We start from the raw sequence: 72089 nt of genomic DNA, 5'->3' as shown, positions 1-72089 counted from the left end.
AGAAGCTAGATAATTTCATGGAGGTTAGGTCCATAAAAGGCTATTAGCCAGGGGATAAAATGGTATCCTTGGCCTCTGTTTTTCAGAGGCTGGAGAGAGATGGCAGGAGACAAATCGCTTGATCATTGTCTTCGGTCCACCCTCTCTGGGGCATCTGGTGCTGGCCACTGTCGGTAGACAGGATACTGGGCTAAAAGGACCTTTGGTCTGACCCAGTATGGCCATTCTTATGTTCTTATGTTGGTCAGCGTGAGAGGTCACCATCTCTACAGATACTCTAGTCTATAACCCTGCTGAGTGCCACATCAATTGTTTTTCCCAAAAAATATGCAGTGGCATCATAATAAAAAATTGTCAAGGGAAAAGGCTATTTAAATTACATATTTTTGATTTTTCAATGGGAAAATTCAAAATGTAATATTTCAATGTGAACTCACATCTAAAAGTGAAGTATGTTTCAACTGCATTTTTTTCATTTGGACATTCTCAAACAAAACATTTTTGGAAGGTCTCATTTCAAAATATTTTTGGTATTTTATCCCATTGCAAGGTGACAGCATGTGTCATGATATTGGAATTTCCTGCATCATGAAAATTCCATCTTCTGAACAGCTCTAGTAAAATGTAGTAAAATGTTTGGAAACCAGCTGTCTTTAATCATCAGAATTATGGCTGGGATTTTCAAAGGGAATTTCAGAATGGCTTGGGCACCTGACCCAGAGTATCAAAATTCCAGCCAAAATCTATAAGACCAAATCCTTTCTCCTGCTTCAAACTTTAATACAAGTAAATAGACATGGTATAGGTGTTGCATCCTATCTGGATCTGGCAGCAACATTTCCTATGCTGTATCAGATGACAGCCTTCAGAGCAAAGGGTGTAAACACTCTAGGGAAGGTTTTTCCTGTCCTCCCGTATGCTAACACACATCTGAACCTGCTTGGTTCCACTGCCTATTAGACCTTATGCACTTGCAAGTAGGAGGGAGCAAAATATGGCCCTGGGACAGGTTTAATTAAACTATAGTAATAAATCTGTGTTTTCAAGTGATTTGTGAGACTGCTGGGCAGACACTTATAACTCAGGCAGGCTAAAGCCACAGTTCTCCAGTTCTTGGGATTACAAAGATTTCTTAGGTAGTAAAAGTAATAACTGATTCCTGTTAGCTCAGGGGCAGTTAATTTCCTGAAAACACTCTAATATTAAAAAAGCTCACTTTCTATATTCTGAAGTATGTTTTGAAAACTTGGTTTGTTATTTATTAAACCTAGGGGCTTTATTGTGGCATTCCAAACAGAAACAGGAAGTTCATGTTTGGAAGGACAGGGGAGAAGAGAATCTAATTTGTTCCCAGTCCCCAACAATAACTGAGCAGATCCTCTATTGCCATCACCCCTCACAGTTATCAAAGAAAGAACACTCAGCTTCCCAACTTTGTTCAAAGTATAAAATCTATTTAAGACATAGCAATAAATTTACTGCTATTTGACCGTTGAAGTTATGGGGTTTTTGTGTTGTTTTATTATTGGTTTGAGGCAAAAAAGAAACTTGTCAATTCACTGAGATAAACCAAGCAGAAATAAAAGATGTATTTCTCTTTCAGAAAGATCCCTTCACATTTTTTCCTGCTTCTTTGCAGACTGATGATCTAAAATCAGTCTATTAAGTCATTCTGATGGGATGAAATTTTCTGTTCTATGGGAAACAATGTTGCTTATATATAGCAAGTTAAAAAAAAGACATTCCCCTATTCTGCTACTCAATATACATTTTGTTTTTCAGATCGGCTACCGTTGCAAAATCCTCCAGCCGATGGTAAACTAACAATCTACTCTTAGGTCCATGCAAATATCATTTGTGTGGCTGGGTGTAAACTCTCCTCAAATTGCAGGACAATCATCCATTGTGTGTGTCCCATTCCAGGGTTTTTGCTGGATGGAGACATAAGACTGATCTATGAGTTGAAGAGCTTTGGTAGGAAGCAAGGCTAAGCACAGAGGCAAGGGTCTTTTGTGTAGTTCTCCCTGACCTTCTTCAGTTCCTTTTGGTCCACAGGTTCTGGGGGCAGAATTACTACTCATTCATCATTCTTTTTAATGATCCCAACAAAACTCTTCAAGAAAATCCATAGAGACACTTCCTCCTCCTCAAATCCCTTGTCATGAGTATTTCCATGCAATTACATTTGGACATCTGTGGCCCAGTCTGATCTATCGTCACGGCACAATGCTGTTCCTAAAACACAATCTCAATTTTTTTTCTGCTTTACTACACCTAATATGATCCAACTGATCCTGAGTCACTGCTATATCTGCCTACAGACTTTTGCCTTACGCTTGAACCTAGGTCTTCCAGGCTACGTCTACACTGCAAAGCTATTTAGGGATACCAGAGTATCCTGAAATAGCTATCCTTTATCTTTACAGCAAGCCAGTTATTTTAGGCTTGCTATTCTGACTTCCCTGTAAACCTCATTCCATGTGTAGATAGTGTCAAATTACTTATTTTGAAATAAGATCGAAATTAAATTGTGTATCTTATTTCAAACTTAGGTGCAGTATAGACATAGCCTCAGTGAACACAATCTTATGAGATGTATCTTACAACAGGGAATTGCTCAAAGAAATAGGAATCTACCAATGCATCTAAAGGCAAAAGGCAAGCACTGGATCCCAGTCTTTTTCTTTTATTCTCTTTTTTTAAGTTAGTATGTGGTGTAATTAAATGTTGTTGTTTAGTTGCTAAATTTCACTATGCTGTGAAAAGTTCCAGACAAGGTGCGGGTCCTCATAAACAAGACAGACATAGCTATAATTCAAGCTGTGCTGAAGCTTGTGTGTCTGTAATTTATGATAATTATTATTTATTATTTGCAGTACCATAGCAGCTAGGAGCTCTAATGTTTTATTTTTAAAATGCCTACTGTTTAAGGCAGCTTGTGATTCCATCAGAACACCAGGGATACAGAATAGATATTGTAGGGGGGTCTGGATTACTGTCTCCATTGAAATACCTCTGGTAACAGGTTAAAAGTATATGGAATCCTATCTGAGCCTTGTGTGCTAACATATTAAGATTTTATTTTCCTAATATTATACAGTACTCCAGTTTAGTCACTGTTTTTTTTATTTGAATCAAACTTTTGTCATCTCTTGCATTCTGTTTAGTCAGATGATTAAAAAAAACTTTCTAAGTATCAACTACATTAAAGGTCATGATAGGTATACCGCCTATTTGCCATTGTGCGCTTACTGGGGGAATGGCTGAGCTTCAACACTTGTGGTATTCTCATTTGCTAGAGTTAAGATCTCTGACCAACTTCTTGATTCTGTCAGTATTAAAAGCCTTAGCAAGCTGTTGTTTGGGCTCGTGGGTGTCAAGACTCCGATTCAACAGGTTAGTTTTAATTAGTTAAGTTGTCATTTTTTTTAAATTTCAAGGGCAATTTTGTATAGCAGGGATTTGGACAAAACAGACAGTATCTCTGTCAAGTTTTAATGAGTTCTTTACACCTGAGTGACAGCCCAGCAATTCTTTCAAAGGGAGGTCAAGTTTAGTTTGGCACATACTGGCCAGCAGAATTGAACAGCAATCTGAAACATAAATGTCAGGATGAAATCTGAGTAATTGAAAAAGTGTGCAGTGCTAAGAGAGGCTTTATTCCCTTCTCCAGCACCATCCACATTTGAAACTTATCATAATGAGGAACGCATCGTTAATATTCATGGACATTCACTCTGCTTTAAATTTGGATAAAGAGGTAATAGCTAATACCATCTTCAACTTAAATATACCACTGCAGCTTGATTTATTTTTGATGTGTTATTGTATAAAATAACATGCCCACACATAAAATAGAATAAGTGAAAGATTAGAGAAAATGTTTGTCTCTGGCTTTTTTTGTTCATGTTGAGTTATTTTATGCCTTCTACAGCACTTGGGTGGGATTTTCAAATGTCATCAAAATGGCATTTATCATTGTTTTCAATAGAAGTAGATTTAGGCAAGCAGGAGGAGGGGGCTTTTGGAAATCCTACATTTTTGTGTACAATCTTAGTCTCCTCTGATAGTCACATAAGCCCTGAGATGACAATGAGCTTAACAAACAGACTTGTATTTATTTCAAAACCAGACTGATTTATTTACATTGTCAGAATCTTAGCCAGTTTCCTCTGGTAGTATGGGTCTTTCACACAACAAAAAGAGAGTGAAAAACGTTTGAAAATAAGAAAATATGACTGTGAAACTTTGGCAGGAAATTTTATAGCTACTGCCTGCAACTACTTCTGTTTTTTTTTTCGGGGGGGGGGGGGGAGGGAGAAGGGAGATTGAGTTTAAATTATTTTAAATTGATGGTATCTCCTTAAACTGCAGAATAATTCAGAACATATCAGCATTGAAAAACTTCATGTCAAATAACCTTTTTGATGAGCAAATAAGATATTGTTAGTTATTTCCTCATCATCATTCTCACAATATAAGGTGGGTACATAGATTTTGCACTTGAGTTCACAAACTGAAAACTTGCAGTGCTTTGTGTGACTCCCAGCTCATTTTACAAAACCAAATATAGATAATTAATAGCATAGAAATTCCTTGGAGGTCTCCCTACTAAATGTTCCTCTTAAACCAGATGTTAGGGAGGAGACAGAAACATGTTTCTATGACCCTGATTAAAGCAGTTATCTAGAGCCTGCTTTTAAACAACATGTAAAAATATCCTGATGAAACAATATTAAGCAGTCAAATGACTGCCTCTCTTAACAAATTTGTGATCTGTTCAATTTTTGACTATAGTGGCTGCTGTTCTTATATTCCAGGAGTACTGCACATTAGTACTATGCAGATGTGTGGAATTAGCTCCAAGAAATTCAATGGTAAAGGTGAAATGCATCAATGAAAGTCTTGACCTTGAATTCTTTACAAATAACTAACCTCAGTAGGAGTTTGGATACACACAAAATGCAAGATCAGACCCTCATTTACTAAAGCTCATGTGGAATCCCATTAAAGAGTTTAATATAAGTGGATGGGGCTCCATTTAGACACAGGCATTGGCCCAGCAACAGGATCAGACTTGTGGATCAGGGCTGGCCTTATCATGAGGTGAACTGAGGAGGCTGCCTCAAGTGCCAGACTGGGGCGGGGCACCACTAGGACCCAGAATGTAGAAAATTGTGTCTGCTGCCGGTACATATGTATTCTCTCTGCTCTAGATGCAGAGAGATGGTGGAGTTCTATGCTGGAGGAAGGAATGAACAAGAGGCATAACAGGCAGGCAGGAGAAAAGGTGAGAGGGAATAACAGAAAGCTGCAGGGAGAGAGAGAAGGAGGAGCCTCTTATGTACCTCTCTAGCACCCCCAGGAGCCTGGACTGATTAACACCAGCTTCTCAGGTAGCTATCTGCTGCTTCCCTGAACCCATTTGAGGAGAACAGGCAGTCAACTGAAGTAGTAGGAGCCAGTTAGGCCCTTAAGACGCTGATATCTTCCCTCACTCAGGCCCTGCTACCAGCCTGCTTATTTATCCCCTTCAAGGCTGTCTCTACACTGGCATGAATTTCCGGAAATGCTTAAAACGGAATACTATTCCGTTTTCAGTTTTTCCGGAAAAGGAACGTCTACATTGGCAGGCTGCTTTTCCGGAAAAGCCCTTTTCCGGGAAAAGCGTCCGTGGCCAATGTAGACGCGCTTTTCTGGAAAAGAGCCCCGAGCGATCGGGGCTTTTTTCCGGAAAAGACTACTGTGCTGTCTACACTTGCCCTTTTCCGGAACAGTGTTCCAGAATAAGGACTTATGCCCGAGCAGGAGCAGAATAGTTTTTCCAGAATAGCGGCTGATTTTGTACAGTAGAGCATCGTTGCTTTTCCGGAAATTCAAGGGCCAATGTAGACAGCTCGCAGCTTATTCCGGAAAAGCGGCTGATTTTCCGGAATAAGTGGCCCAGTGTAGACACAGCCCAACTGAGTGTTGAGAGCCACTATAGTTGTCACAGAACAGCTGTCATGAGTGAAAGAAGAAATTGCCCCTCTGGGGCAGCATTCAGAAAAAGAAAGAAAGCAAAGGAAGCTTTTCTATATAAGCAGGAAGGAGCTCTCTTGAGATATATAGACACACATGTTCATGGTGATCCTTCCAGCCCCAGTGAGGATGTGACTGGTGAGGAGATGCCTGATCTTCCAGTTAGTCAGAGTGCAGGTGACCTGGCAGCTACTGCAGCATCCATATCTCCATCTCAAATGAATGTAACCATGCACATTCCTGAAGAAAAGAGTAGATCAGAGAAGAATGTGGTGGAGGTGCAAGAAACAGCTGCTGCTGAGTGTAGTTCCTTAAGTCTAGATGATCCAGGACTGTGAACCCACTTGAGCAGTAGCCTGAAGTACTTCCTTGTACTGCCTGGACCACAGCAAGTGAAAAACTTCATGTTCCCCAAAGACAATGAAAATAGAAGTTTCCATCCAACACATTATTGGCATGAAATTCCCAATAGTGACAAAGTGCTTATATACTCAAAAACCCAGAATGCTCATACTGTTTTTGTGCAAACTTTTCCAGTCTAATGTTCCAGCTACATTGGGTTCTACAGGAGCAAAGGACTGGAAAAATCTGGCTAGAAATCTGGCATGCCATGAGAAGTCAGAAAATCACCAGATAGCATTCCATTGGTGGAAAGAGCTTGAGAAGAGACTAAGGTTAAAGGCCGCCATAGATGATCAGCATCAAGAGAAGATTGCATCAGAGTCTCTTTACTGGCAAAAGCGATGAGGAGTCCTGTGGCACCTTATAGACTAACTGAAGTGTAGGAGCATAAGCTTTCGTGGGCAAAGACCCACTTCGTCAGATGCATGTAGTGGAAATTTCCAGAGGCAGGTATAAATATGCAGGTCAGGATCAGGCTGGAGATGACGAGGTGGATCCAATCAAGGAGGATGAGGCCCACTTCTAGCAGCTGATCTGGAGGTCCAGATCAGCTGCTAGAAGTGGGCCTCATCCTCCTTGATTGGATCCACCTCGTCATCTCCAGCCTGATCCTGGCCTGCATATTTATACCTGCCTCTGGAAATTTCCACTACATGCATCTGACGAAGTGGGTCTTTGCCCACGAAAGCTTATGCTCCTACACTTCAGTTAGTCTATAAGGTGCCACAGGACTCCTCATCGCTTTTGCAGAGTCAGACTAACACGGCTACCCCTCTGATACTTTACTGGCAAAATGTTCTGAAAAGGCTCACTGCCATTGTGAGAGTGCTTGCTGACCAAAACCTAGGACTGCATGGCACTTCAGATCAGCTGTATGTGCCAAACAATGGAAACTTCCTTAAAATTGTGGAGCTGATGGCTGAGTTTGACACCGTACTTCAAAAGCATCTAAGAGGAGTCACCACCCAAGATATGTACACACACCACTACCTTGGAAAAACAATTCAAAATGAGATTATACGGTTACTGGCAACAAAAGTCAAAGATAAGATTGTGGCAGATCTGAAGTCAGCAAGATATTACTCTGTTATTCTGGACTGCACACCTGACATCATCCATATGGAACAAATGACTTTAATGGTATGTTTTGTAACAACAGAACCTAGTGAAAATGTCCCTGCAATGGTGACGCTCAGAGAGCATTTTCTAGAATTTATTGACATTGATGATACTACAGGAGTTAGTATGACAACTGTGCTTCTTAAAAAGCTGGAAGACACGGGAATTGTGATAGCTGACATGAGAGGTCAGGGCTACGATAATGGTGCCAACATGAGGGGAAAGAACAGAGCAGTGCAGACACAGATCCGAGATTTAAACCCTCAAGCTTTTTTCGTCCCATGCAGTTCTCATTCATTGAACTTGGTGGTCAGTGATGCAACATCAACTTCTAGTTAGGCTGCTGAATTTTTTAATGTAATTGAAAGCATCTATGTATTTTTCTCTGCATCAGCTCATCGATGGCAAATTTTGAAGCAACATCTGGGAACATCCTCTCTGATACTGAAACCACTGAGTGCCACATGATGGGAAAGTCAAGTGGAGGCGATAAAGCCTATCAAACACCAAATTGGGAAGATAGGTGGTGCCATAGTTGCCATTATGGAGGATAATGCTATGACAGGAACTGTTTGTGGGAGAACAGTGTCAGAGGGAAATGGAATCACCAGAAACATACATAACTTCAAATTTCTGTGTGGCTTAGTGTTGTGGAATGACATACTGTTTGAAATAAATGTTGCAAGCAAGCAACTCCAGCGTGTTGACCTTGATATATCTGGAGCAATGGAACAATTGGACAAAGCAAAGTCATACCTATAGTCTTACTGGTCAGATGAGGGATTTCAAAACATTCTGAAGCGTGCACAGAAGTTGGCAGAGGAACTTCACACTGAAGCTATTTTCCCACCCATTCAGGAATACAAGAGTCACTGAAGAAGAAGACATTTTGATTACGAAGCATGGGATAATTCCATAAGAGACCCCAAACAACAATTCAAAGTTGAATTCTTTAACCAGGTGCTAGATTGTGCAATACAGTCAGTTGAAGAACGTTTCTTGTAGCTCAAGGAACACAGCAGTATATTTGGGATGCTGTGATATTCCAGAACTCCTCACTATACCTGAAGAAGACCAATACCAGCAATTTAGGGCACTACAGACAGTGTTGACACATGATGACATGTGCGATATTGATGTAAGTGATTTAGCCCTTTCAAGATATGTTTCATCAGGATCAACTCCAAAGGCTGTTCTGGAATATTTGTGCACAAATAAGATGACCACTCTCTTTCCAAATGCTTTTGTTGCCTGTGCATACTTCTAACACTTCCTGTAACCGTTGCCAGTGGAGAATGCAGCTTCTCCAAGCTGAAGTTAATAAAAACACATCTACGCTCCACAAGGACACAGGAGAGGCTGGTCGGCCTTTTAACCATCTCAATAGAGCATGAGCTGGCCCAGACTGCGAAGCTTCAGGTTCAAATCTTTGCAACCAAGAAGGCACGGAAAGCACCACATTGATTATTCAAACAAATAAAAATGCCAGGCATTTGAAAGTTAAGTGTTACTTAAAATTTTTGAACAAGGCATTTTAAGGTGTTAGTTCTCCTTTATTGGGGTAAGCAGCAGAGCAATACCATGAGAGGAGTAGAACAGGAAGAAGGCATATTTGAGACCTTTCAAAGTTTTGGCCCAAGTGAGAGAGCATTTGAGCTCCCTGCCTCAGGTGCCAAAATTTTCTGGGTCGGCCCTGTTGTGTGGATGGTTTAAATAATAATCACATTTATGTCTATAATATAAAACAAGCTTTAATAATCTATTACAAATAGATATTGATTAGCTTCTTAATTGCTTAGTCTATCAGTAGAACGTGTCCCTGAAATAATGTTTCTCAGACATGCTAGAATTTTGGTGCAATGATCATTTTTATTTTTTACATATATGCTGTATACCTTGCAATGCAATAAAATATAACTTGCAAATATCTGTCTCATATTCCAATAGGGGTACATTCTCTTGGTTCTACGCTATATCCTCAGACTGTCATGGTGGAAATTTTCTGCCTGGTTGTTAACATCTATAAAGGATTACATATAGAAATGTTGAGAAAATTCTTCTTTGTAGTCTGATGTAATTATTGAGATACAACCTCATACTTGGCAGCTTTCTTCAAAGGGGGACTGCCTAAAACTGAAAGACAGGAGATTTCCCTAAAATTGGATGGCAGGAATGTCTCTTCATGGTTAACCAGCTCACGATTCCCTAATTATCTAAATGATTCTGGTCACAATTATCTGGCTGCATATCAGTTGTACTCCTTTCTGAGGCTATGTCTAGACTGCAGATTTTTTCCGGGAGATGAGATGTATCCTGGAAAAACTCTGCCGTGTCCAGGGAATGCGTCCGCTTTTTCGGAACAGTTTCTGAAAAAGCGGGTGTGTTCTTTCAGCATCCCTGTATTCCTCACTTTATGAGGAATAAGGGATGTTCCAAAAGAGGAGGTTTTTCCCACATTTGGCCCCATGTAGATGGGCCAAATGTTGGAAAAGCCTCTTCCAAAAAACAAGTGGAAAAAGGTACACAAATTGTGGTTCGCAATTTGCGTATCTCCCCCCCCCCCCAACAAACAAACAAACAAACAAAAACACAGCGTAGACATAGCCTGAGTTTGATTCGGCTCCCATTGAAGTAAAGACAAAGTTTCTACTGTGTTCAGAAAAGTATGGTGGAATCCACTTTTTGTCCTTTCTGAGACCTCCCCCCACACATACTTTCTCATACAAATGAGGTTGATCAGCCCTAGGCTTTCCCTCTAACAAATCTAAGCTGATTGACATTATGCTTTAGTGGGATGACAGAAAGAAACTGACTACTGGGTTTGCTATTTTGAAAGCAGAATACACACAAGGTATCTGATGACCAGAAATAAATTGCCATCACAACCCACTGTGTTAAACTTAATAAGGCAGCATGTACATTAGCAGCCTGGTCATGTTTACCTTTCCTGCTTATCAAAGGTGGATTTGATTAAAATGTCCCTTTAACATAGAGCAGCTGTTGTAATTCACTTTAAAATGTCAGGGCTGATGAGAATGTTGTGATATTTAGATACTTCATAGTGTTATTGCATTGGTATGAAGTGTAGACTGTATATAAAGATTGCTTTGAAATTTTAGCAAAAGGAAATTAAATCGTAGCAGATAAAGGCTGTTTTTATAGGCTACCAAAATTCATAGTTAGTAGTCCAATAATGTGATTAATCTAGAAAGTTCATAACAAATCGAAAAGTGTGACTTTGAAACTTGACTAACCGATTAGGAGCTGTGTAAAACACATCTGTGGATGCTTTAGTCCCAATGGTTCATTGAGTTCACATTATGTCAAGAACTGATCAAAACCTAGTGATAGAAATGTAGCCGTGTTAGTCTGGGGTAGTTGAAGCAAAATGCAGGACAATGTAGCACTTTAAAGACTAACAAGATGGTTTATTAGATGATGAGCTTTCGTGGGCCAGACCCACTTCCTCAGATCAAATAGTGGAAGAAAGTAGTCACAACCATATATACCAAAGGATACAATTAAAAAAAATGAACAAATATGAAAAGGACAAATCACATTGCAGAACAGAAGGGAGATGCAGGGGAGTGGGAAGGGGGAGGAAGGAAGGTAAGTGTCTGTGAATTGCTGATATTAAAGGTAGGGAGAGTGGGATGTTTGTGAGTTAATGGTATTACAGGTGATAATTGGGGAAACTGTCTTGGTAATGGGTGAGAAAGTTCAAAGTCTTGTTAAGTCCTTGTTGGCAAGTGTCGAATTTTAACATGAATGACAGTTCAGAGGATTCCCTTTCAAGTGCAGATGTAAAAGGTCTTTGTAGCAGAATGCAGGTGGCTAAGTCATTTAGAGAGTGTCCTTTCTGGTTAAAGTGGCAAGAAACTGTTTTCTCTTTGTGATCTTGTCTGATATCTGTTTTGTGGGCATTAATCCTTTGGCGAAGTGTCTGAGATGTTTGTCCAATGTACATAGCAGACGGACACTTTCGGCACATGATAGCATAGATTATATTTCTGGATGCGCAGGAATATGTGTTCTTGATCTTATAACTCACTTTGATTCTTAGTATCTGATTAAATCCTTGACACCGAGGTACTTAGTTACAAATTTGCTATTTTACTTGTTTTGTGTATGAAGAAATATGCTTCCCAATAAATCCTGTTTGCTTCTGCTCGTTCGTCACTTCAAATCAAAGCACCAGTTTAGTTCTGGCCTGGGTAGGTGCTACTTACCTGAACAGAAAGATAATTGCACTTTTCTATATCGAGGCCGAATTTGGCCTATCCATTTTCTACTTTGAAGTCAGCCAGGTAGTTTAGTTGGAAAAGTGAGAATGTGACAAACAATGTGTATGCATGGACTGAAGAGTAAAGAGTTGGGCACTGAATCCAACAACAGAAAGTGTCCTGTATGTATGCAAATATTTGTAATGATATGACTCAAAGGTGGAAAAATACATACATGATATACTATGTAGAATTGGTTCCAGCATGGGTTGCTTTCTCCATTTTCCATGAGACATGACTTCCTTTTTCAAACTGTAAGCACTGTATACACTGATGGCCATATTCTCCATTTGTTCTGGGCTTTTCTGCCCCTCCACTAGTATAAAGGGGATATAAAATGAGTATATTCAGCCACTAGGGAATACTGATGGAGAAGCAGAATCCCTGGGGTTCTTCGCCATCTTCCAGGAGTCCTTAGTGTGCAGTGTGTGCTGGGGCTTGCACTGGGGGAGAAACTAAGGTAGCCAGAGCTCTGCTACTCTCCAGCTATTTTTGACTGACTTCAAGTCATTGGTAGGAATCAGGACAAAGTAAATTAGAATTGGTCCTTGTCCTCCAAAGTGACTTCCATTTACAAATGACAGAATACATTTCCTGCTTTCTTGTTAAATACCATTTAAATGCATTAGCATTATTTGAAAATAAACAAAGTAATATGAAAGTAAATGTAGATGTAATAATATTTTACTGTTAATCTTTTAACTGTTACAACTGGATTTACTGCATACTGCATGGGGTATGCTACCTGTGACTGTGATCTTGTGACATTTCATAAGCTTCTTATGGTTATGTCTTGTTTGCACAAGGAAACTAGAACAATAAAGAAAACAATGTCATTGCTTCTGTAGGTTTAGTGACAGTATTTCATATATAGAATGAGCCATATGGTTCTTTACAGAAGTAAAATAATATGTGCCCTTGGACTTTAAAAGTCTAATACACAATTCAAGAGCACTGTTAAAACGTTCTTTGATGCCATCTCTAGAAGACTAGACATTGTTGAAGGAATACTGTATTGTAGTCAGGGTGCTCAATGCTACAAAAATAACCTAAAACTCAGAAAAGAATTGTTTGCAATAAGGTTACTAATACCTTTCTGGTTTTCAAATGTGCTGGAAGCAAAATGCAGTCCATTACTGAGAATCATATAAACTTTTTTCATTATCACTCAATCCAGGTGTGCTGTCAGTTTTTATAACAAGATAACTTGTTTTCCCCATCCCCCAGATTGAAATGTAATATGAAATGCTTGATGCACCTGTAGCAAACAACTTAACATTCACACCTTTTTAAATTCAAACTTCAATAAAATTTTCATGGGAGGAATTAAAAAAATCTTACATAGTGCTGTCGAATTTTTATTTTTAGCATGCATTCACAATGATTACTGTTTTTCATCCATAAAGATATTGGACTAGTTTATTTTACTCATTGTTCTCCTACAAATACAATTAGCATTCTTTCCATTATCTGATATGAGTTGTGTGTGTTCTGGCATACATATAGAACATATGAATGACCTTCTTGGGTCAGACCAGTGGTCCATCTAGACCAATATCTTCTCTTCTCAGCGTAATTGATGCCAAATGCTTCAGAGAGAATGAACAAAACGGGGCAATTTATTCAGTGATCTATCCCCCTGCCATCCAGTCCCAGCTTCCAATAAGAAATTAAGGAACACCCAAAGCATAGGGTGGCGATCATTTTGGCTAAAACCCTTTTGTGGACCTACCATCCATGAATTATCAAGGGTTTTTTTTTTTTTTTTTAAGCCAGTTACACTTTTGGCTTCCGCAACATTCTCTGGCAGTAACTCTCACTGGTGGACTTTGTGTTGTGGGCTTCTTTTTGTTTGTTTTAAACCTGCAGCCTATTAATTTAATTGGGTGACCCTCTGGTTCTTGGGTTATGTGACGCAGTAAATAAAACTTTGATACTCACTTTCTTCTCACCATTCATGATTTTATAGACCTCTATTTTGTCCCCCTTATTAGGTCTCACTTTTCTAAGATGAAACAGCCCATCTTTTAAATCTCCAAAAATACTCCTGATTTCTATTGCCCTTCTCTGTACTTTTTCCAGTTCCATCCTGTGCAGATGAAATAAGCAGTAGATTATGACTAAACAAATACTTGGCTTGCAAATGTTATAAGTGTATAACATAGGTCAGTAACAAAACACTAATAACTTCAATGGGGCTAGAATTTCACCTGGAAAGACATCCCTCTTCTATATTAACATAATAGATCTCTTATTTAATTTAGTAAATGGGCAAATATTAATACCTATGTTATTAAGATTGACAAATATTAACCAGATGTTTAAACATTACCTTCTTGTAGCTCTGTAATCTTTGTGAAAGAAAAACAGAAATTCTATGTATCATTGCTTTTAAAGTTGCATCTTCTTAGTTTCATGACTCCAAGGACAATCTTCAAACAGCTTTTCACATGCAGTACCCACTGTGCTTAAGAAAAAATAGGAAAAGGCAGTCACTTGAACAGATCGTTCAATATGGTCATTTGTTCAAAGGATCCAGAGCCCATTGCTTCAGCTATATTAAAGTGTGCAGTATGTGTTAAATTGCAGCGCGCAGTGATGGTCACAGTAGGAATTAAAGTTAACAAAAATAAATGAATTAAATTCTAAATTTTATGGGTCACCAAAAATTGCCGTCATGTCAGCCATGGGTTACCTTGCAGTCATAAATTTTAAATATATTAAAAGGAGCTCTGAATAAACATATGGCAGAAATATTGTTGCCTTTATCTTGCACCAGCAAAAAAAGAAAACGTGCAAAAGGGCAAGGTTTAAGCTTTGCCCAGAAGAATAAAATATTATAAATACCTATAGAATGATTCTGGGGGCAGACCTGCCACCAATGGCTGGGGCAAATGGGGGAACTATGCAACTGCCCCAGAGCCTGCTGATTCTGAAGGGCCTGGTATTCCTGGCTGCTGCTTCTGTTACTGCAGTAGTGGTGGCATTCAGAGCCCCAGGTGGGTGTTGCAGTGCATTCTGAGTGGCACTGACAGCTGGCTGGGATGGCCCTGCGCCCTCTGCATGAGGCCCTACTCGTCCTGGGAGTGTGGAGCCAGCCATCCCCACTTTGCCCAGGAATATGGTTTCGAGGACACTGTTCCTTTAGATAGGATCAGTCTGTGCTGTGACAGACTTGATAAAAGCCTGGCTAGAAATCCTTATCAGAAGCCAAACTGGGGGGCCGTGACCACTGGAAAACAAGACTTCTACGACCGCAACAGAGATACCTTTGAATGACTTGGCAAATAGACTGTCTTAGCTGGTTTATACACTGTTTTTGAGGGTTTACAAGAACAAGAGCCAGCTGAATGCTACTCAACAAAGGATGACCTGTCCACCAAAACAAGCATTTTCTTTTCATTCCTTTGATTTCACCATAAATGCTTCAGACCAGAAAACAATCCCCAATTTTGTGTTCCTTTCAATATGTTAATGGAAATGGAATTGTGTTTTTTTTCAACCAAGCTTAACAGGAACTAAGAGATGTCGTGGCTTTTGAGAAGGAGCTTCTTTTCAATGTAATATTCACTGTAAAACTAGACCAAAGGGAGTTGAGAGAAGCACTGAATAAACAGATATTGGCTCACAATTGGCCTCCCTGTCATGTTTATGAAATGGCCTTAAATACATGTTGGGAGGTAGGCATATAATATATCTCAGGAGACCCCATCTACTCAGGGGGACTTGACAGCATCTGCGGGCCCCTGCCAAGGTGTGTGGGGGCTGGCTCCATGCTCCTGAGGGTTAGGGAGCAGGATCTTCAGTGGAAGGGACGGGTCTAGGGGCAGCTAGCCCTCCACACCACCCAGACTGCAGCACCACCCTCCCTACCAGACCTCAGCAACACCCCCCAGCCCTCAGAGAGACTTGGGATGCATGGTGTGGTACTCAGTGGTGACTTAAAGTGGCTCTGGCCACTGTCGCTGCTCCAGTAGCAGTGGCAGCAGTCAGGAGACCTTGGCCCCTTTGAATTGTTGGGCCCCAGACAATTGTCCCCTTCCCCCACTACATCAGTGGGTTTATATTTACTACAAATAGGAAAAAAACCAGACAGTGTCCTTGTGACCCAGACATGAATTGTTTCCTCTGCCTGCCTGCCATGAATAATTCCATGGTGCCTCTGTGCCTACCACAGAGACCTCATAGTGTTCCCAGAATCTGGAGCTGGCATAAGTGAGTAGATTGACTAGGGAAGGAGTGAGCAGGCTACACAGAGATCCCTATGCCCACTGAAAAATGTATTGGTTAATATCCTATTTTACATTATGCTTTCACTGTCTCTCCATGGCTCCCTGTCATTTTTTCAGAGGCAGTCCAGGGGTGGCCATGTTACCAGGGAGCAAGTCTAAAACTGCAGAGCTATTCCAGCTTATCCAAGTCAGTTTTGCCAGGACAATTTATTATCCCACATAACGTGCACATATTGCACATCCCTTCTGAGACACATGTTCATTCTCCATTTCCACTGTCAATGCCTGTCGCTAGTTCTCCCACCTGCAGTGAGGCAGAATTGAACTCTCTCCACCTGGGCTGCTATGATGCTAGGTTGTCATTAGCATTACGTTCTTTTTAAGCAATCTGCCAATACGATGATCACAAACCACTCAAATGTAACTTGACTAGCCCTCTGTGCTGTCTGACTGTCATGATGTGGCTTTTTACTATTCTGGGCAGAAGTAAAAGCAAGCCTAGAGAGAGAACCAGAGCCTTATTTGATGAACCAATGTTTTCAGTAAATGCTAAAAAGGATAATAAAATAACAATTTATTATTTGTTTTAGGAAGACACCATTGAAAAACAAATGAACTAACACTTTCCAATTAAATCTTTGCATTTTTTGTTTATAGGCCATAGGGAAATAACTCAGAATTTCACAGATAATTAGTGAGTTTGTTAAAACAAGAATGGTATTTCTTTAAATATCCTGGCAAGATGGTCTTCCCCTAAGGAAATAAGATTTTATTGCACCACAAGAGACAGCTTAACTGCATATACTCCAATCTTCTATTTAGGCAGTTGTATGTTGCATCACAAATTGCATAGAGCGGTGGTTCCCCAATTTTTTTATGTCATGACCTCCCCCGTTACTTGTAATATTATCTGTCTATATCCCCACACACCCTGAATTCATGGTTGGGCATAGTGGCCAGAGTTAAGCTTCCCCTTCCTGTTCCCTTCTGGTTTTAGCATATGTTGGGGACAGGTTGCAAGCTTCACTGAGTTGTTGTTAATTGCCTGCATTCTGACAACGACTTACATTAAAAATACCCATGACAAAATCTTAACCTTTCCCAACCCACCTTTGGCTGGTATGTTTTCCTCCTGTGAGAGCATTTTTCTTCTCTTACACTTATAAAACAATTATCTGATTTTTTTCATTAAGGAAAGTAATTACAGGCCACTGATTATTGTCAAGTGTTCCATAATATGATTTTTAGTTGCTTTTTTTCCCCCGGTGATGGTAATTGCAACCTCTTACACTGATCTGAGTCTTGTAATGATTTTACTCATTCTGATAATCCAGTTGATGAGGCAAATGTTGAAAAATCCCACTAATGTAGGCTGGAACATGTCTCAGTGTATCATGTTCGTGTAAGTGAGAAAATCCCACAGCATTTAGTAATCCTTCAGTAGTCTTGAGAAAATATGTAACAATATTATGTTTGCTCAGAAAGATTTTAGTTAATCAGTTGAGAATGCTGAATTAGATCTAGAACTGTATTTACTCTTGGGTGTTCCTAGATAGCAAAGGATACAGTTAGGGAAAGGATTGTGGGTTAAATTGACCACTAATAGGAAATAGTCTCATTAAAACTCTTCTATGAGGGTGAGTCTGATAAATATCCTTCCCACAAAGGCCTTCAAGTGACTAAATTCTTAATTAAGGTACAAATGGAGATCTGCTGTCTTCACACCTTCACTAGGACATCAGCCTTCCTTCTCTCTCTCTGTATGGGCATTTATCTACTTCTACAGGTTTCTAAAAAAGAAGCATCACTTCTTGGTACAGTATTTGTGCGCTGATTAACTGCTTTTCAAATATAAAGTGGAACTCATCCAGACCTTTTAAGTATAATTAATAGCTATAGTAGGTAGTTATCAGTGGTAGGCGAATGGTAAAAAATTCAGAGGTTCTGATGGTTCGGATACATGACCACATGGTAGCTCTGAAAAATTGGGTGATGGTAGGAATATTCCACAAGAACCAACTCTTACAAAATTCCCTAATAGTGAAATCCTGTTGAAGTTAATATGAGGGAGTACAATTTTAGAGCAATTCTATACACTCCAGTGTTTTTTTAGCTATGAAATTCACCATGACTTTTAATAAGGCATTCATGGAATTCCTTTTTCTTGTGTTCTAATTTCTTTTCTGAGGAATTTGACTTCTGGTATGAACCAGAAAGTGCAAGATAAAATAAAAATTGGCTTCCTGCTTGTTTTTTCTTTAAAGCATATAAAATAGCCTTTCCAAGAGACAGTGGCAATTTAATTATCACCTACTGTCTAAAATGATTTCCCATCTCTAGCAGAAATATTGGAGATAAATACTTCATTGCTCTTTTGGTTCAGGAAATAGCTTTGAACTTGGAGGGTTCAGATCTGAACCACCCTTTCTTTTTGGGTTTGCAAGTCAAGGGCCCACTAATGAGCGATTGAAAAATCAAAACTGACCCTCTAACACATTTCCCTAAAACACTCATTTTCACTCTAGGACAGTGAAAATTAATGTTCATAGTGACCTTTGTCAAGTCAAAAAAGAGAGTGTTGGGTTTGTTTGTTTGTTTGTTTGTTTGTTTGTTTGTTTGTTTGTTCATTTTGGTTTCATCCTAGTATCTGAGTTGAAAGGTCTGGCAGAGAGTTGACTTAGGCAATATGTTACATGTGCAAAAAGGTGTCTCATTTATTCTTTGGTCTTTATTTACATGGATCATGTTGGCCATGGAGTTTGGTGCTGAAACTCATGTGATCAGTAGTAAATGTTGAGGTCCTTTTCTCTTTTCTATAACAGGCAGAATGTATTTGAATTCTGGGGTTATTGCTCCTTTGTGACCCAGTGTGAATAACAGAATGAATAGCTACTAGACAGAAATTCTCTGGGATAGAACCAAGATCAGTAAAAATCTGATCTTCATAGTTTGGCACTTGATCATCGGAGCCTGGAACCATGTTACCATCTACGAAGAAATAACAGAGGACTTCTGTTCTTATCTTGTTACAGTGAAGTCCTGATTTACTAGCAAGAACAATTCGATTGTAGGAGAAAATGGAACAAAGAAGGAAAAAATCAGTGTGAGGGGTCATTTCTGCTGGTTGATCCATATTATACATTGGGCTCCATTGCAGTGCCCGTTCTGAAAGAACACAATTCATTTCCCATTAAAGTCAATGGCAGGAGATATTTCCATCTTCTGTCTGAAGGAAAGGAGGAATGGAAAGATACAAAAGCAGGAAAAACACACAGGTGACCAAAGCAAATCGTTATAAAATGACTCCCAGGGGAAGACTGTTAGGGTATGTCTTTACTTGCTAGTAGATCAGCAGGGCTACAGTGGCTGAAGCGAGTGTCGATCTAATGCGTCTGATGAAGTTCAGTTATGGTAAAAATTTGATCAAAATGTCTGACCAAATGGGTTTCTATATATTTGTTACCTGAGTAGACTGTGAATCTCATGTTGACTTATTTTATATGGTATGACAACAACAAGAAGAAACAAAAACTCCCAGCCTTCCTCCCTTATTGACTTATGATGCTCAGCAAATGGTGATGTGATTAATGGGGAGAAAGTGGGGGTTGATGAAAATAGGCAAATTTTGTTACATGACAGGATTACAGTATGTGAAAACAGGCAGAGAGTATGTCTTAATCCAGGTAAAAGAATATGCTATCTGCCTTGTTTTAGACTTGCTGATGCCTTGGGAATAGCTGTCTTGACAAAAGCTACTGTAGGCAATAGAGGAGCAGTTTGAAAACTCCTGATAAGAGTCAACTTTTTTCTGCTGTATGGACAGCTGCTGCACGCTCACTGTGAAAGGTTCCTATGCCAGGCTGATGCTGTGGTTTGAGATGGGAGTTTATTTGAGAGAGCTCTGTCTGTATTTCACAACTCTGCAGCATGTAAAGCATATTGGCAGGGCTGCTGTTAAGACTGAATTGACTTTCAGTTTTGAATTTCAACAGACTAGAGCAACCATGTTATGTCTTCCTGGCCTCACCCTCTGTTAATACAGGGTCCAAATAGCAGCTATAGACAGAATAAATCCTTTGGGGTGAAGCTCTAATGGCTATGAGCAGCCAAAGACCTTTGGCAGAGCTGTTGCCAAGACACAGTGCCTTTACTACAGTGCCACTGTGCCCCCCTCTCCGGTATGCTGGGCTTTGCTGTGATTCACCCATATGCTTGATATAAGAAATCAAAAGAGAATCAGTGAGGTTCCTTTCCCTACTCCCTCAAAAGTACAGGAAGGAAATCTGACCAACAGTTAATATTGCATAGCTACAGCTCAATCCCCTGGCTCATCTTCATCTGGTGGCAGATCTCTTTGGCATGGCCCAACTGACCCTTCCTGCTTAGATTTTAGGGAATGACTGGATGGTTGATATCTGAGACTAGCATCCATTAGGGTCACTGGTTAGGCTAACTTGCCCTAAATCCTACATTGAGCCACCAAACAAATCTTATCCTTCATTACTAGTGGACCCAAAAAATTCCTCTGTAGGTACTGCTCTGCTCTGATATTATCATCTCAAATAGGGTTTGTCTACACTACCCTATTTGATAGGGTATTGGAATTTCTCTGGAATTCCTGAATCTGTAAGCAGGGAGTTGCTTTCCTGTAAACTTTGTAAGATATTTAGAAAAACTCCTTCTCAATACATCATCTTAAGGTTTTTATGAGACGATACTTTCCTGGCCTTTTCACACGTCAAGTGATTATCTCTCTTCTGTTTCATTTTATGAGAAGCAGTCACATTCCAATTTCCTGACAAGGCCAATCCCTTACATTGCTTTAAGTTATGAATAGAGGACATTGTATGTCGAATTTGTTGGTCCTAGCAATTCCCGTTTAGGAGGACAAGCTAAAAAACAGACAGAAAAACTCTCTAAAATATATAGTAGATATGTCCAATGTGGAAAACATTATCCATTGTTGTGAGACCCAATGAAAGCAAAATGTGTTCCTGGTTTGAATCAGACCTGAAGTATAGACTGTAATGCACAATATCATTGTCATATGGCATTTCTTAAGGAAAATATAATTAAAAGAAAATTTTGTTTGTATAATTTCCCTTGTGTTAATGATTAATTCACATTCACAATACAGTATTTCTTCCTCAATTTGCATTGCCATTTTGATTCATTTCACTTTGACATCATAATAGTTTCCCAATAGACTTCCCAAATGAAGCCTTATGAACTTCTAATACAGAACTATCACCAAAAATAATATTCAGAACATGAAAAAATAATTACTAATATTTTTTGTTAATTATCACATTCAGAGGTCTTTGTTCATTCATGTTTCACTTCTGATACATATCATCAGCTCTACAAAATAAAATCTTAGTTAGCACAAGAGTTTTTATTTCCTGCAAGAAAAGGCAGGTATCTTCTGTAATCCCACCTAGTTTTCCTTGTCCTTCCAATGTCTAGTACTAGTTTTCTTCTTGAAAACAATGTGTGCTTAAGTGTTCTAATTCTAAATATGCAAAATGATGAATTGGAAGTTTTCTAGTGAATTCAACCAGCTTAGGATAAAACACAATGTGCATATATGTCAGAATTCATGTGCTTATAATTTAAAAATAGAAAAGTAGGATATTGAAGAGGGGAAAATGTGGGTGTGGAACAATAATGTGAGAAGGACAAGTGTCAGGGAAGTACCTGTTAATGGACAGAAAAAAGGGCTGGCTGGGGGCACCCCTTCCCCTTGTCCAGGACTGCCCGAGGAGGAAAGGGGTGCCCCAGCCAGCCTTTTAGGCAGGGTGATGTGTACAGGGGCATTGCTGGCTATACCCCTTCATCAGGAAGTGAGGAGAAAGTGTACAGTTTGCTGCATTCCTTCCTCTGCCTGCGGAGTTCAGAAGGCCAATGAACCTGGACCTACCTCAGTGGGGGGTCGTGCACTTATCCCCTGGCCATGCCCTCTGGAGCTGCCGTGGCCATGGGGAGGCGCTTCTCACCTGGCCCCACGTTTCAGTGGTGACTACAAGGAAGATTTTAGTGTCCCAAGCTTCCTAACATTTTAAGGAATAGTAAAACAATTGCTTTTTAAATGAAACTGAAGGATTTTGCAGCACCTCCAAGTTTTGAAGCATCTTTAGATTTATCAAAAAAATGAAAAGAGCAAAGACAACTGTGCAGTCTTGTCCATACTACTGCAAACCTTAGCCTGAGCAAAGAAATGCAGTAGAAAATCTGTACTTTTAACCTGAAAACTTTGAAACAATTTCTCAGATCTCCATGAACTGCAAAGCATGCCACATCAGAATAAAATCATTCAGCCATTGCTGAGTTGTAAATGCACAGCGTTTCTGACTGAAACAAATGGAACAACTGTACATTTTATTTTATACATAAAGAATTCAAACACATCTGAATGGAGTTTGATGAAATGTTAAAAAAAATTGAGCAGAGACCAAGAACAGGTCTAACTGGCAAGCTCTTGCAAAGAGGAGTTCATCTCAGTGTAGATTCCCTCTCCAGCTCCCTCCACTCCTGATTCCTCTCTTGGAAAAGGTGATCTGCTCTCTCTGCCACACCCTCCGCCCCCAATATCCGAATCCAAACACTGCCCCACTCACAATGGGAAGGAAAGCAGGCTAAGAATCCAGGTAGGAGAAATGAAGATACCAAGACAGATAGACATTGCACATCTTCCAGTCCCCTGATTTCAGGAACCAGGGAAGCAGCCAGGGGCCCAAGCAGGTGCAGAGTCGTGAAGTCTCCACGCATGAAGTATGAACTTCCAAAGCAACCCTGGAAAATCCACCAGGTTTAGGGTGAGAGCTGCACTAGGGAAAATCCTGCCTCTGTTTCCCATGAAGAAACAATAGGAGGGAATCTCTGAAATGTCCTCCCCCAGGCTACTTTCCTATAGATTTTATCAGGGAGGAGATAATTTGGGACATTCAGCCTAAAAATGTAACCTGGAGACAGATATGGGCCACTTAAAAAAGAGGGATGTTATAAAGGTGATGTTTTGCCTTTTAAGTTTTACTAAAGCAGTTTCTATCACAGCTTTTGTAAGATATCCCCACAAGTCTCGGTTTACTTCTCTAGATCCTTCGCTAATGTATCCCTACCCCTGCAGTCATTTCCTCATCTGAAATATCATAGGCTTTTTCATGTGCATGTGTTTACAGTGGTTTCAGCAGAAGGCTGGAAAGAGTTATTTGTGTGCATAAATCTGAATGAAGCATTTCTCTACTGCTCGCGTAACCTTCTCTAGATCTTTGAAGACAAATATAGCAGGGGAATGGAGACTTTGATAGGAACTGTGTGATGATGAAGTCTCAGTTTTGATTCACTGTGACCTTGATGCCAGTCTGTCATTCGATCCTGCTGTGTTAATGGAGCAGAAGACTCTGCCTTGCAAGAGGGAGCAGAAAGAAATTGATGATTCCTTATCACCCTACAGAAACACCCTGCTACTACCTGCTGGGAATGAAAAGGAGACCCTTTTAAGATGGGCTATAGTCAGATTGTAGGACATCAAACGAGAAGGCAGATTCCATGAGGACTGGGACTCCTTTTAAATGAATTGGATCCTAGGGGGGTGAGCACATCACAGCTGGAGGGAAGGTGGCACTAATGGACAGATGTAAGCTTCCCTGATTTAAAAGTTCTCTACTATTCCCTGATGAGTGCTCTGTTACGGAGTCAAAAGAGCAGCTGAGTTGGCTCAACAGATTTATATATAGCAACACTTCTAATTCCTTAGCGAAACAGATGCTATCTTCTCAAGTCAGAGATAGGGAACATATTACCGAGGGAAAAATAAGCATAAGAGAACAGCTAACTGTTCAGTGAGCAGCAGTTTCTGTGTAGGGGAATTACAAAACTCTATTAATGTTTTGCCAGGTCTGGATGACATACAGGGCTAGAGTTAGCAGCCGATGTGTGTACCCTCTTCTCACCTTGCACACATTTTGAGTGAAATTTCCTGCCCTTACTACATCGTGTTGGGCTGTGTAATGTGTTTTACTCAAAATGCTTATTTTCCTGCAAGCGCTTTTGTGGCTCCTGTGGCTTCAACATTCCATCCTGCTTTTTTCCCTCACGCTCTGTCAATGTGCTGCTAATCATAGTCGAGGCGGTAACAACAGAGACCTCATGATTAATGTATATAATCACTAGGTAATTTAAAAATAATAATCGTTGTGTTCTTTGTATACATTATTTAAAAAATAATAACCAATGCAGGGAAAGAGAAAAGCATTTCCTGGCAGTTAATGACTGGCTGGAGCACATAAGGGCTCAAGGCTCTTATCCTAGCTGCTCATTAACTGGCAGTGAAATGCCTAATGTGGTACTTAGTCACTATGCACCTAAAAGAAATTTTGTTTTTCCTTTCCCCTTTGTATTTCTCTGTGTAATTGACAGTTCCTTATGCTAGGCTCTCCCCTCAGTGCCAAAGAGATCAGTTATCCACAAGGAGAGCAGAAGGTATGCTGCTACACTCAGCCCCTCTTGAGGATTTCGGCTGGGAGGGTGGAGGAGGGAAAGTAAATTTAGGTTAGAGTCTGAGCTGCAGAGGATTCCAAACACAAATGATTCCTGCAGAGATGTACTGATCCAATTGATTTCTGGCTGTCATTGTCTCATCCCCTTCCTATTGAGAGCTGCTATTTTGGGGGCAACATTAGTTCCCCTCAATGTCCCTAGCAAAAGAGATGACACCGAGAGCATGTAATTGTGGTTTTTTTTTCACCATGGAGCATGGCGGTGGAAGCCATGTAATCCCAAGGTAAATTATGGGGCCAAAATATGTAATACTTTGTCTACTGCTCTGAGCCCTTTTGCTCTCTTCGGTTTGTAATTCTAATGGAAACCCTACTTCATTTCTGTGTACCAGATTCCATAAACCTCATTCAAATGAAACTCCTCCTGAAATCAATGAGGAAAGATAAACTAAAGACAGGATGGTTTGGCCCTAAGTGATTTGGAAAGTGCTCTCTCTCTCTCTTTGGAAACAAATGTAATGGACTCCTTTGTTAAAAAGGGTACAAGCACACTTATCAGTGATAAGCACAAGTTTAACATACATTACTATTTTTATTGGGCATGTGGCTAGCATGACAGCAACAAGTAGCAAACTTCAAGAGGTGCGGAAGTTTAGGGCACCAGTCCTGAAAGACTCTTGGCAAAGGGAGGCCCCCTGGTGCTGACAAAAAGCCTCGCTGAAATCAACATGTGGGACCAAAAGTGTTCCTGCATGATCCAAGCCAGATGCTGGATCAAGAGAGTAGATTTTTTCCTCTAATCTCATTTATATGCACAATTGCATTGGAAAAAAATAACTGAAACAAACTCTCTTCTGAGATTTTCAGAACTTCAGAACTGCAGGGAGGACAAAGCATCTATTAAGCAAACATGATAGAAATATCATCCCTAAATATGGCCGAAGATTCATGCTTTTTTCCCATCACTAGTAATTGGTATTCAGTAGTAAAATACCAGTTACCAGAAATCAGTGTAAAGTTTGCAGGTTTGGTGGGGTTTTTTTTATAGACAGGAATGTTATGGTCTAAATTCTTCAAATGCTGGCAATTTTAAAATACATGTTCTGAATGTATTTTGAATGTACCATTTCCATGGAAATCTTCCATGTGCTCTACATGGTGTACAGGTGACATTTCTAGTTGCAGAATCTGTTCAGGCGATTCACTCATTTATCCCATAACTACTTCATAACAGTTAGACACACTCTGGAATTCACAAAGCTTACTTATTGTAATCCCCTCTTAGTAGGACTTCCAGCAGGGCTGTTCCATTGGTTATGGTATGTTCAAGAACACAGCCCAAATTGGTCTCTGGTTTGGACAATGGTAAACATGTGCACTCCTGGCATTTGTGTAATCAGGTGCCTTCTGGTTTTAAAGCTTGTAGTGTGTCATGCCAATATTCCTTGTATTTCTGGGTATCTGTGTTTGCACATCTCGGATCTTCATGTCTCAAAATCAGCAGGAGATCTCAGGTGAAATGCTGGCCTTTTGAAGCCAATGGAAATTTTGCCCCTGACTTTGCAGTGATGGGCAATATGTATGAGAGTTTGTTTGGCTGTCTGTTCAAGAACTCCTCCAGAATGGTAAGAGATTGGACTAGCAAATTCAGTATACAGTTTCCTGTGATCATACCTTAAAGAAAGTTAAGGATTTGGTGTGGGGGGAAAATGAGATGTGCCTGGAATGGGATTGCTTTTCATAAAACCATACAAAAAAGAGACAGAATTACCAGGTAGGTGAAAGGGACTGGCTAGGGGCATCCCTTACCCATCTGGGACTGTCCCAAACCCAAGCATCCCACCTCCAAGTGCCCTTTAAAGAGGGTGAAACTCCCTCCCCCTGATTCATATGGGGACATTGCTGGAAATTCACCTGCACACGATAGGAACGTGCACAGTTTGCTGCATTCCTCACTCTTGCTGGGAGCGCAGGGGGCAGAAGAACCTGGAACTGCCCCAGTTGTGCCCTCTGGAGCTGCAAGCTGCTGCGGTGAGACAGGCCTGAAGTAGTCCTCTCTCTCTGGTGCAGCTTGCATACAGAACCCTTCCTTCCCAGCCCAGCCCAGCACAATGATTTCAATGTACATTTTCATTTTATTTTCAAAACAAAAAAATTAATTGTTAAGGACCCAAGCAATACTGGGTAAATCTTCTATTGATTATCTTTCTCTTCCATCCCTGTTCTTCACCACTTTTATTTATAAGATAAACTTCTACACTTTCTTTTCTATAGTAAAAGGGAGCTGTCATACTACGTTCACATTGTTTAGTCTTTTGTTTTATGTTACACAGTATCTTCAAATGCCTTGGCAAGTGTTCACTTTCTAAACACAGTGATTTATTTCTATTTTACTATCTATTAACTTACACAGAAGTCTTACAGACAGATTGTGATCACCTTTCATTGACTAATACCTTAGTCCACACCCAATCCCATTGGCTTTAATACAATCTGCTTGTGGAGAAATAGGCAACATGTGAGAGAGCTGGTCAGAGTCTGGTTCTTAATGATACAGGGTCAAATTTCCCTACTCTGACTTGTGGTAATTCCTAGTTTGTTGACAAATAACCCCTCTGAAGTTGACAGGACAATTTGCAGTATAAAGAGTTCCTCAACAAGAGCAAGGGTGGTGGAATATGTCCACCAGAATGTTTACTCTTTCTCTAAAATCAGACTATAGGGCTTTTTGCCTCTCCCCTCTCCCCTGCTCCACATACACACATACATCATAGTCATGTGCCTGGGCTATCTATAGTTGTCACCTCCACAGTGTGGTCATGAGGGCCATATAAACATATACATATATTTTAAAATATCTGCCTGGCTGGTTGTGAGGAAAGACTACACCACAATCCTTCAAAAAGATATGTTAATTTCTGCCTGTACAACTATGTCTGCACTGTAAGTTGGAGTGTTATTCTGTTACTCATGTACATACACTCAAGCTAGCTCCCACTGAGTATAAATAGCAGTGTGACTGCAGTAGCACAGATAATGGCAAGCTAGTCCAAGTACACAGCAACCAGGTTCAGGCAGGTTTGTACTCTGCATGGCTCAGCCATGCCTCTGCTTTTGCTACCAGTATTACTTCTGGCTGCATTGTTAATTATCTACTGTATATTTTTGAGAATTTGTGCATCTGTCTGTCTGTCCGTCAGTCCATTTGTTCAAGAACTCCTCCTAAATGGTAAGAGCTTGAACCACAAAATTTGGAATTCGGCTTCCTCTTCTCCTAACTTATGGCAAGGTCAGGGTTTGGTTGTGCCAGGAGAATGGGATGTGCCTGGAATGGGATTGTTTCACATCAGATGGAAAGAGAGGAGTGTGAGAGCAGGGACAGTTGTAGTCACGAGTGACCACGGGGGCCAACAAGCACCCCAGCCATGTGGAGAACTGCTTGCCAGCAGCATGGCCCCTGCCACACCAGATGGTTCTGGGGAACAGTTGCTGGCTTCCATGCAGGCCCCACCACCTCAGGCTGTTCCCTGGGAGCAGTTGTTGATCAGAGTGCCCAGCTCCTGATGTCCTAGGGAGAGTCTAGAGGGTGGCCTGCACAGCCTGAGCCGGCCCTGAGCCGGCCCTGGGGAGAAGCCTGGGCAATGCCGGGTACGTCTTCTAATACTCAACAAAAACAAGTAGGAGTCTTTGTTTATAAGGTGGGGAATCCTACCTCTAGCTTTAAGATGGGCAAAGCCTTAGTTTAGCACTGGACAAACCAAAATATGATAGATCATGTTCTTGAAAATAAAATGTTGACTATCTTGACTAATCCATTTTTTGGTACTTTGAAATTTAGCATTGGAGTGCCATCACCCTCAGTAATTGCTATCCATTGAAGACCAAATATGGTATTTCCAATTATGGTTTGTTCCTACATATTAATCAATAAAACAGTACTCATATTGGATGGGCAGGGAGTTTTTATAAGCAATAAATGCAAACTGCAATATGTATTTCTATATTTTACCAAAGTAAGCACTGCTTTGGCCTCATTAACAAGCATTACTAGGCTGTTATTAAAAAGAGAGGCATTGATTACAGGTGTTTTAGCACCTGCTTTGAGATGAATTTGGGAATCACTGGTCTCCTATGACTTGAGAAAAACAGCTTTACTCTTGATATTGTTCTAATAATGATGCTTGGCAGCCAAGTTGAATTATAATACCACAGCCGTGACTGCTGATGGGTTCATTGAGCACAGTCAGCGTACAGAGCAGTCTATCTGTCAGACCATCTCCAGTGGGATATCCAGGCAGCCCTACACCCAGGAGCTGGGAAGTCTCAGGGCTGTAAATTATTAGTTCATGCCACATGCTATGAAAAGAAGCACTCAGGGGGTTAGAACAGCTCTGAATTTAATGCTAATTCATGGGTTGCATTCAGTATTGTGGAAGCCTGACAGGAAGGATATGAAAATCAAATAAAACAGTGGTACTGAAATTTCCCAAGATCACGATGCCATGCCTTACGGGGGACCAATAGATATTGTTGCTTAATATTATTACAGAGATTTAGCAAAACAGCTGGAAGGCAGAATACAAAGTAAATTTTTCGTTGTGACTTATCGATAAAACATTCCTGCAAATGTTTAGGCTATGGACTAGAAAACACATATACTGTGGAATTTTCAAAAGGGTGAGGATAGCACATGGTATGAAAAGTGAGCACCTGTTGCTGACCATGCTTAATCTCTACGGGTATGTCTACACTACAGAGGAAGATTGAAGCTACTGCTATCGATCTTCCAGGGTTTGAATTAACAGGTCTAGTGAAGACACGCTAATTCGAACTGAGAGGGGGACTCCAGTTGATACTGGTAGTCCTGCTTCCACAAGGAGTAAGGGAAGTCAAAAGGAGAGTGTTCTCCCTTCAACTTCTTGAGGACCATGCCAAAAAGCAAGTTAAGGTACTTTGACTTCAGCTACACAATTAATGGGCTTAAACTGCAGCAAGGGAGATTTCGGTTGGACATTAGTAAAAACTTCCTAACTGCTAGGGTGGTTAAACACTGGAATAAGTTGCCTAAGAAGGCTGTGGATTCTCCATCTCTGGAGATATTTAAGAGCAGCTTAGATAGACATCTATCAGGGATGGTCTAACAGTACTGGATCATCCTGCTATGAGGGCAGGGGACTGGAATTGATGACATCTCGAGGTCCCTTCCAGTTCTAATGTTCTATGATTCTGTGATTAATGTAGCTGAAGTTGCGTATCCTAATTCAACCTTATCCCACAGTGTAGACATACCCTATGAAATTTTTCAAAGCAAAGGAAGGGTGCAGTTAGAACTCAAAAAAAGAAATCTGTCTGTTCACCCAGAGAGAAAGCTGCTGCCATTTAAGGATATGGTACTCTGGCACCATGCAGTGGGGTAGGAATGCAATACATGAAATAGGCAGGCACTGTGGATCCAGCATCTGGGAGGGAAAATCTGTCATCAAAGACTCCTTTGAGCTAATTTCCTTATAATTCAGACTTGGAGGACTGCAGGGAAGAGCACTATCATTCGGGTTTTGACTTGTAGGGCCACAATCCACAGTTCAGTAGTCCCCCTCACCAAACCACACCAAGGTACAAGATGCACATCGTAGCCCCTGCTGTCTTTATGTAGTTTGGTACGATGGAAACCCAGCCAGAAATGTCATGTCATGATGTTCCCTAAAGGCTTGGTGCTGGTGGTTTGGGATTGTGTTTAAATCTATATTGATTAGACACTGCCATTTGCTCAGTGGCAGTAATTTAAATATTTCCTCCTGCCTCCCTTTGTACCAGGAGATTAAAAGACATTTGCAGGCCTGTAATGAAAAGCAGGCTTACCAAATGTGTGGCACAAAGTGCATGAGCTTGGTGGGTGCATTCAACCCAAACAGCCAAATGCAGCTACTGTGATACTGAGCAGTGCTGCAGAAAGACAATGGATGTAATCATGTGCTGGCTATGCAAGTGTGTGTGTGTGTATGGATTTCTTCCTCTCAGTTGCCAACGCTTAAGATAAAAAGCAACATCGAAAAGAGGCTTTGTAGGATGTATAAATGAAGTTACATGAAACATACAATAGGCAAATTCTAGAGCTGCCTAAAAACACTTTCTCGTCTACTGTCAGGTTTAGCCTTTCCTAAAGCCAAATCAATTTTTCTCCATTTCTCTACATTTAGAAAACTAAGCGAGAAAAGAAATTACACTGATTTGTTTTTGGGCTATCACTGTGGTTTGTCATTCTGGATGATGGTTAACAGATGGCGCTGATGTATGTGGCTAAGGTACCTCTACCCAAGTAACAAGGCAGTGGCCTGTTATGTGCCAGATAGCAGCATGGACTAGGATAATTCTCAGGATAAAAAAAGCATAGCACGCTAAGGTCTTGCTAATGTTGCCTCCTATTCATCTGGCCTTTTTAGTGAACTGAGCTCAAGAATTCCCTTCAATCTCTGAGTACAACCAAAAAACCCTGGCCTTCAATACACCACAGTTCACTGCTTCATTCCTGCCATCAATTAGAACCGTGATTGGATGTGAAATAGCAGCAAAGGCTATTCAAAATAATAGTGTGGTTTATCTTCCTCACAGCGATCAGTGAGTAACAAAGCTGGCAGCCACCCAAGCTGCATTTTCCCTTTCAGCTCTCCAGATTCCTTCTCCCAGTCCACATTTGCCAGAGCCGAGTCTAAAACTTTGCAAGGAGCTAATACAGCTGGTGCACCCAGGCTTGGGGTATCTTATGGTGACTTGTCTAGGACGATCTTTATGGAAGCTGTAATAAAGATAGAACCAATAGGAACACTTAGAAGATATTCTAACCATCTGTTATAGTATTCTAACCATATATGTCACAGCAGGTCTGCCCTGTAACCCCTTCTCCATTCCTCTGCTGATCTAGTGTGCTGCTGCTTGCACTCCTGCCTCAGTACACCTTCTCTCAGACCCCCTTATGGTGGGGGTCTCAGGGAGCTCCTCTGTCTTAGAAGAGTGTCTTTATCTAAAAGTACCTCTGTACAATGGGCTTAAATGGCCTTTCATCACTCCCAGGTGCTTCTTATTCAACTACCGACATGTCATGATCACAGGTAGCCTGGATTTAGATTCCCCTTAAAAGGGCCAGCAGCCCTGTGATGATACAGAATTTTAAGATCAGCTCGTATCTTTGCTGAACATTCAGTCTGCTGGTTTAAAAACCCTTTAGAAAGGTCACCATCCCCTCTTAAATTTCACAGAACTTTTCCATAAGGAAGCCTTCACCTCAAATTAGATATGGCTTTCAAGGAAATCTGCCTATCTCAGTATTTTTGCAGCCAACTTTCTATAAACATGTAAATTCAGTATGTTGTATGGCCCTTTCTTGAGCATAAACTTCTAATCTGATCTGCAGTTACAAATCCTGGGTGCATTAACTGAGCAGAGCTAATAGAAGAACTAAGCACATTAGTGAGCCAATTAGTCATTTCTTTTATGATTTGGTAGTGTTTACAAGGCAGCGGAGATCGAAGGCCAGGTTCCCTCTTTAGCATTTTGGATCAAAAGTGGATACATTTGAGATGACTAACTCATTTTAAATAGGTCACAATGGATCAGTCAGGTAATAGCTGGAGCAGTGCAACGCTTGTCAGATTCAGTTACCAAAATAAATGATTTAGCATGCATTCACATCTTCTGTGGCTTGGAAAGCAAAACTCTAGGACAGCTACTGTTTTAGAAACCAAAAATACGAATACATGGGAAGAATAGGAGTTCACTGTGCACTAGCCTCGTGTTTACAAACCTAACTTTGTCTTGGGATGATTATCAAGTCTATAATTAAATATAAAGAACCTCCATATGCATCTCCAAAATGCTGTATTACTTGTAAGGCAAAATAAGTCCACATGAATCATGGAATGTTTGCAACATGATACAACATAACACTCCTGTATTACCAATACATTTTTGTCAAAACATTCTCATGACAGGGTCCACTAATCTCGAATGAATGCTTCATATTGGGTGTGTCCGCATAGCACTATCTATTTTTCAGTACTATCTGCTGGCAATTTCTCTCTTTCATGTTGGTTTCAGTGACTGCTCTCTGGCAGTTATATACAGTCCATGTGTGAAACACAAATAACTGAGATCAATGCTCCAACAAGACCTATCCCAATACCCTGTTGGTCTTGCCTTTACCTTCACCTCTCCTTGAGCTCAGTCCTTAATGATATAGATTCTATTGCAGTAATCTGGTTGGTCTTCTGTAGCGCTCAGTGGGCTAATTCTCAAATAGTTCCTGCTCCGTAATGGAGCAGTGCCACCAAGGCGTCCTTCTTGGAGACTCTTCAGTCTATAGTGAGCCTCAACTGATCCCAGCTCTCCAGCTGAGTCTCTGTTTCTGTTCAGTTCATTCCCTCTCCCGGGCATTAAAATTCAGTACAGGCAGTCACCGGGTTACATCAATCCGACTTAAGTCGGACCCCTAGTTACAAACGGGGGGGGGGACCCCGCTAGTGCGGGGTGCCTCCCCCACTGTCGCCGCCTCTGGTGGCGTGGGGGGCGCTTCCCCCTAGCAGACCAGGGAGATGCGGAACTAGCGCGCCCCCCCCCAGCAGACCAGGGAGACGTGGAGCGGCTTTTCTCACCGCGGAGGACGTGGGTGGCGGGACCAGGAAGATGCACCGCGGTCCCGCCGCCCGCGTCCTCTACGGCGAGAAAAGCTGCTCTGTGTCTCCCTGGTCTGCTGGGGAGGGGGGCGCAGCTAGTGCACCCCCCCCCCAGCAGACCAGGCTTTTCTCGCCGACGCCTGGGGTAGAGCAGCTGGGGGGCTGCCGGGTTGGTCCCCGCAGCGCCGAGGTGTGGCGCTACTGGACTAACCCAGCAGCACCCCAGCTGCTCTGCCCCAGGCATCCCCAAGTCAGCCGCTGCTGAAACTGATCAGCGTCTGACTATAGGAAGCCCGAGGCAGAGTGGCTCCGCCCCGGGCTTCCTGGAATCAGCCGATGATCAGTTTCAGCAGCGGCTGACTTGGGGACACATAGAGTAGAGCAGCTGGAGTGCTGCCCGGTTGGTACCCGCAGCGCCGAGGTGCGGCGCTGCAGGGACCTACCCGGCAGCGCCCCAGCTGCTCTGTCCCAGGCGTCCAGATTCAGCCGCTGTTGAAACTGACCAGCAGCGGCTGAATTGGACATGCCTGGGGCAGAGCACCTGGGGTGCTGTTGGGTTGGTCCCGCAGCACCGCTCCTCGGTGCTCCTGGACCAACCCAGCAGCACCCCAGCTGCTCTGTCCCAGGCGTCCAGATTCAGCCGCTCTTGAAACTGATCAGCGGCTGATTCCAGGAAGCCCGGGGCGGAGCCACTCTGCCTCAGGCTTCCTATAGTCAGCCGCTGATCAGTTTCAGCAGCAGCTGACTTGGGAACGCCTGGGGCAGAGCAGCTGGGGTGCTGCTGGGTTGGTCCAGGAGCGCCGAGGAGCAGTGCTGCGGGACCAACCCAACAGCACCCCAGGTGCTCTGCCCCAGGCGTGTTCGATTCAGCCGCTGCTGGTCAGTTTCAACAGTGGCTGAATCTGGATGCCAGTTCCGACTTACATACAAATTCAACTTAAGAACAAACCTACAGTCCCTATCTTGTACGTAACCTGGGGACTGCCTATATATACTGACCTTTTTCAGGTCCTTCAGCCCCTTCCCTGGGTCTATGTAAACTCTTTGATGGACACTCAACCCTCCTCACCTGTAATTTAAGGAGAGACATGGGCTTTACTACTCCGGGTCCCAACCTAGCAATCCTATAAACAGCCACCATAAACTATAATCTTTTAACTATTTGCAGTAATTACTGTTCCCTGGCTCACTTCCTGTGTAGCCCCTTCAGCTTCAACTTTGCCCTTCTTGTGGTTTGAGCCCTGGTCCCAGTTAGTATCATCTATTGGTCCCAGTTAGTATCTGCTCCATCCCTGGCACTGCAGATCCTTCAGCTGACCAGGAGCACTATCTCTGCTCCTCTAGCTCCAGGCAGCAACTGACTTGTTCCATCCCTGAATCTCCTTTTAGCTGAACCTGCAGAGTTCTGATTGGCTGCTCCTTGTAGCTTCTCTATGATAGACTTTTTTCCCCTCAGCCATGCAAAGTATCCTGAAGGATTCAACTCTACAGCTCTTTCTGAGGTGGAACGTGGTAAGACCAGGAGGCTTCCGAAAGGGGGCTTCATGGCCTCTTTGCTATCAAAGTGCTTCATGATCATATTTTCCTCACCTCAAATATCAGCCCTGATCGACATCTGCTATACATAACTAATTATGTAAATATTAAGGTTGGCAGACCAAGCATAGGGAAGATTCTTCTTTTAAAATGCAGTTTACAATTTCTTTACATTTCTGGAGGCTTTTTTTAAAAAATAAGACCTTATAATGGGATTTCCAGTCCTAACTGAATACTCATGAAAGAGAAACTAAAATTAGGGTGACCAGTTGTCCTGTTTTCAAAGGAACAGTCCTGTATTTAAGCCCTGCTGCGGGTGTCCTGACTTTAGCTTAAAAACAAGCAAATTGTCACATATTTTCTGTCTCCAGCCTCCCCCCCCATCAATATTGGCAGGTTCCTTTGCAGGCCAGGCCTCTGTTTGCTAGCCACCCACCCACTAGCAGAGAGTGGGAGGTCAGTGGCCAACTGTTGAGGTAGTGGGGCAAAGCTACAGTGCACGGGGCTGGCAACTTTCGTTGTTGGTCTGCCCTATCCCATTTCCAGCCAGCACTAGGTGCACCCTGGGACCAGTAGTGGTTGGTAAGGGTGAGCAGGTGCCTCTGCTGCCCTCCCATTGGTCCTTATGTGCTCTCCCTCTTTCTGTCTTCTCCCTGCTATGCTCCTTCGTAGCCTCAGGAGCACTGTTCATCCATATCCCTCCCTGCAAAGTGCATCCCTTCCCACAACCCTGAGTGTCCCCTGCGTGTTGCAGCTCCAGGCATCAGGAATTGTCCTGGGGGCCCAGGCAGGCAAGGAGGGTGCAGAGCACCAGCCAGGGATGGTGTGATGGACTGGGCCGGGTCTGGACACTGCTGAGGGTGTCAGCTCAGGGTGAATTGCTCAGAACCAGGGCTACTTCCAGCCCTTGACTGGAGATCGAAATTTCCCAAATAGGCCACAAACCAGATACACCGAGCGCTTCAGCTGCCAAGCTGGCCAGCAGGAAGCCTCATGAGCAAAACCCCTCAGATAACCCAGCTCTCCTTGTGCCACAATCATCCCCGGTGCCTTACGCACAGATGAGAGGTTATACAACCCGATCTCACCAACTCAGAACAAATCATCCCGGTTGCAAAGAGCCAGCCACAGTCCCGGGTCAATTTACACTTTAAATCTTATCTACAAGAGCACGCTGAGCCAATCCTTTAGAATCTAACATCTAAAGGTTTATTAATAAAAGAGAGAAAATGTTGAGAGTAAAATTAAGGAGAATACATTACATACATCAATCGCCAAGTTCTTGATGCAGGCTTTTGGCAGAGAAGTTACAAACTGCAAGCTTAAAAGTCTTTGGTGTACATCCTGTGCCAGGATGTGTCAGCAATCCTTCCTGGCTCTCTGTCCCTAGCAAGGATGCATCTGGAATCACTAGCAAGATTGAAGACAAGATGGAGACACCCTCATGGCACTTTTATATTCCTCGTGTCTCCCAAGCTGGAGCTTGTCACATGACCAAGTGACATATCTCTGTTTCACATGCAAGTATTCATTATTCACTGGCCAGTCTGCAGGCTTCCAGACCTTTCCTTGGGTGTGTATGGCCATCCGGAGAGCCATTGTCCATGAAGCAGGGCTAGTTAGCATAGCCATTTACTGAACAATCCTTCCTCACAACAGGCAGTCCAGGTCCATTGCTCCCTCCCAGACAGAGAACATTTACAATACAAGAACAGAGCCCATATTCATAGCTTCATATACAAAAAACATACAAATACATGAGTATCATACATAGAATCAGTAGAGCATAAGCTTTCATTTGACACCACATATCACACACTTTGTACAGAATTTGGGGCACCCCCCCCCAGTGATCTGTCCGCTCGCTTTAAAATCCAATAACGTGACAGATGGTCAGATCAGTTGGTCACTCTGCTGTGTGGGAAAGCTGTGCTGTGCTGTGTACAGGAGCATATGTATGTCCTTCTCCCTGTTTCAATCCTAAACCTTAAAGATAAGAAGGTAAATGAAAAGAGTCCAGGTGTGCAGTATGTATATTTAACAGAGACTCAGTCAAATTGCTGTTAATTTGACCGTTTTGAGTGCACAATTCTGACTAATTGCCATTGAACTCACTTGAATATGAGTAATTTTACCAGGTGTCCTGTATTCAACATAGGGAAATATGGTCATCCTAATTAAGATGTTTCATATGCAGCATATTTGTAAAAATAAATATATCAAATGTAAATTATACACAATATTTTAATCATGTTAATCTATACATAGATTGCCACCTCAATGACGTGATAATATAGTAAATGGGTCTACAGGGGTAGGCTACAGAATTTGAGAGTAAACTTAACAAATTTATACAAAACTTTAACAATCTCTACTACAGGCAGTCCCTGAGTTACGCGGATCCGACTTATGTCGGATCCGCAGTTACGAACGGGGCCGTCTCCCTGGTCTTCAGCAGACCAGGGAGAGGAAGCAAAGTGGCAGAGCACGCGGGCAGCGGACAGCCCAGATGCGTCTGGGCTGTCCACTGCCCGCGTGTTCCGCGGCTTTGCTCCCCGTCCCCCTGTCTGCAGACCAGGGAGAGGGGGAGCAAAGCCATGGAGCCTGAGGGCAGCAGGACAGACACGGCGCGTCTGAGCTGTCCCGCTGCCCCCGTGCTCCTCGGCTTTGCTCCGGACGCCTGTGGTACAGCAGCTGGGGCGCTGCCGGATGGTCCCGTAGTGCTGCTCTGGGCGCTACTGGACCAACCCGGCAGCACCCCAGCTGCTCTACCCCAGGCGTCCTGATTCAGCCACTGCTGGTCAGTTTCAGCAGCGGCTGAATGAGGACACCTGGGGCAGAGCAGCTTGGGTGCTGCTGGGTTGGTCCAGTAGCGACGAGGAGCAGCGGCGCTACTGGACCAACCCAGCAGCACCCCAGCTGCTCTGCCCCAGGCGTCCCCAAGTCAGCCGCTGCTGAAACTGACCAGTGGCTGACTACAGGAAGTCCCTGCCCCGGGCTTCCTGGAATCAGCCGCTGATCAGTTTCAGCAGCAGCTGACTTGGGGATGCCTGGGGTTCTTAAGTTGAATCTGTATGTAAGTCAGAACTGGCGTCCAGATTCAGTCGCTGTTGAAACTGATCAGTTTCAGCAGCGGCTGAATCTGGATGCCAGTTCCGACTTACATACAGATTCAACTTAAGAACAAACCTACAGTGCCTATCTTGTACGTAACCCGGGGACTGCCTGCATATAAACACCCCACTTCTTAATGACAAACACCAAGTATAACGGACCCGGCAGGGTCCGCATTAACCACTGGGGAGAGGCTCCCCCCTTGACCAGGGAAGCGTCGACTGCGGGCGGCGGCAGGGCCGCCCCTGAGCCGCGGGAACCCAGGTGCCGGGCAGCGCAGACGAGCGCACGCCGAGGGAGGCATGGGTGGGCTCAAGCCGCGGAGCCGCGTCCTGCTGGGACGCCACATCTCGCCAAGAGGGGCGGAGCCTCGGGTACTTCTCCAGGGAAATCTGGGGGGGGGAGGCACTGGGGAGGCGGGATTAACCCCCCTGACGTCACTCCCTGGGGACTTTAACTAGGCAGTCAGATGCCAAGTGGGGGGGGGGGGAGCAAGGAAGCATCCACCCTGGCATCCCGAGGTGCCAAGCCTCAGGGGCCTCGCACCAACAAGAAAGACAGCATTGGCAGCTGGAGGGCCGCGTTGGGACAGACCCGACGCCTTCAATGGGGTGAGTGACTGGGAATGCGCTCAGCTGGGGGTGTGGAAGGAGCCCAGGGTGGGGCCATTCTGGCACCCGTGGGCAGACGAGTTTAGGGTGCCAGCCCCGTCTGCCGTGGAGGGCCGCCCTTAGGCACCGCACTCCACTTAGGGCCCCAGGATGGGACCCAGAGGAGAGGGTGGGCCCGGGTCCCCCATTCCACACGCCCCTCCAACCCCCCCCAAAACCCACGTGACGAGGGCGTTGCAAAGACAAGGTCGCAACCCCACCCTGCGGACGTGTGTCCTGTGAGGGCGAGACTAGGGGCAGGGACCCCAGGGCCTGTGCTCAGGCCGAACCCCGCCCAGCCCGCTGGGAAAGGGGCGGGACGTGGCCACGGGTTCGCTGAACCTCCCCCGCCGGCCAGGGCAGGGGAGTGATCGCACCCAGCCTTCACACCACGTATAGACCCGGCTAGGGATGAACAGGACAGACTTGAGGCAGAGGGTTCGCGGAGCCCCCCCTACTCCCTGGGGAAAAGGGGCAGGGGAGCGGTGCTTGCACCCGTCACCCCGCTACACCAAGCCTATGTCTACACTGGCATGTTCTTGCGCAAGAATGACCATTCTTCCGCAGAACATCTATACTGCCCGCCCACTCTTGCACAAGAAGATTTACAGTAAACTGTGGTAAGAAAGGGCTTCTTGTGCAAGAGCTATACTCTTTTCTAATAAGTGTAAGCTCTCTTGCACAAAAGCTCTTGCACAAGAGTGCAGCGTGGATGCGCGGCAGGTGTTTCTTGCGCAATAAAGCTCTATGGCTAAAATAGCCTTCAGAGATTTCTTGTACAAGAGAGCATCCACACTGCCATGGATGCTCTTTCACAAAAGTACATCTCTTGTGCAAAAGCACATGGCTGTGTGGACGTGTTCTTGGGCAAGAAGCCGCCAGTGTAGACATAGCCCAGGATTACACTTACACCTTAAACTTCTATAGCAACTTTCATCTGTTAACCACAAAACACATTTGAACCAAACTTTAATCATCTTTTGGTTTGAACCATCTGAACATCTTTTGAACCATCTTTCAACAGACTTGGGCAGTAGTTTTTACCCCCATTTTATACATTGGGAAAGGTTACAGTAAATAACTTGCTCAGATTCTCTCAATGAGCGGTATTACTGTATCACATTATAATTGTGGCCAAATAGTTTTCTAGATGCAAAGATTATCATAATCACCATAAAAAGCCAGATTTGGAACATAGGTGTCCTGACTCAAAATCCGCTGCTGTTCCACACTGCCTTTTAGGTGCAAAATCCACATGCTAAGGAAAAGTTCTTCCTGTGATATGAAAAGTACTGTAACCCATTAAGAATCTGAAACTCAGACTGAAACAAACTATTTTAATATGGATCCAATGTGCTCATATAACTTAGACCTCTATCTTCCTGTTACTCTCTACAACCCCCCCCCCCCCCCCATAGTGTCTGAACTTGTTAGAAGGGAGGGGAGACCGAAAGATCTGTTGCCATCCATGTCTAGTGTGTTCAGGGATCAATACTCTCAAATAATTAGAGAAGCAGAGAGATTGCCTTGGATAAGATGTTTTACAAATTCTTGCTGTAATTGTGGACATAAAGGTAAAAAAAAAAAGAGTTTAAAAGTCTGAGCTGCATTCTGCTACTACCTGAGGCAGCTGGAGCATGTTGCCAGTGTAATCTGGCATACAGAGCCTTTGGCTTTGCAGGGCAAGCCGGAGCAGTTCACATGGGGTTCTGTGTCTGATCTGTCTGCCCCTGATAGCACAATAAAAGCTTATGTAAGTGGCATGAGAAAAAAGTGAAAGAAGCAAAAGTGCCCATCGCTGTTTCACAGCCCAAGCCGAGTGAGATACAAAAAGAAAGTAAACAGAATGTATGGAAGGTACATCAGAGAGAGGGCCATCAGGAAACCTGTTCTAGCGCACTCATTTCAGGGCTCCATCCCAAGAATAGTTTACAAAACCCTGGAGGCTCTTGTAAAGCATGCCAGATGACAGTGTAACCCTGAGGTCCATACATGAGCTGACAGACATAACAAAACAGAGAACCTTCCAGCCTTGCCCTTTCTTTGTCCTTGCACATGAGCTGAACAGGGAGCAGAAGGGAAGAGAAGCTGGGTATTCTCCCAATTGACAATCTCTTTCAAGTGGGAGATCTCCGTGGTTATCTTTTGGCCTCCGTGCTGCCAGAGGGGTTTGAAGGGGTACAATGCACCAGAGACATGATGGGACAGGATATCCTTTTTATGGGATCACTATAACTGTTCAGCTGATTTCTGATCCATTTGTATTATGACAAAAGAAATATGTATGCCACAGCACGATGATACCTCTCAAAAATACTCTTCTCTGTTTCCTATCAGCCCCAGCCTAAGAGGCTCAAACTTAGCAAAGCATGCTTTTTGATGGGAAGCCAGGGTGTTCAGTGATAAATCATTCTGGGAATTCATCTCAAGCTTGATGTGAGTCAAAAATGAGTTCTCAGTGGGATGGCTAAGAGAAATGATCCTTGGTAAAAATGACCATGTGAGGGAAAAAAGCTAGCTTGTTCCCAGAATGGCGAAACCAACTAAATTACTTGAAAATATTTCAGATAATCCAAAGACAAGAAGTGCACCTATGTTTTGTAGAGAATTTTTCCTTTAAATACCATAAATGCTTAACTTTAATTGGATTTTTTTCATGACTGGAGTGGGATATAAATCCCCTAAATATCAATAAGGGGAAAATCAACAGCCCCCCTGCCATCTCCACAATGGGTGTTCCTGCATCATTGACAGAGTATGTAGGTGTTGCTTTAATGTGTGCTGCTACTGCATGTTGTAATATTTAATTTCATTTCTTCTACACTGATTATGAATAAACCATACTTTTATCTTCATTTAGCAAGTGTGACTTGTCTTATATGTAATTGCTTTCCTCTTCAGCTTGCATGGAAAAGGTACATCTATTAGTTGGAAGGGTGGAGTGAGGGCGGGAGGGTTAAAAAAGGACAGCTCTTTAAAAAATGGCCTAGTAAATATCCGTTTCTAAACAAGGACAGTTTGTATCTAGAGGTGATTTCTAAATGAAAATATCTCCTGTGTCAATGTAATAGGAAAGCAGAATAAATACACCAGTAGGTCAGAACCTCAGCTGATGTAAATGATCACAGCCCTTGTCACTGCAGTGGAGCTCTGCCAAATTACACCGAGTTTCCGGCCCTATAATTTTTGATCACCACCCACCCGTGCTCGTAGGCTAATTACCTCGCTAAAGATTATCGCCAATACAATCACTAGCAGATTGATTGTGCAGTGGAGTAACATTATCAAAAGTATCTAAGGAGTTTAGGAATATAAATCTCATTTTCAAAAGTAACTTTGGCACCGAAGGCCAGATTTTTAAAAATGTCAGATGGGTGCCTACTAGGATTTTTCAAAACCACCGCCATGGCAAATGCTCATTTATTTCCAAGGAAATTAGATATTCTAATCATCTGCTGCTGTTGGAAGTCCCACTTGGTGCCTATCTGCTTCTTTGGATGCCTGAAGACTTTTTAAAATCTCACCACTAAGGGTGTATCTAGACTACTGGGAACGGTCAAAAGAGGATATGCAAATTCCCCGGGAATTTGCATATCTTCTTCCGATCACACTTTCGACAGCGGAGCTTTTGAAAGTGAAAGTAATTAAGACGCGGCTTTTTCGGGGAACCTCCCCCTTCATTGAAAAGCCGCTCTCCCTCAAAAAGGGAGGTTTACGCAGCTTTTCGACAAAGTGGGTGGGGGTTTTTCCAGAAAAGCCATGTCTTAATTACTTTCACTTTCAAAAGCTCTGCTTTCGAAAGTGCGATTCGAAGAAGATATGCAAATTTCCGTGGAATTTCCATATCTTCTTTCAACCATTCCCAGTAGTCTAGATGAGCCCTAAGAGCCTGACTCTCACTTAAAGTGGAATTTAGGCTTTTAATTTGCCTTCCACATTTTTCTCTGTTTTAAAATGTTACCCTTAGTCTGTATTTTTGTTACCATTTTGTTATTTGCTCTTTCCACTGGGTCTATCTCATTGTTTCTAAATTTGGGGTCCCAAAAAGTGGGGATAGCTGCTCAGTTGCAACCAGAATCCCCCCAGGCTGGAGGGAAAAAGTCTGCTCACCTGTTTAAGAGAAACCGACTACGTCTAGACTGCAGGCTTCTTTTGGAAGAAGCTTTTCTGGAAGAGATCTGCTTTTTTGAAAGATAGTGTCCACATTGTTGGAGACTCTCTCTCATTTAAATTGTGATTACTATGGATGGAGTGGCTACCAGGGTACCTGTGATTTTACCTAGAAGCCTCTTCTATCGAAAAAAACTCCTCTTCCCCGTCCATACGTGCCTCTTCCCCGTCCATACGTGCCTTTTTTCAAAAGAGCTCTTTTGGGAAAAGGCTTCTTCCTCACAGAAAGAGGTTTACCGCTGTCAGGAAAACCCCTGCATTCTTTTCACTTTCTGTCAAAGAACACAATTGCAGCATGGATGTAAGTGTAGTTTTTCCAGAAAAATGGCCATTTTCCCAGAAAAACTCTGCAGTGTAGACATACACTATGTGTCTGTTCCAGATATCTAGAAGTCAGTTGGAATTTTGCCTCCAAAAGACCTCCAGGCTTATGCTCTTTGGGCCAAATTCATCTATAATATCAAGTCCATGATATTCTTGTGTTATTGTTAATTTCATATTTGGTGTCAGCCCTCCACATTGTATGAGGCCATGTCTACAGTCCCTTTTTCTTCCAAGATTGATCTGTCTCACATAAAATCAAGCTTATGTATCAAACTTTGACCTAACCTCATAGTGTAGAGCAGGCCTCAGAACCATAACACCCATTCTTTTGGAGTGAATGGACCTTTCATTTCTATGAGGGTATGTCTACACTACCCCGCTAGTTCGAACTCGAGGAGTACAGCTAGTTCGGATTAGAAGCCTAATCCGAACTAGCTACTCCGTGCCACGTGTAGCCGCGCGACACGGGGTTCGAACTAGCCGGCATTGAAAAATGGCGCCAGTCGGCTTCATGCAAATGAAGCCCAGGAAATTCAAATCCCGGGCTTCATTTGCAACTGCGGATGACTACATTACCCCCGCTAGTTCGAATTAGCGGGGTAGTGTAGACATACCCTGAGTGTTTGATGGGAGGAAACCAAACTAGTCCGTCTTTAGTCCAGGACCACTTCAACTACTTCCAAGTCTATAAACATACGAGTAATCATTTGGGAAATGGCCTTCTCTCATTTTTACATTAAACCATTGAATTCTGCTAGTAATGAGCTGATGGACTTTAGCCATACCATGTGTCTTTAAATCTTTTATAACTTCTTTGCACAAATATTTTACTTGAGTTTTCTATAAACTTTTCCCTCCAAAAGTGAAAGTTCACATGCAAAATACAATAAATAATTGGTTTCCCAGGGAGAAGCATATCATCTTCACAGGCTAGAAAGGATAGTTTTTCTTTTCCTTTAAATCAAACCCATCTGTGAACGAGTTCGTCCCTTAGAATCAACTACAAACTAGTCTAACACAGAGAGTCAAACATAAGCAGCCACCACCACGGCCGATGGCCCTTTTATTGCGCACGTTCGTGCTTCCACCCGAGCCGGATCTGTCGGTCAGCGGAGTAGGGGGGTTCGGGCCCGCCCCCTCTCCGAACCCCGGCCCAGGGCACTAAAGGCAGGGACCCACGGTCCCTCCCTAACGGATGGGGGAATGCCCCAAAACGCACCCGCTAACGGGCTCCACGACCCTGCCCTGGGCCGCTTCCTACTCCACCAGGCCTCCTGGCCTGTCCCCCTTGTGCTATCCTGCCTCACCTCTCCCTCCTTCTCCTTCCCTCCTGCTCCGTTCACTGCGCTCCCCTGCACTGTGCCGACCCCGGGTTTGAATTCTCCGCTGGCTCCGCCCCCCCCTCCGTCACTTCCCTGGCGACGCCTTCCAGCCACCCTTCTCCCGTGACCTCATCCCTCTGCGCCTCGCCGGCCCCTCGCTCTTGGGCCCTGCCGGTCGGCGCCCTCTGCCTCCCGACGCTCCCCGCGCTGACTGCCGGCGCGTTCGTGCAGCCCGACGCGGCGGGCTTGGCCGTGCTCTCCACCCCCCGGTGTGTCCGCCCGGCGTCCCCCGGCGTGCTCTGAGTGCGGGGCGGGAGTGCCCTGTCACACCATCATATAATATTTACCTGATTATTCAGCCATTATGGGATTTAACTTCGTAGGGCCAAATCCTGCTTTCATTTACACAATCATAAATCCTGTACAGTCAGTAAAGTTACTAAGGGTTTACAATGGTGTATGTTGACCCTGATCTCTAAATACTAGAAAGTGTGCATGACCAAAGACTCTTCTACTACTTGGTGAATTCCCAAAATATTTCACTTATATTTTTGTAAAGAAATTTCATGTTGTTTTTTAATAGCTATAACACATTAGAAAACATTGAAGTTACAATACTTATCTGTACTCAGACACAGCTTGTATGGCGTGATTTCTGGAAGTGATAAACTCCAACTATTATTATTGCAAGCTAAGCTATTGGTTTATGCAAATTTCTGGGGATGATTCAGTTGGACTTCTGATTACAAAAAGCCTTCCGATAGGATTAAACTATCTGGCAATATATGTGAAAACAAAAGTGGCTCATTTTGCTAATGTCCAAAGCTATTGTAATAATTTGATGTCTCAAATTACATTAATAATTATGACAAAAACATTCCCTCTTCACATAGGTTTTGTTTTTATGTAGGTTGACAGTAAAGCTATTCTGCTGATTTTGTTTGTATTATTGTAGTGCCTAGGAGGCCTTTTCAGTGATCAGCGCCCCATAGTGCTAGGTGCTGTACAGGCACAGAACAAATTAGGGTTGAGCTTATGGTCTAAATATAAGACAGGAGACAGTAGCTGGATACTGACAGACTGGCAGGGGGTACAGGAAACACTGAGTTCAGCATGACAGGAATCATCTCAACAGATTAGTGGCCTAACTATTGTAAATGTTTTGTTGATATCACAGCAGAGGAGGGTTTTAAGGAGGGATTTGAAGGAGAATGAGGGAGCCTTGAGCGAGGAGCAGGATGAGTGAAAGTAGGAAGGTATTTGTCTGCAAATGTAACAAATGGATGGAGGCTAGCATCATGGGCTGATTAGAGATGGAGCTAAACTATCAGTAGTGAATAGTATCTATTCTAAGAAATAGAAAGGCCTTTAAAATAAAGACACAGTTTGTGTTTGGTACCACAGAGATGAAGCATGAATGGTGGGATGCAGCAAAAGGGATGATGTGGTCAGAGATATGAGCTAGGAAAGTGGTCTTTGCCGGGTGGATATGAACAGGGCATGACTGTATTTGTTAATGCTAGAAAAAAGGACATTGCAGTAAACAAGATGCGAGATGATGAAAACCTGGATGAGAGTTTTAGTTGTGCAAATGGGCAGGAAAGGCCATATCTCAGAGAAGTTAAACAGAAAGAAACGGCAAGATCCAGAAATAGCCCAGATATAAGGACCCAGAAAGATTTCTGAGCTGAAGATGATCCCCAACTTACAGGCAGGAGAGAGGTGGAATGGTAGTGTTGCCCACAGGAATCAAGAGAGAAGATGGGAATAGATATTGGGGGTATGGAAATTAAGAGCTGTGTTTTAGCCAAATTGATCTTGAGCAGACAACCATGAGATGTCAGAGACAGGTGAAGAAGTTAAGAAAGAAGGAGGCAGGTCTAGTGGAAGAGAAAGAGATCTGTAAGTCATCAGTGTAGAGATGGTAGTAGAATTTTTGGCTACGTCTACACTGGCCCCTCTTCCGGAAGGGGCATGTAAATTTCACGAGTCATCGTAGGGAAATCCGCGGGGGATATAAATATCCCCCGCGGCATTTAAATAAAAATGTCTGCCGCTTTTTTCCGGCTTTTAAAAAAGCCGGAAAAGAGCGTCTAGACTGGCCCCGATCCTCCGGAAAAAGTGCCCTTTTCCGGAGGGTCTTATTCCTACTTCAAAGTGCCCTTTTCCAGAGGGTCTTATTCCTACTTCAAAGTAGGAATAAGACCCTCCGGAAAAGGGCACTTTTTCCGGAGGATCGGGGCCAGTCTAGACGCTCTTTTCCGGCTTTTTTAAAAGCCGGAAAAAAGTGGCGGACATTTTTATTTAAATGCCGCGGGGGATATTTAAATCCCCCGCGGATTTCCCTACGACGACTTGTGAAATTTACATGCCCCTTCCGGAAGAGGGGCCAGTGTAGACGTAGCCTTTGTGTTTTGCAGATGAAATTACCCACAGATTTGATATAGAGGGACCCCAAGACAGAGCCTCACAGAAAGCAAGGAAGAGCAGATGAAGATCCTCTTAAGGACATATTGAAGGCCTGATTAGGGAGATAGGAAGAGAACCTAGAGAGGATAGAGTCCCAAAAACCAGGGAAGAACAAGAGTTCAAAAAGAAGAGCCTGTTTGACAGTGTCAAAGACAGCCAGCAAATTCAGGAGAATGATTGACTATTGGTTCTGAGATTTGCTAGGAAGAGGTCATAAGAGACTTGGGCAAGAGCAGTTTTTTAATAGTCTTCAAATGGGGTAGCCAGATTGGAGAAGGTCTGGAGTGGAATTCGAAAAGATGAATTACAGTAAAACTCCAGTAGTCCGGCACTCCTGATAGTCCGGCATCAAAATGGCAAGAGCCTAGTGAGTGAGCTTCAGCAAAAAATGAGTCACAAGGTAACAGCAGCAGCAGCAGCTGAACTGAGCAAAAAAGGGTAAAAAAGGCTTAAAAAACTAAAATATTACAGTATACTGTATACAGTATGTACAATAAAAAGGGTTAAGAACACTTTATATACAGTATATAATGTATACAGTATATATATAACCATCTTATAGTACCTCCTGATAGTCCAGCATATTTGATAAGCCGGCACCACCTAGGTCCCATAGGTTTCGGATTATCGGAAGTCTACTGTACTGACATAAGTGGTAAACAGTGAGTGGATCCCTGCCTCTCCCTCTCCCCCGGGGTGAACCATGGGACTGCTGTGCCCTCTTAACTCTCTCCAGCCTGGTCTGACTTTCACAATGCTAGTGACCAACAGCAACCTCTCCAGGCACTGTTATTACCTAGCACAACTGCATATGGATCTCAACGCTCAGCTAGCTTGCATGAATCTCTCAGAATAAGGCACCTGTCAAATCCACACACACAGTTCAGCTCCCAATATTGTACCTGAGGATTATACCCTCCAATTTTTAATCGGTTCACCACTTCATCAATGGAAAGTGGACATACACCAGCTTTTGTAAAACCTGAGTAGATTTACCACATATTCATATAAACTTGATGGTAAGGTAAACAATAAAGCGAGCTTATTGACTACAAAATAGAGTTTAAGAGACTGTAAATGATGGGCAAAAAGTCAGACTAGTTACCAAAATTAAATAAATCAGAATAAAATAAAAACAAACAGTCTAAACTCTCAATCCTGTGAAACTGGGCAACAACTAATAAGGTAGTTTTTCTCACCCCAGTGGATATTGTAATCCATAGTACCCAGATTTCTCCATATGAGTGAGTCCCCTCTGTTGGAAGCTTCTGGGTCCTTGTTGTTTACATCATGGTGGGGCAGGAGAAAGTCCCTGAGTTTAGTTTCTGTATCCTCAGTCCATCTGCTTGGACAGCTCAAATCCAGACACGTCTGATGGCATTGCTGAGTTTCCATGCTAGGTTGAGCAATTTCCCTTGTGAGGCCTTATGCAAGTGAGTCATTACCTTGTAGCTCCCTTTATGAACAATGGCTGTTGATAGCTGCTTGACATCTGTCTGGGAGCTGGCTACTGTCTTTGCTCTTACCTTTGGAGAGCTAACATCTGGTTGAGTCCCAATTTACAGCATGTTTTAATGATAGCCATGCAACACAATCTCGTAACTTCATAGGCACTAATGATATAGTTATATGGATAGAGAAATGACTTCAACAGATTGAATCCTTTCCCCGCCACATTACAAGGCATTCTTTATATATAAGATCACAGTGATCTAAAAATGAGGCATATGGGAGTCACAGGGCTTCTATAAGATATAGAACGTCACAAACAGCATTGTCAATTATCTTGAAGATGAATGGGAGAAGAGGAATAAGGCAGCAGATGGGGAGGCAAATGAGAAAAGAGTGGGGGCTTTTGAACACAGAACAAAACTAGAAATATGCAATATCAAATGATAGATAGACCATAGTTATATATTGTGTCTTTACCAAGTTTCCTACTAAAGGAAATTGGTTGAGTCAGTCAGAATCAATATCCTGGTTCTGAGTGGTTCTGACTATGGTTACTTGAAAAACCGAATCTGATCTTACCCAAAGTTCAGACTGCTCTTCTCATTACAGGGAAAGGTTTGAACTATAAACACATATTCACAACGATGTAAAAATTATGATCTCAATAAAGATGCCGGATTTATATCTTATTACAACAATCTTTGGTACAAAGGTACAAAACTCCTGAACCTTCCCCCCCCCCCCTTTTTTTTTGTTCCATCACTGCAGGGGTGTTAATGTGCTACTTCATCTGGGGCTTAACTACTTCACTACTTTTCACCTGGGAATGGTCCCTTAGAATATTTGTTAACTACTAGTCCTAAACAGTCTATTCTGCTTGGGATTTAGTTATGGCACGTTGTATATCTTTGAGACGTGAATAAGAGCTCTATGTAGCTCAAAAGCTTGTATTGTTCACCAGAAGAAGTTGGCCAAATAATGTATATTACCCCACCTACCTTGTCTCTTCAGTTTGAAGCATTAAGATGAACTTTTGCATTTTTTATCCAGCTAGCTGACAACCTGCAGCTCAGTTTGAAATGGTTTGATATGGAGTGAACCAGGTCAGGAGTGATTTAAATTAAATATTAAAAGTCTATCTGGTAGTAATTGGGTACTTTGCTTCAGGCACTTGCAAAACATAACTGGAAAATACTGGGGGCCTTATTCTCTTCTAGTTTACACCAGCTTTAAACTGCTGTCATTCCATTGCTTTAGTGGAAATATTCCCATAATTTATGCCAATGTGAGAAGAATCTGGCCGAGGGCTTGGGAACCAGCTGTTACAGTTGCAAATATAAATTTGCCTTGGGCAAAGCATTGATTGCAAATCGTATATGGGGAAATTTCATTCACGTTGAGATATGCTAATTTTCACAATTGCTCGTGGAAATACCAAGTTTCGCATGCAAAAGGCTTGCAAAAAGTTGTAGAGATACATTTGTTCTATCCATACAGTTTTACCCTTACAGTTTGACCTGTTTTACCCTATTTCTTATAGTAACTACTATATACTATATCTGTGTAATGCAAAACAAGTTTGTGACTATCTCAGTGGTCTGTAAAATAAAATAATTTTGTTTTTGAATTCCCCTCCTCCCTCATAAAGCATATGAGAAGCACTCATTATTTTTAAAATCCTCTCAAACCAGAAAATAAGTAATTTTTATTCATTCAAATTTAATTGAACTCAACCTTTCAAAGCTTAAAATAAGCTCAGTGTAAGAACCATAAAGAATGTTTCAATTTTCTCTAATTAATGAACTTTTAAGGTCTCTGCATATCTCACATGCATAACTTTACTGTATACTTTTAAGATCAGTTAAAATAACTAACTTTGAAATGAAAATAGAATAAATTATCTATCATGGAATATTAAACTAAGGACTTATCAATGATCCATTGCTAACACATATAGTTAAAGAGATACACATTTGTAAGGATGAATACTGTACCAATTCTAATATTGTAAAACTATACTGAATGTTGGGATTTTCACTCTTCTGCTTTTTTTGATATGTTCATAGTTGCTGCCCAAGTTAAAAGTGAGTTATTCTCAAACACCAGAGGCTAAAGACAGCAATCCGTTCTCACTATTTCAATTAATGTTTGTTCTTTGTTATTGAACAGTGTTGTTCTCTGCCTAGCTGGCAATAAAGCAGACTGGTACGTTACCTAATTGCCTCAATCAGCATTATCTGTATCATCAATATATGATGGTATTGTGCTTAACCATTTGGGTCATACAGTAGATCATATTCTAATACTTTGTTAGGCAGGCACAGATGTGCCAAAACTGCAAAATACGAGTCTTGTTTCCAAACTGTCCCAGATTGGGTGCAGATCAGGCGTTGGATTCAGCCCTAACTTTAGAAGTAGAAAGTAACTAGGAGATGAAAGTCTGGATTTGAGCTCTCACTGAGTGTGGCAGATACTATAATCCTGTGCTGTATCATTGTATTATATTGATGAAATGGCTTCTTTATGATTGTGTTCTACTCCATGGGACAAGGGCTTTCATATCTTGTCTAGGATCTAATGTCAGTGGAGGGTGATTAAGGTGAATCATTGTAAATGACTTCCTCCCTACTCCATTTTCTCTGTGTGCCAAAAGGTCCTTTAACCCGTAGTTTTCCATCTTTCCATTGCCAAACTTGCTGTACTAAAAGGCATCTGAGCCTCAGCTTGCCACCTCTGCCTAGTCTGAATAAAAAAAATGTGGTGAAATTTGGTTTTGTTAGCAAAAACTTTATCTCTGTCTCCCCCTATCACCGCTTTGACTTCTTCAATCACATTGTTGTTGTTTTCCATGCAGCCCTCATCTCCAATTTTAATTCTCCTTCTAAACACAGATAAGCCCACCAATTTTTGAATTACTTAACTGCAGATTTTGATTTGGTTATATAGGATTTCTCCTTTGTACAATGGTCATTATCTTGACAGCATGTGCTCCCTCCCTCTTCAAGTTTTCCTTGAGCCTCAGCAATGTTGATCAAGTTAATATTGATATAGTCATTGAGAATATGTGAGAAGATACAAAATGTGCCCTGTTGCACAAATCCTTTTTGATCTCTTGGGGTATGTCTACACTACCCTCCTAGTTCGAACTAGGAGGGTAATGTAGGCATACTGCACTTGCAAATGAAGCCCGGGATTTGAATTTCCTGGGCTTCATTTGCATAAGCCGGGTGCCGCCATTTTAAAATCCCAGCTCGTTCAAACCCCATGCCGCGTGTAGCCGCGTGTAGTGTAGACATACCCTTGGTGGGGAGGAAGGGCACGAGGAGATCAAATTAAAAATAGAAGATTTTTTTTGCTGTTATATATGCTGTGACTAAAAATATTGTATATGCAAAGTTTCTCCCCAAACTATGATAGAATTCACTAACAACATAAATGCCTTTGCTTGAATTATTCTACAATCTGAACTTACTCCAATGCCTCCTGAGAGTGAATTGCAAGCACAGGAAAATGTACCTTCCCCATGCTGTACACTATGCTAAGGAAGTTTACATGAAATAAAAAGGAGAAGGAAATGAAATTGTGTGTAATATTGGATGGGTATTGTCATCTTAAAAACATTGTGTTAGTTCTTCAGCATATACTTTCAAAATGCTGCAGGACAGCCACAGCACTTTGTTTTGGTGAGCTCTATTATTATGGTCCTTGTAAGAAATATAATTTACAAAAAGCTAAGAACATCAAAGCCAGGCTTTATCGACATCATTTTTATATACTTTAAAAGAGTAAGAAGGAACTCTAAGTAATTGTAGGAAAATGGACTGTGTCCCAGCTTAAGGTTACCATATTAGAGCATGAATTAAATTATACTTCTGTAAGGCTTGTTTTCCAAAATTGTAGTCAGAAGTAAAACACTAATGTGATGTAATAGATTGAAATATCCATCTGTATGCTATTTGAATGAATAAAAAATAATATTGCTCATTGATTCAGACTTTCTTGTAGTGCCCTCTCAAGTCTGTGTCACTTCCCACACCAATGGAAACACAACAGCAACATTTCAGGCAATCTTTTCAAAAGTCTGCAATACTCAGCATGATAGTCTCTTGAGAAAATTAGATCATCATTTTTTTGTTTTTTTTTTCTTTAAATGGGAGCAGAAAATTCTTCTGAAAATTCAGTCAACTTAGAACACTGGTCAGTCCTATGGTAACATGAATCCACATTAAAAATAAATTGCTGTTTGAATGCTCACATTAAATACAATACAGTGAAGGATAACTTGGTTTCACCCTGTCTTGGACAAGCTCCCATTAGTGAGCTTATGCATCCATGGGCTGGAACCAGTTTAGCTCTATCTTTGTCTTGCTTCATTTGAACATTTAAACTGTTAACCCTTCTTTTAAAAAATGTTGCTTGTTTAAATGTTCCGGTGGACAAGATCCACCTCATTTACAAGTGGAGCCAACTCCCACTGATATCAGTCATTTTGCTCTAAGGAAAGCTGGATCAGACCATTTCAATGGGTTTTTGGAAAGGTGGGATCTAGGAAAATGTGATGATAGCTCTGCATGCGACAATATTGCTTCTCTGAACTCACTAGAGGCCAATATATTTATAAAGCCTATTTTACTGTTGTTCTATCAGCATGAGGATGAATTTTTGATATCTGAATTCCATTTTAAATTACAAAGTCATGTTGGATATGGTCTTTAATAATGCTCACTCTAAGCTGTTTAAAACTATTATCATAAAAGATGAATTTGCAGTTTTAAAAACTTCCAGTAGCAATGTTGCAGGTAATTGAGTGAAGTGTGATATTTTGCTTGCCATGGGTATCTCAGAATGGGAATGTAGTAGATTTTTTTAAAGATAAATTGTTTTGAACATCCCTTATTCCCAGTTATTAAACTATTTCATACCTCTTCCAAAAAGCAAAACAAAGGATGAGAGGGACAGGCTCACCAGTTTAACATTTGTTTCTTTAAAAGAATCTGGCATTTTGCCCTCTCTCTGTCAGGAATTGCCAGCTAACCCTAACAGCCGCCTCCGGAAGAGATCTCTGCTGGAGTTGATCAGCTCCAGGGGGCATGACTATAACTCCTAGCACATCCAGAGCCTCAGTGAGCAAAACAGGCTACAACTCAAGCTGCGAGAGAACACACTACTGCTGCAGAAGCAGACAGCTCAGTGTGGATCTGAGTGATCTTCCCAGCGAGAAACATTTATGTCACCCAATACAAACAGGCTGGATTCATTAATACATTAAACAGCCATGACAGATCACACTTTGTCTGCAAAAGTCTTAAATTTGATATAGTCTAGAAGTTATAGTTCAAAGGGAATATTAAAAAATATGAGTTCTCTCTCTTTAAAGAACTAGTTTCAAGTCAACAGCTTCTAGGGGGAGTCAGCATTGGGAAGGAATATTAATGAGCATACTTGAGCATTGCAGACATTTGTCAATGATCCTGGGATGAAGGAAGGAAAGACGGTTAGGAATGTGAGTAGTACTGAGGAACAACCACTCTGAATATTAGAGGGACAAAGGCATGAGGCAATATTTCTTATTGGACCAATTTCTGTCTGGTATATTGCTTCATGTTCCTTGTCTCTCTAGGACCTGCATGGCTACAACTGCACTGCATACTGCATACCCAGGTCAACGCACTCTGGGTGACTCTGAGGACTAGGAATGGAAGGGCGGATGTGCGGTGCTGAGAGCTAACTGACCACATCTCTGTCCCTTTCACATGAGGCCTTGCCCCTTCCAGAAGCACAACCCCAGGCAGCCCCCATCTTAACCATGGGCCTGTAGAAGCTGTCAGTGCCCCTGGGAATACCATTTGGAATGTAAAACATGTTGAGGGATGGGAAATAAAAACTCAGGTTACTCATGTGAAAAAAAGGATACAACGCTTCTTGTGATGCTGAACAAAGGGATTGGCAGAAAGAAAGAGATGTTCCGCTTTCTCAAGAATTGCATATGGTCAAACTTCAAACTGCTAATGTGGCTTCCTGCACCAGTGGTATGATAAAATTAAGGGTAGATGTAATTAAGGAATCATGATAGAGAATAGTTCTCTGTTAACCCTACGAAGTTTATTTAGCAGTGTGAGAACAGTGGTGATTCTTCTCCATACACCTGACCTCAGTTTGAAGTGTTAATTATTATCTAACTAGCTAATGACCTACAGCTCAGTTTGAAATGGTTTAATGCAAAGTGAACTAGGCCAGAGTGAATTAAATGACATACTGAACAGAATTAAAATGAAATTATTTTGTCCCTCTCTAAGGTTAGGACTGAGCTGGTAGCTGATCACTCTGGTGTCTGACTTCAAAGGTGAATTTAAATGTCAAGTGCCCCACCAGAAAGGGGTTTTCTCCCCACCCCCACCCCTCCACAGACTGCCCCGCTAGCCACCCCACAGCTAGCTTTTGCTAGACAGTCTGCCTGACACTCTCTCAGATTACTGGCTGACCTTGCTCCCCCATTGCTGTAACTGTGTTCTCAGGTAGGGGAGCTGTCATGAAATGCTGGAGAACTTGAATCTTGTTAAGTCAGGAGGTTCTGGCTCCAAGATTATGCAGGGAGGTGGCACTGGTTTTGGTTGGGGATAGAAGGGTTGGTTTTTGTTTTTGTTTTTGTTTTTGTTTTTGTTTGTTTTGTTTAGAGGACGGGGTGGACGTTTATAGAACTGATGGATTTGGGAGTGGGGAGAATGTCTTTCCCAATTAACATTATGTGTGTTGCTGCCATGTCGGGAAGATAATCAGAGAGTCTCTGATTAATGTTTCAGCTGCACAACCCTTGCTCTTAGGAGCATTTGTATTGATAGATATGGATAAATGCATTTTAATTTCATACAAAACCATTAATAGAACAGTGCATTGGAAAAAACAGTATTTTTCTTCACAGGAGACTTCTTTGTTACAGCTACTCAGCATCTTCTATTTGCCACAGCTATCCCTTATGTCAGGACAGTTTTCTACTTTCATTTAAGTCTGGAGTCTTAATTAAACAATACAGATAGTATGCATTCAAGTGTGAAGGGCCCATGCATATCCCTCTCTCTCTACCATTCAATCCAGTTTTAGCTTTCTAAAATGAATGATAGGGTGCAGGAGTACGTACCTACACAGGGTATCCTCCACACCCCTGGAATCCTGTTGCGATAGCATTTGAATTTCTCAAAATAGGCAAATATAGAGAGCAATAGGTAACATTAAGAGCAAGCTGTCCCTGTGCACAGACAATGGTCCAAATATCTGCACAGGGGACAAAGATAGGCAGGGACGCACCATTATAATCTATAGGCTGGTATTCAAGTTGTAAATGGCGCTGAAGGGCTCCTCATCTATTGGAGGGTGAATTTATATTTTTCCCTTTCCCCTTTATCTTTCACATAACACAAAGCCCACAGCAGGAAAGGGTAAATTTCGGCCTCTGTGACTGAAATCTTGTCTCTGAAAAGTAGGATATAAAGAAGAGAAAATTTAATTAGCATTTCCCTTTTGTTCGCTGTCACTCCGTTTTAGTTCCCTCTGAGGTCAATAGCAAATGCTGACAGATTTCAGTGGGAAAAATATATAGCTTAAACAACATTCTTTAAAAAAGGGTTTAATTTTTTAAGTAGAAGAGAAAAGACAAATAATATAGCATTTGTACTGTATATAATTACTAAAAGTTTTCTAACAGGATGTAGACACCTAATAGTGTTATGAGGTATACTCTGAATTTTCTGTTTATTAAAACTTTCTTCTTTTGTAAATTGATAGGAAGTTCATATTTCTAGGATCAATGAGTCAGCTGTAAGATGTGATATTACTGGTAGATTTGGAAATCCTGATCTTTCTCAGCAGAAATAAACAGAATTAATCTTTAAATTGTAACTAACATCCATATGCAAACCCTCAAACATCTGATGTGCCAAATTGATAATGTGTAAGTGTGTATAAACTCATTTATCTGAATAGTAAATTCAACTACATAAGTTAATTAAAAAGATGAAGTAAACGACTTCAAGGCTGTATGCTGATTCACACTGCATTGCCAGTGACGTTTTGCATTATTATTTTTTTTCAGCACAGCTCCTCCAACAGACACACATTTAGGAACAGCAAGTAAATAGCCAATGAGTGGGTCAGTAAAAAACCCCTGTCGCTAGGCTTCGAAATATCAATCGTGATCACATATCCTGTTTTTTATAGGGACAGTCCCTATACAGGTGCCTATATAAGCTTTGTCTTATATAGGCACCTGTGTATCACTCTGTATCCATCCTGATTTTTTACATCTGCTATCTGGTCGCCCTAGGTCTTGGGTTCCCAAACTGGGGGGCGTGAAGAAATTCCAGGAGGGGCGCGAGGTGACCCAGCCTCCCTCTTCCCCCTCCCATCAAGTTTTGCTGCCCTGTTGAGTTCCTTTTTGCTGCTATTTGGGGAGGGGGTGAGGATTTTTCAAAAATCAAAAAGGGGGGCGTGATGCCAAAAAGTTTGGGAACCACTACCCTAGATATAGCAGAATATTAAACCCGGGTACACTTTGTAATTCTGGGAAAAAGTGTTGCTGGTCAAATAGAACTTTTTCCACACTGTTGAAGCTAATGGGATCTTTAATGTTAACTTCACTGCTGTAGGCTCAGGTCTATACTTGTCAAACTTGTAATTACAAATTGTTCTCTAACATGGTTTTTTTAGTAAGTAAAAAAACTCCTTTTCCAGGATTCAGATGTCTCTCAGGGCTATTGTACATAGCAAACACATTCTTTAGTGAATACTAAGCTAATGTTTTGAATTGGCTACCTGCTATCTAACAAAACACTGTTCCTACTGAAATAAAACAGCAAAAAAAAAAAATCCTTGTCATACTGCTCCCTCTAAAAGCCTAAAGAAAAGAAAAAAACTGAAGCTGCACTTGCACTTACTTACAATTGTGTCTAAATGCTTGATGGCGATGTGTGTGTCCTGTGACATTCACCCATCCTCCGGTGTCAATATGAATTATGCTGTGGCTGGGAGATTAGGAAGAATGGGGCTGGACTTTATTAATCTAGAGAGGTAACAAAAAGATATATATTGTGGAGGGAAGGAGTGGAGAGGATTGCTGTGGGAGTTTAGTGCCAGATTTTCAGGTGTATTTAGGAGCCTAAAAAGGCAGATAGACACCTAATGTACATTTCAAAAGCACCTAAGCTGGTTAGGTGCCTCAATCAAATAGATTTTAATGGAGTCTGGGAAACAACTACCTTCCATTCATGGTTAGGTGCCAAACCTGTTTATGCATTTTTGCAATTTCCATTAGATGCCTATCTGCATCTTCAGGCATCTAAATTCACTTGAAAATCTGCCCCTTAGTGTATATGGATTTCATATAGCTGATATCCTTTTCACCAGAAGGCAATCTTTTCCTTGTTAGTGGTTCCTCTTTGGAATATTCTCAGAAAAATATTCTCCCAATCCCTTTAAAATTAAATAGCCTTTTTAGTCCAAACATATTTTCTATAAGTAAAGAAAAGCTAATGTTTTTCAAGCAATATGACAAAGATTTTAAAATTATTAGTAAAATATATTAAAGTTCTTAAATTCTTTTTTCGATTTGAGTTTAAGTAGTATGCATACAATAAAATGCAAACATATATTAGCCTCAGAAAAATATAGATTTGTCTTTCATGTTTCCTATCAAGTTTTTTCCTCTTAAAATATGTAGAGAATTTAAATGTAGCCATAGAATTGTATTATGCCACTGCCTGTAAAATGCATTGGCAGTATGTGAATATTTTATGCAAAATACCATTATTTCTCACAAATATTTTCCAATAAAACACAAAAACCAAAGTGCAGGCACTTGTACATTAAGCTATACTAAATTAGCTCTTAATGATATACATATTTATCTGTACCCTGTCTTTCAAACACAAGCTTGTAATAATTATATTATACTTCAAGATTAAGAGTAATGCAGGTTTTTCCAAGTAATATGTTAAACAATGGCTAGATATCACAGGCACTGGTAGTACAGGCAGTCCCCGGGTTACGCGGATCTGACTTATGTCGGATCCGTACTTACGAATGGAGCTTTTCTCGCCCCGGAGGACACGGGCGGCGGGACCGCCCAGACGCGCCGTGGTCCCACCACCTGCGTCCTCCGGGGTGAGAAAAGCTGCTCCGCATCTCCCTGGTCTGCTGGGGGGGGGCCCCGCAGCAGACCAGGGAGACGCGGAGCAAAGCCGCAGAGGACGCGGGCGGCGGGACCGCCCAGACGCGCCGCGGTCCCGCCTCCTGCATCCTCCGTGGTGAGAAAAGCCGCTCCGCGTCTCCCTGGTCTGCTGGGGGAGGACCCCCAGCAGACCAGGGAGACGTAGGCTGCGGGACTGCTGAGACACATCGCACTAGTGCGCTACTCCCTCCCCCCAGCTTGTGCGCCACTCCCTCCCCCCAGCAGACCAGGCTTTTCTTGCCAACGCCTGTGGTAGAGCAGCTGGGGCGCTGCCGGGTTGGTCCTGCAGCGCTGCTCCTCGGTGCTACTGGACCAACCTGGCAGTACTCCAGCTGCTCTGCCCCAGGCGTCCTGATTCAGCTGCTACTGGTCAGTTTCAGCAGCGGCTGAATCAGGACGCCTGGGGCAGAGCAGCTGGGGTGCTGCTGGGTTGATCCAGTAGCGCCGAAGAGCGGCGCTACTGGACCAACCCAGCAGCACCCCAGCTGCTCTGCCCCAGGCATCCCCAAGTCAGCCGCTGCTGAAACTGACCTGCGGCTGACTACAGGAAGCACGAGGCAGAGTTGCTCTGCCCCGGGCTTCCTGGAATCAGCCGCTGATCAGTTTCAGCAGCGGCTGACTTGGGGACACCTGGAGTAGAGCAGCTGGGGTGCTTCCAGGTTGATCCCCGCAGCACCAAGGTGGGGCGCTGCGGGGACCTACCCAGTAGCGCCCCAGCTGCTCTGTCTCAGGCATCCAGATTCAGCCACTGTTGAAACTGATCAGCGACTGATTCCAGGAAGCCCAGGGCAGAGCAACTCTGCCTCGTGCTTCCTGTAGTCAGCCGCAGGTCATTTTCAGCAGTGGCTGACTTGGGGACGCCTGGGGCAGAGCAGCTGGAGTGCTGCTGGGTTGGTCCAGTAGCGCCGCTCCTCAGCGCTACTGGATCAACTCAGCAGCACCCCAGCTGCTCTGTCCCAGGTGTCCTGATTCAGCCGCTGCTGAAACTGACCAGTAGCGGCTGAATCAGGCGCCTGGGGCAGAGCTGCTGGGGTACTGCCGGGTAGGTAGTATAAATTCAACTTAAGAACAAATCTACAGTCCCTATCTTGTACGTAACCCGGGGACTGCCTGTATATAAATATCCCTGAGAAAGATTAACTCAACTAATTTTATGTGTGTGTGTGTGTGTATCTATATCTATAAAATCTAGATAGATGTTTCAGGAACATAAAATTAATGTACAAAACTTGTGTTGGTATGTTTATGATGACCAGATAAGTATTTAATTTGCAGAGCAATAGATGTAGTGTGGTAAAGAATTAAAATAACATATGGAACCCGTATTCTGAGCAGTAGCAGCCACACACAGACCACGCTCTACTGATCAGCAGAATGTGTACATACAAAGCTATTTCCAGGATAAAATATATGTATAGCCACAAGACTGTGTCCTCTGATTCCTAGGTTCCATTTGAAGATAGATTTTTTGTGTCTACTATTTGGAAGGACTTAACAATTATGCCCTCTGTGGATTTTAAGAGAACAATGATTTGGGAGAGAAATCTTCCTTTTCTTCTCTGCCTGAACTTGGTGCATAACTTGGAAACTCTTTTCAATACTTCACCACTAGCTCACTATATTAGATGTTTTTGTATTATGCTCATCACCATGGCACCATAATGGTACCCTATAATAAATTCATCTTTTAACACTTGTGTCTTCATAGCATACTTACGGCATGTCTACACTAGGAAATTATTTCAAAATAACTAAATTTGAAATAATAAATACCAAAATCACAAAATCAAAATAGTGTTATTCTCCAAAGAAATCAGAAGTACAGATTTTGAAATAACCAGCCCATTTTTTCAAAATACCATGCTTGGTAGTGTGGACACTATGCTTATTATTTCAAAGTAAGAGGGGCTATTTTGAAATAACTCCCTAGAGTAGACCAGGGCTCAGAATGTGATCTTTACTTCTAGATTTGTCAAGTGTTTATTACCACAAGGATGAAACGATCTGGAAGTCTTTTAACCAAGCATATAGCAGGTTGGCCAGAGAGCATATAACAAAATAGTAGAATAATTCTGAGGCTTATGTTAATTGTTCTGAATCCATAGTGCATTCATCCTAAGAGGAACTCATAGCAAATAATTCATTTTGTGTTTTGAGATATTTTAAGAGTGAATTGCATATATAAAAACTAAAAACCTATTTTGCCCTTTACTGTTTCACTTATGAAAATTTGCCATTTCAATGCTAAAAGTGGACAAAATCACCATAATCTGAGCTATAATTTTCCTCAATATAAGAACATGAATTTATATCAAAGATAGATTAATCTTGTTTTAAGAAAATATGGTTAAAAGCTACCATATATATATATGACCATGTCCTGCTGAGATCTATAATATGACAAATAATGCCAGACAGATTTATTGTTTAAGCTAAAATTCTTGGAGATAATTTTACATATCCATATATATAATATCTTACATTAAGCATTTCAATTTTTATTAACGAATGAATTATAGCTTGTGTCTATCAGATTTTGAGAATTAAATTACAGAGTTTCAGGCATATGAAGAAGATTATGCCTTCCGCTGAGAACTGCAACATGTACTGTCTACATTTAAAATACTGTAAACCTCCCCAAACTAATTAACATAAATAATGGATACAATTTATATTTAAAGGAACCCAAAATATATTACTTTGAAAAATATTATCTCATTATTTATAGTGCAGAGGTAGATTTACACACTGGAAAATATATGCCGTTCTGGAAAGAAAGTGATTTATGGAAAGGTCCAGCATAATCTTTCTTGTATATTAGTACAAATTCCTCACCCTTTAACTTTAGCAAGTGTGTACAGCTTGTCATACTAATTACCATAGAAATCCCTCTAAAAGTTCTTTTATTTTGTGTTAAGGTCTCTCTCTCTCTCTCTCTCTCTCTCTCTTTCTCTCTCTCTCTCTCTCTCTTTCTCTCTCTCTTTTGAAGCAAAATGCAGGACAATGTAGCACTTTAAAGACTAACAAGATGGTTTATTAGATGATGAGCTTTCGTGGGCCAGACCCACTTCCTCAGATCAAATAGTGGAAGAAAATAGTCACAACCATATATACCAAAGGATACAATTAAAAAAAATGAACACATATGAAAAGGACAAATCACATTTCAGAACAGGAAGGAGATGCAGGGGGGGGAGAGGAAGGAAGGTAAGTGTCTGTGAATTGACGATATTAGAGGTGGGGAGAGTGGGATGTTTGTGAGTTAATGGTATTAGAGGTGATAAATGGGAAAGCTATCTTGATAATGTGTAAGATAGTTACACACCAGACTAACACGGCTACATCTCTACCACTAAGATAGTTCAAGTGTTTGTTCAATCCTCTTTGGAGAGTGTCGAATTTTAACATCAATGACAGTTCAGAGGATTCCCTTTCAAGTGCAGATGTAAAAGGTCTTTGTAGCAGAATGCAGGTGGTTAAGTCATTGAGAGAGTGTCCTTTCTGGTTAAAATGGCAAGAAACTGTTTTTTCTTTGTGATCTTGTCTGATATCTGTTTTGTGGGCATTAATCCTTTGGCGAAGTGTCTGAGATGTTTGTCCAATGTACATAGCAGACGGACACTTTCGGCACATGATAGCATAGATTATATTTCTGGATGCGCAGGAATATGTGTTCTTGATCTTATAACTCACTTGGTTAGGTCCAATAATGGTATCAGCAGAATAAATATGTGGACAAAGCTGGCAACGGGGTTTGTTGCAAGGGAAGGTACCAGGGTTGGTATTACTGTGGTATGTCCTGTGGTTGTTGGTAAGAATCATCTTGAGGTTAGGTGGTTGTCTATAGGGCTATGTCTAGACTGCAAGCCTCTTTCGAAAGAGGCTCTTTCGAAAGCATCTTTCAAAAGAGCCTCTTTCGAAAGAGAGCGTCTAGACTGCACGGAGAAATTTCAAAAAAGCGGCTTGCTTTTTCGAAAGAAAGCATCCAGTGAGTCTGGAGGAACTTTCGAAAGAAGGCGTTCTTCCTCGTAAATTGAGGTTTACCGCCATCGAAAGAAAAGCCACGTTCTTTCGAATTAATTTCGAAAGAACGCGGCTTGAGTCTGGATGCAGGGGAAGTTTTTTCGGGAAAAGGAGCCTTTTCCCGAAAAACCCCCTGAGTCTGGACAAAGCCTAGGAGACTATGGGTCTGTCTCCCAGAGCCTCTTGGAGTATGGTATCCTGTTCCAGTATAGGCTGTAGTTTATTGATAATGTGTTGGACAGGTTTAAGTTGGACAACCACAGGACATACCACACTAATACCAACCCTGGTACCTCCCCTTGCAACAAACCCCGTTGCCAGCTTTGTCCACATATTTATTCTGCTGATACCATTATTGGACCTAACCAAGTGAGTTATAAGATCAAGAACACATATTCCTGCGCATCCAGAAATATAATCTATGCTATCATGTGCCGAAAGTGTCCGTCTGCTATGTACATTGGACAAACATCTCAGACACTTCGCCAAAGGATTAATGCCCACAAAACAGATATCAGACAAGATCACAAAGAAAAAACAGTTTCTTGCCATTTTAACCAGAAAGGACACTCTCTCAATGACTTAACCACCTGCATTCTGCTACAAAGACCTTTTACATCTGCACTTGAAAGGGAATCCTCTGAACTGTCATTGATGTTAAAATTCGACACTCTCCAAAGAGGATTGAACAAACACTTGAACTATCTTACACATTATCAAGATAGCTTTATGACCTCTAATACCAATTATCACCTCTAATACCATTCACTCACAAACATCCCACTCTCCCCACCTCTAATATCGTCAATCCACAGACACTTACCTTCCTTCTTCCCCCCCCCCCCCCGCATCCTCCTCCTGTTCTGAAATGTGATTTGTCCTTTTCATATGTGTTCATTTTTTTTAATTGTATCCTTTGGTATATATGGTTGTGACTATTTTCTTCCACTATTTGATCTGAGGAAGTGGGTCTGGCCCACGAAAGCTCATCATCTAATAAACCATCTTGTTAGTCTTTAAAGTGCTACATTGTCCTGCATTTTGCTTCAGCTACCCCAGACTAACACGGCTACATTTCTATATCTCTCTTTTTTTTGAAAACCAAAAATCAATTGTGTTAATCAATAATAGATCAAATCTAAATATGTATACAATCAAGAGAGTTAGAAGAGAAAATGCAGGAACTGAAGTTTTTCAGTGGCTTCACTTTGCCACATATAAATCATAAACCAAGAAATATTGAGTTCCATTCTTTCTTATATGGCTATTCCAAGCTACACTTGAACAAGTCAAATATGTCACTGTATTACCTCATTTATTGCCCCCTGGTGACATATATCATACAGTTGCACCAACAACGTGGCAAAGCAGGATGACAAAATAAATAGTGGACCGAATACAGGAGAAAAATAGTCTCAGCCCTCCACTTGCCTAACCAATTATTGATTTTAAAAACTTGTTCAGGAGAATATAGTGCTTGGGGAAGTGTCTGGATTGAGAGCTCTGGAAACTGAAATCACCTTGTTAACCACAGAAAGGGTACAAAATAAGGAAAAGTAGTGCAGACTTCTCTGTTCTGTCCTGCCAGTGTGACCAGACTCTTCTAGGGGATCACATAAGGATGAGATAGGGGCTCAGCATTCATACCTTGTGCTCTTCAGTGAGACTACAAGCTGGTACTATTAGTGATAGTGATTGTCGGGGCACAGGATCATCAGTGAGACTGGAAATAGGCTGTATAGCCTTTCCATGTAGTTTGCTGTTTGCATCTCATAAGAACACACACGGAATTTTTAGTAGCCACTCACCAGTATACGTATGGGGTTTGAGGTCTGGTCCTATATTAGCTCACATTGAAGACTATTTATCAGCTCTTCACTTCATTTCATCCCTTCTGAGTTATGAAGTAATTTTTGATCGTGTGCAATCACAGTAGTAACATGCATTGAATAGCATGTTTATTACAAGATCATCTGATTTGGCAAATACGGATAGACAGATACGATTGATTTTGCAGAAATGTATCATTTGAGATTAATGTAACCTGCTGTGACATCTCCACAGAAGCATTGCAGGATCTTTTAAGGCCAGATGAAAGTAGCCGTATATTGAAGTCAATTATACTATTCATGTGTTAACCTTATCAGACTCTGGCTCTTACTATAAAGAAAATTTAAATAGGTCACTTAACAATGCAAAACAGTTTGTTTTACAGTTTATTAATTAAAGCACAAATAGTTAAAGAATTATCGAAAACAATAGCTGAATTGGTTTGTGTTATTATAATGGCCACCTGTGTTATTATAATGGCTACCTGTCCACCAACTACTAAACTTATTTCACATTTGCTGTGAACAACCCCCACATGATTATAACATAACTTATTTTGGAGGATCACAAATAAATTTACACGCTTCAATGGATTTTGGCTCTATATCAGCCCTTGTGAAGAATGTAATATTATCTTACTTTCTCAATCTGAGAAAGTAGGGCACAGGGATATTAAGTGTCCTGTCTAAGATTGCACATGAAGTTTATGGCAGAGCTGAGTTTATAATTCATATTTCCTGTCTCCAAATTCTATTATTTAACCACAAGTCCATTTCTCATCCTCTGGCAACAGCTTCCAGCTACTGTTAGAGCAGGTTGCAAATTCAGGGAGACTGCTTGGTGAGCACTTGTTCACCTGCATGAGGGAGGGAATCAAAATCTGGTTCATAGTCTCCACTGGGACTACTCGTGTGCAGAAAGTTGCTGCATGCATAAATGTTTGCACCTTTGGATTTTACAATACATCAAAACTGTTACCATTAATACAATGCAAACATAACAAATTCTGTTATAACATTTCAAGTATAGCTAATCAATTTTTTTTAAATTGAAATTTTGACAACTTTGTCGTTCTGTGCTTCAGTTTCCCTCTTCTTTAAATGGCAAAAATAGATAACTGACCACCTTTGTAAAGTCCTTTGAAATCTAGTGATGAAAAAGCCCTATGGAAGAGTTAAGCATGATTATCAGTCATGATTACATTATTTACATTATAACTATTGTAAATATTAAAACCATATAAATGGTATACCTATATATTTTTAAATTGCGTGACTAACTGAAAGAACAAACTGGAATTATGGATCGACAGCTTCCCAACCAAAAGAATGAGCTTGATACCAGAGTCTTAGTTTTACCCAATAATCAAAGTTATTAATTCATTCCCAGAGGACCATTTGAGAAGTTAGAATACAATCAGTGGCATCATTCAGCTGCAGAAGAAAGACTTCAGTTCACACATGTTCTTTTCTCTAAAATGGAACATCCCCAACAGTTCAACGGCGCTCAAAATTATAGCTGCGGACTGATCAGTGAAACCCAGAAGGGAAATAGAGTGGAAAAATTAGTTTCTCAATCATGATTTGATTCTACAACTTATCGTTGTAAATTAGATTGACATATGAGATCAGTTTAATTATATATATAATATATAAAATTATTTAAATCTCATATTGATTACAATAGTTCTCCTTCACAAAACAATCTACCAGATCAAAACAGGTCTATCTGAAATGTTTTAATATTCACTGAACAATTAAGGACTTTCTGATAGCTTTTTCATGGAACACACAGGTATGTCCAACTGCCAGCTGCCTTCCTTGTAGAAAGCTCCCTTTCTACATATAGCTTATTCACTCATCCTTACCCAGCTAATTTAGATTCTGGCCCTCATAAAAGCTTAAGAAAATGTCCTACATTTTGCCAAGGATGTTCTACCAGCAGATGAAAAAAACTGAAGTTGGAAATGTTTTCTTGACCTTCATAGCTTTTTGATTTCTCAAAGCTATAACCCTGGTTGATGTAGTAAGAAGCTAACAGATCACTTACACTGATAATTCCATTTACTATAGTGCTATTACTGATAAATGTACAATAGAAAGGAAGAGGATAATAAATTGGAACTTCTCTAAACTGACGAGGAAGATCAGTTCAATATATAATATTTCTTAATAAGAGTAAATATTTCATAGGTCAAATATGAAAGCAGAGGTATAAAAATTAGGCACTGTTCCTTCCCTCATTCCTAACAATCCAAGACTTTCCTTAGTTCCTTTTGTAAGCATTATACACAGCAAAATCATATATCGTGGGTGCATGTTTTTTATTTCTTTCATACCATATAATTTGTTAGTGCCATTATTCATTATGGACTTGTATATTATAGTACCTGGGTTCTCTTGTTGCCATATGTTATAAAGCAAAGGCCTCAGGGAAAAAAGGAGGCAAATTAAATACAAAGCTTTCTCTATAAGTCCAGTAGTATTCACAGGGGCTATGTCTACATTGCCAGGTTATTTTGAAATAAGTTATTTTGAAATAATAACTCCCAAAATAAGCTTATTCCTCTTCACAAGCAGGAGTTATTATTTCAAAATAACAAGCCCCTTATTTTGAAATAACGGGCTTGGTAGTGTGGACACTTGCTTTGTTATTTCAAAATAACTCCCTAGTGTAGACATACTTGTAGTGAGCCTGATCATTTCTTTTGAGATGTTTCTAATTTTAAGTGATTCATATTAAATCTATGTGAACTAAATAGAGCAGTGTGATAATATGCCTAGAAACTGGAGGGAAGGGATATCTGTAAAATGATCCTTTTGTTTTTTTGAACAATACTGCATTGTCCATTCCCCTGTCAATGCAGTACTATTTGTTATAATATGTTAATGACTGCTTTGTCCTGCCTGGTTCATTATTAGAAAGTATTCTGTTGCCCCGATCTAACTGCACCTTGACTGACTTTCATCCTGTAACTTAGGGTATGTCTAAACTACATGGCTCCATCGACGGAGCCATGTAGATTTGTTTGTTCGGCAAAGGCAAATGAAGCCGCGATTTAAATAATCGCAGCTTCATTTAAATTTAAATGGCTGCCGCGCTGAGCCAACAAACAGCTGATCAGCTGTTAGTTGGCTCAGCGCGCTAGTCTGGACACTCCCCTGCTAACATGAAAGCCCTTTATCAACCTCCCTGGTAAACCTCATCCTACAAGGCATAACGGGGAGGTCGATAAAGGGCTTTCAGGTCGGCGCGGGAGCGTTCAGACTAGCGTGCTGAGCCAACAAACAGCTGATCAGCTGTTTGTCGGCTCAGCACAGCAGCCATTTAAATTTAAATGAAGCCGCGATTATTTAAATCACGGCTTCATTTCCCTTTGCCGATCAGCCTAATCTACATGGCTCCATCGATGGAGCCATGTAGTTTAGACACACCCTATAGCTTCAACCACATAAACAATTCGTCTCTCTTCTGGTGCCAACACACTTCTTTCATTATTATTTATATAAAATATATATAATTCAAGTGCTGTTTTAATCTTCAGCAATCAGTCTCGCTCATCCCTTAATCATGTGAGTTGTTCTTCTCTGAATCCCTTTTAGTTTGTATCTTTCTGGTGTGACATCCAGAACTTTGTTCAGTGTTCTAAATTTGGGGACCTTGGTTCTCGATGGGAAGACATTTAATTAGCTCTATGGTCCATAACATGATACCTCTGTGAATATAGTGTAAAATCACATTAACATTCTTTGCTGCCTTAGCAAATTAAAAGTTCATATCTAATTAGCTGTCCACTGTCAGCCTGGGGCCTTTTTCTGTACATTTTCAAAGTATTTCACTACTGCTAACTATCTTTCAGATCATTTCTTTTCTTCTCACCTTCCAACTCTCTGGTGTATTAACTGACTTTTCTGTTGGTTGAATTTAATTTTGCAGAAGTCTCTTGGGGTCTGGATCAAAAGCCCATTAGAAGAGACTCCAAATGACTTCAGTGAACTTTAGATCAAATCTTAGGTCGCATCTTTTATTGTTCTGTCTAGTGGTGCTTGCAGTAGTCTTCAGCCTGGCATCCTTATAACTGCCATACATGTTAAATATGCCGTTTCTTCTGGAAATTGACAAGACAGTACTTCTTTTGTTTTGGTGGGGAGCATTTACCATTACTTACCCCCAAACTTTGCAACTGACTCATAGCCTGAATGAGCCAGTTATAGATATCTGGGGCCAAAGCAGGAAGAATTGGGTTAGGAGTTATGAAGAATTGCAAAGATAGTGTGGATTGGCTTACCTTTTTCATTGTTGTTTTAATTTCATAATCTCTGTATGATGAAAATCTTTGAACTCATTTTAAGGGCCTGGAACTGAAATTCATAGAAATTATTTTTGTACTTAATTATCAAAAGGGGACTGTTTGTGTGCATCTAAAATAAATACCAGGTTTCTCTCCCCCTTTTAATATTTCTTTTATGTCATTAATGAGCAGAGAGAAACTCTGATATGGGTTGAATTAAAACCCTGATGAGGGTAATAGGTGTGAATCTGCCCCTTAATTAGCAAAAACATAAGTTTCACCTAAGACAGAGTGTGTATTAAGCTGCCAAGGAGCTCTTGGGCTGAATATTGTTTTGTTTAGGTGTGTGTGGGAGTGTAGGAGAATGCGCAGATAGATAGGTCACAGACAAGAACGGGGGGGTGAGGGTGAGGGAGGGAGAGAGTGGGAGTGGAAGCAAGAAAAGCTAAGTAGGATTCTGTAATGTGACCCTGGAAAAAACTTTTGGCTGTGATGTTGACTAAAGAGGCTTGCAAGGATTGGCAAGATAAGAAACTTCTCCTTTTTGCTCTTGGTTCCCTCTATGGCAAGAGACACAGGACTTTGTGTGTTTTTTGTAAATAAGAGTTCACTAAAGAACTATCTTGCTACCACCAACTCCCTACTACAACACCTACAGAGCCCTAAACTTGGACTAGCTATTTGGGTAAAAAAGGATCAGTAAGGGTATGTCTACACAGCAAAGTTATTTTGAAATAACAGCCCTTATTTCAAAATAACTTTCCTAGCATTTACACAGCCAAACTGCTATTTCGAATTTATTTAAATAAATTCGAAATAGCAGAGCACTTATTTCAAATTTGGTAAACCTCATTCCACCAAATTCGAAATAGCTATTTCAAAATAAATGCTGTGTAGACACTTATTTCTAAATAGGGGATTTCCAGCTTTCCCACGGTGCCCTGGTGGCCACTCCAGCCTCAACCAAGAACTCTCCACTCCCTTCTCCCCTCTCCGGAGCCTGTGAAGGGGTAGACTCTGGCCACAGTGCTGGTGCCAGCTCCAAGCCTGCCAGCTCAGAGCCAGCAGTCACTGCCCCGACCAAGTGGCCCCAAAACATGAGCCAGCAAGCCACTGGCAGCCAGTCTTCCGCCGCTCCCCAGGAGCAGTCTGCCAGTTCCCAGGAGCCTGCCAGGGCCCGGAGAAGGCGGGCGCCTTCCTGATCCAGGGTGGACCTTATTCAGGTTGGTGGGGGATGCCCCCAACGTCCATGATCTCTGCATTAGATGGAGGAACGCGGCCGTCTATGGCAGGATAGCTGCCAGCCTGGCCACCAAAGGCCACATGCAAACCCAGGAGCAGGTTCGCATGACAATCAAGTTGGTCCAGCGAGACCCCCCCCTCCACCCTTGAGCCCTGAGTATCCCCTCCCCCTTCTTCCCCTTGCTTTCCCCTTCCAGCTCCCTCCTCCCAGGTTTCCCCTTCCCCTCTCCCACCCTCTCTCTTTCCCTCTCCTGCCTCCTTTCCCCAGTCTCAGCAGTGTTTCATTCCCTCCCCCCAGTTTTGTTAAATAAAGACAGTTTGTGTTTATGAAAAAGTGCTTTTGCGGTAAAGCGTCCTGCCAATCTAGACACTCTTTTCCGAAAATGCTTTTCACGGAAAACTTTTCCGTTAAAAGCACTTCCAAAAAATCATGCCAGTCTAGACGTAGCCTTCTAGCATGATTGTGAACCATTAAACATTCTCAGCGAGTAGTTATTATCCAGGAAGTTATGCACCCACCTTATAGTAGCCCCATCTAAGCTGTATTTGCCTAGTTTACTGATAAGAATATTACGCGAGACCATATCAAAAGCCTTACTAAAGTCTAGGTATACCACATCCACCGCTTCTCCCTTATCCACATGACTCGTTATCTTATCAAAGAAAGCTATCAGATTGGTTTGACATGATTTGTTCTTTACAAATCCATGATGGCTATTCCCTATCACTTTATTATCTTCCAAGTGTTTGCAGATGATTTCCTTAAATGCTTGCTCCATTATCTTTCCTAGCAAAGAAGTTAAACTGACTGGTCTGTAGTTTCTTGGGTTGTTTCTATTTCCCTTTTTATAAACAAGCACTATATTTGCCCTTTTCCAATCTTCTGGAATCTCTCCTGTCTTCCATGATTTTCCAAAGATGATAGCTAAAGGCTCAGATACCTCCTCTATCAGCTCCCTGAGTATTCTAGCCCTTTCCCACTAGCATTCACTATGTCAGGCATTCCTTCATTAGACTTCTCGGTGAAGACCAAAACAAAGAAGTCAATAATCATCTCTGCCATTTCCAAATTTCCTGTTACTGTTTCCCCTTCCTCACTGAGCAATGGGCTTACCCTGTCCTTGGTCTTCCTCTTGCTTCTAATATATTTATAGAATGTCGTCTTGTTTCCTTTTATGCCTGTAGTTAGTTTGAGCTCATTTTGTGCTTTGCCTTTCTAATCTTGCCCCAGCATTCCTGTATTGTTTGTCTTTATTCATCCTTTGTAATTTGTCCTAGTTTCCATTTTTTATATGACTCCTTTTTTATTTTTAGATCGTGCAAGATCTCCTCGTTGATCCAAGGCATTTTTTTGCCACATTTTTCTATCTTTTCTACACAGTGGTATAGCTTACTTTTGGGCCCTTAACAATGTCCCTTTGAAAAACTGCCAACTCTTTTCAGTTGTTTTTCCCCTCAGTCCTGCTTTCCATGGACCTTACCTACGAGCTCTATGAGCTTACCAAAATCTGCCTTCCTGAAATCTATTGTCTCTAATTTGTCTTCTACCATTCCTTAGAATCTATTGTCTTCTACCATTCCTTAGAATCATGAACTCTATGATATCATGATCACTTTCACCCAAGCTGCCTTCCACTTTCAAATTCTCAACCAGTTCCTCCCTATTTCTTAAAATAAAGTCTAGAACAGCTTCCACCCTAGTAGCTTTTTCAACTTTATGAAATAAAAATGCAGTCCAAGAACTTATTGGATAGTCTGTGCCCCGCTGTGTTAGCTTCCCAACATATATCTGGATCGTTGAAGTCCCCTATCACCACCAAATCCTACGCTTTGGATGATTTTGTTAGCTGTTTAAAAAAAGCCTCTTCCACCTCTCCCGCCTGGGTAGGTGGCCTGTAGTAGACCCGTAGCATGACATCACCCTTGTTTTTTACTCCTTTTAGCCTAACCCAGAGGCTCTCAACACTTCCGTCTCCTATATCCATCTCCACCTCAGTGCAAGTGTGTACATTTTTAATGTATAAGGCAACACCTCCTCCCTTTTTTCCCCACCTCTCCTTTCTGAGTAAGCTGTACCCTTCTATACCAGTATTCCAATCATGGGTATTATCCCACCAAGTCTCTGTGATGCCAACGATGTCATAGTTGTATTTATTTATTAGCACTTCCAGTTCTTCCTGCTTCTTACCCATACTTCTTAAATTTGTATATAGGCATCTAAGATAC

Source organism: Pelodiscus sinensis, chromosome 7 (genome assembly GCF_049634645.1).
Source record: "Pelodiscus sinensis isolate JC-2024 chromosome 7, ASM4963464v1, whole genome shotgun sequence".
Taxonomy (NCBI): domain Eukaryota; kingdom Metazoa; phylum Chordata; order Testudines; family Trionychidae; genus Pelodiscus; species Pelodiscus sinensis.
The sequence above is the reverse complement of the archived record's forward strand: the minus strand, read 5'-3'. Positions refer to the sequence as shown.